Source organism: Myxine glutinosa, chromosome 9 (genome assembly GCF_964187855.1).
Source record: "Myxine glutinosa chromosome 9, kmMyxGlut1.1, whole genome shotgun sequence".
Lineage (NCBI taxonomy): Eukaryota > Metazoa > Chordata > Myxini > Myxiniformes > Myxinidae > Myxine > Myxine glutinosa.
In genome coordinates, this window is record NC_136269.1 from 12,681,553 (window position 1) to 12,753,641 (window position 72,089).

General features: G+C 41.4%; 1 protein-coding gene across 1 annotated transcript; it reads right to left on the reverse strand.

The window, feature by feature from the left end:
* Positions 1 to 12,465: 12,465 nt before the first annotated feature.
* Positions 12,466 to 35,459, reverse strand: LOC137435641 (claudin-4-like). Its single transcript, XM_068129582.2, has 2 exons — positions 35,384 to 35,459; positions 12,466 to 19,542 (listed from the first exon to the last, which is right to left on the reverse strand). The coding sequence occupies exon 2, from the start codon at positions 19,410 to 19,412 to the stop codon at positions 18,714 to 18,716; it is 699 nt and encodes a 232-aa protein (XP_067985683.1). The 5' UTR covers positions 19,413 to 19,542; positions 35,384 to 35,459; the 3' UTR covers positions 12,466 to 18,713.
* Positions 35,460 to 72,089: the final 36,630 nt, after the last annotated feature.

Sequence of the window (72,089 nt, forward strand, 5' to 3'; positions counted from 1 at the left end):
AATGATTCTGAATGCTTTGGTTTCAACAGCGTGAAGACGAGCTAGGTGTGAGGCAGGAGCACCAGCCCAGAGGGGAGAGCAGTATTCCATTGAGCTGCGGATGAAAGCCTTGTATGTGGTGAGGAGCTCAGGTGTGCCAAGGAAGGACTTCGCACGACGGAGGATGCCCAGTCGGCGACTGGCTTTGGAGGCCAGATTTGAAATGTGGTTTTCCCAGGAAAGATCATGGCAGATAGTGAGACCCAAAAGCTTGAGTGACAGAACTTCTTGGAGAGGATTATTCAGAAAGTGGATGGGAGGGTTGTCCAGTCGGTCTTTTCGGAGAGACATCGTAAGAGTGTGAGATTTGTCAGGATTGAAAGACATGTTCCACTTGTTTGCCCAGTCTGTGATTCTGTCCAGGTCTGCAGAGAGTGAGGAAGCTGCAGACTGCCGATCTGAGGGATGAAGAATGGAGCGACAGAGAGTAGAGTCATCAGTAAAGAGATACAGAGGATTTTCAAGAGAGTCAGAGAGATCATTGATGAAGACCAGAAAAAGCACAGGGCCCAGAACACTGCCTTGTGGAACTCCAGCCTGAACAGGAAGAGGAGATGAGAGAAACCCATTCAGGGCCACACGTTGACTACGACTAGAGAGGAAATCCGCCAGCCATGCGTGGAGATTTCCATGGATACCAAAAGAGGAGAGTTTGGTGAGCAGAGCGGGGTGCCAGACCGTATCGAAGGCACGTGATATGTCAAGGGAGACTGCTCTAATTTCCTGTTTGGCATTGAGGACCAGGAGCTCTCCAAGATCAAACACTTCCATGGCAGGAGATTCCAATGATTTTGAGGGTCTTGGTCCCCTCGCCATCAAGCTAAGCAAGGTGTGAGGCAGGAGCGCTAGCCCAGGTGGGAAGAGCAATTTTCCATCAAATTGGAGACGATAGCTTTGTAGGTGGATAAAAGTTCAGGTGTGCCAAGGAAAGTCTGACATTGGAGGTGAAGTTGGACATGTGGTTTACTCAAGAAAGACCATAGCCCCAAAAGTTTGAGTGACTAAACCTGTTCAAGAAATGAAGAAGAACCACCTTTAAAGGCCATTTTTCCCCACAGAGCAGGGGGTGGCATTTTTCAGGCACCCTGGTCCTTCTTTTGAAGCAATGTTTTATGGCCAGATGCCCTTCCTGCCACCAACCCTGTTAGTCGCCTCTTGCGATGCACAGGGAATTTCCAGTGAACTGGTACTCAATTTGTCGACCTCAGAAGGACGATAGGCTGAATCAACCCCCCCTTTTAGCTATTAATTCAGCAATCGACCGGGATTTGAGCCCCGGATTTAAACCCAGTATTTGAACCCAGGTTTCTAGGATCCCAAGCCGGCACCCCAACCGCTAAACCAACACCAGGCTCTGTTTAAGAAATGATAGATATAAATGTTATTAAAGATAATTTTCAAATTTAAAACACAGTCACTGATAATATATTGTTGCGGATCTCAGCGTCGGCCTTTCCCCTTTACCAAGTGGGGATTAGTCCCCTTGTCTTGACTAGCCGACGGGACCCGGGACCTATGACGTCACTCCTGGACAGCGCGAAGTAGGGTCGTAGGACTAATCACTAATACCTAAGTACTCGCGCCGCCCAGAAACGAGGAAATAAGCCCCGCCCGAATCACGGGTGTTGGTGGATATGCCGAGCGGTAGCGAACCCGTGACCCGAGCCGTTATCAAGGACTAAACCCGATCAAAGCGGTCCGTAATCGTGCCACGCTTACCCAATGGAGGAAATCACTGAAACGGTCGAATTTGGAAGAACAGGAATAACACGATTTATTTACAATTTATACAATAAGAAGAATACACAGTGCAGCCTTAAACAGTCTTAACTTATCCCAAGACAAACGGGCCCATTCACTCTCAGACACACTCACACGGGGTTGCAGACGAACAGGTCGATGGTCCAGGGATGGCGTCGAGGCAGCTCGCTCTCCGGTCCCCAACTCGCACCGCGAAGTAGATGAACCAGACGGCAGGAGCTCTCCAAGTGTCGTTTGGCGCACGGGATTATTACGGGGCGAACGGTAGGGCTGGCTTTGGCGGTTACACTCGCGGGGCTGCGTACGTAATAAACGGACAGTTCAATACGCGCTTCTCAATCAATGCCTCGAAACTGTCATGTGCACGCCGGTCCTCTCAGTGCTGTTCTCACACGAGTGCTCCGGATCAGTTCTCTCGTATCAGCCAGTTCGCTCGGTCCTCATACAGTCCTTTTACAAAGCGCAATTCGTTGCAGTCCTCTCAGCATGCCCTCTCCCCACGAGTCCCTTGTAAGCGCCTCTCCCTTCTCATAGCTCAACTGAGGTGGGGGCCTCGCACAAAGGGTTTTATTGCCACGCCCTTGGAACCCTCTGGAACTCACCAGACGTTTCTTGCCAAGCCTTATCATAACAATGCCCTCCGAGCTCTGGTTGGCTGTTGCCCTTACCGTCACCGCCTCTGACACGCTGTTTGTTGCGGCCACACCTCGACCCTCGCGCTCCTCTCCCTTTTCAGGCCTACCTTGTGGTTACCCGAATAGTTTGAGCGAGGAAAGGGCAGGTAATGCTGCTGGCAGTCAAAGCACCACACACTGAGGGATCAGCCAAAATGGGGCGCGGGATCGAGTTTGCCCATTGATGAAAATGAAGGGTGGCCGCAAAATGAAAAGGACCTAAGCTCAATTCTTTACACAATGCAGATGTCACTAGGGAAATGGCCTACTCTTACACATACTATGACATAACTAATTCTAATGGGCCTACGTGTTGCCTGTGGACTAACTATGGGGGGCAAACCTTTAACCTTTAATGATCTCATATGTACACTCTCAAAACCACAACAATATTTTATATTACTCGTCCTCGTCGTGTATGAAAAGAGAGCTCATCTGAATGACCTGTATCTGTATTTTGGAAGTAAAGAAAGACGACCGAACATTGCGGAGTGTTAGGATTGCGTGGATGAAGTAGCATGGATAGTTGGAGTGGGGTGCAGGATGAGACCTTGTCTTTGGGGGATGAGAGTTGGGTGGCTGTTTGTATGTTACCTCCTTTAGTATGTTTGTTACCTTCTCCTGTTTGTATGTTACTTCCCCCAGTTTGTATGTTACCTCCTCCACTTTGTATGTTACCTCCTCCAGTTTGTATGTTACCTCCTCCACTTTGTATGTTACCTTCTCCAGTTTGTGTGTTGCCTCCTCCAGTTTGTATGTTACCTCCTCCAGTTTATATGTTACCTCCCCCTGTTGTATGTTACCTCTTCCAGTTTGTATGTTATCTTCTCCAGTTTGCATGTGACTTTCTCCAGTTCATATGTTACCTCCTCCTGTTTGTATGTTACCTCCTCCAGCTTGTATGTTAGCTCCTCCAGTTTGTATGTTACCTCCTTTAGTATGTTTGTTACCTCCTCCAGTTTGTACGTTGCCTCCTCCAGTTTGCAGGTGACTTTCTCCAGTTCATATGTTACCTCCTCCAGCTTGTATGTTAGCTCCTCCAGTTTGTATGTTACCTCCTTTAGTATGTTTGTTACCTTCTCCAGTTTGTATGTTATTTCCCCCAGTTTGTATGTTACCTCCTCCACTTTGTATGTTACCTTCTCCAGTTTGTATGTTACCTTCTCCAGTTTGTATGTTACTTCCTCCAGTTTGTATGTTACCTCCTCCACTTTGTATGTAACCTCTTCCATTTTGTATGTTACCTCCTCCAGTTCATATGTTACCTCCTGTTTGTATGTTACCTCCTCCAGCTTGTATGTTAGCTCCTCCAGTTTGTATGTTACCTCCTTTAGTATGTTTGTTACCTCCTCCAGTTTGTACGTTGCCTCCTCCAGTTTGCATGTGACTTTCTCCAGTTCATATGTTACCTCCTCCTGTTTGTATGTTACCTCCTCCAGCTTGTGTGTTAGCTCCTCCAGTTTGTATGTTACCTCCTTTAGTATGTTTGTTACCTTCTCCAGTTTGTGTGTTACTTCCCCCAGTTTGTATGTTACCTCCTCCACTTTGTCTGTTACCTCCTCCACTTTGTCTGTTACCTTCTCCAGTTTGTATGTTACTTCCTCCAGTTTGTATGTTACGTCCTCCACTTTGTATGTTACCTTCTCCACTTTGTATGTTACCTCCTTCAGTTTGTATGTTACCTTCTCCAGTTTGCATGTAGCCAAAAAATTTTTTCTTCTGGAATCCAAATTAACTACTGGGGTGGTGAATGAACGACTTTAGCTCGAGACATAAACAGACTCGTTCCACTCATACTTTGCTTTTCATTATGTGTACGTCTGAAGTTCGCATTCGTTTGAATGGTGCAGAATGGATTTTAAGCTTTTTTCACTTTCGCTAAATTTGTACTCGACACAACAATTTGTACGTTGAACTCGACACAACAATTTGTAAGAACCCTACTACCATTGTGTTATCACCTTTATGTGTGTTGTGATCGTCTCGTCACTCTGCTAGATGTCTACAGCATCATCTGCTCCGACGTCAGTCCCTCCTCCATGTACATTACAAATCACAAGGCGTACATCCTCTTGTCTGTGGTGATAGTTGAGATATTCATTGGGATGCAGGAGCAATTATAAACGTATTGATCAAAATCGTGATGTTAAGTTTTATTTTTTACCCCAAGCCCTTTTGCGACAGACATTCGTTATTTCTAAAAGCAAGTGTTGCTGCAATGCCCACAATGTTTGGTAGACTCAATAAGTGGCCTGTTTCAATTGCATAGCTAATGACATCATCTTTATGATTGAGGTCCTCACTAATTGATGGAGTATTGCTTTTCTTTATGGCTGAAACCCCCACCCCACCTCGTGTTTCAAACTATTCTCTCATGAATTCTGTGGCGATCAAAGCACTAAAAATCATTGGCATCTCCCACCATGAGGATGGAACACAGGATCTGCATTACGCTCATCGCAGACAGGTGGGTGTCCAGTGGGTTTTCCACCGTCTCTTTTTCAGTCCTGCTTCCCCTGCCCTTTGGCCCTCGACACTACCCAAATCTCTCCAGTGTGCACAGGCTCTTCTAGTAACTCCCTCCTGGTTAACTTTTCAAATTCCAGGCTTATTACTCACCTCCACTCACTTTTTCCTCTTTTCGCACATACCTGGTGCTGTCTTTCTGAAGCAATCCTGATATCCCACACTTCTGTCAAAGATTTTAATATGGAAGCTCATCACCATTTCAAGTCTTCCATACATAGTTGTATTTTCCACCCCCCCGTTAACCTACCTACCGCCGCCCCCTCCCCACACTTATTTATCTTGCCTGCATGCCTCTCGTTCATCCAACTGTTTGTTCTTTGTCCGGGTGTGCCTCACCTTCCACCCGCCGTCATTGATGTTCTGCCGAGCCTAGACATTATAGTTATAATACCAAAAAAAAAAGCTCGCCTCCACTCCACGAATAATTATTCACTCGACTCCACTAATTATAATAGATGTGCACCTCACTTTAGATTAACAAGTGAAAGGTGTAGGCCCACGCATAGCCAACATACCTCTGTCTCAATCACTGCCGAATTTTGTGTTTTCTTTGCCATTAATAAATATGTACACACTCGTAAAAAGCCCATAAGAAATTACAGGTTGAACAGTTTATTCGACAGCGCAGCCTCGTGAGCGTGCCAAAGTCTGAAGCCTGGGCCTAGTGTCAGCTGTGCTTATTTCTTTTTTTGTTAGACATCCTACGGATATAAATGAACACTCGTTTTATTCTCAGCATGTTACACATCACGTGCAGCGAATTTCACCTCCCTGCACCTTGTATTTATTGCGATTTAAAAAAAAAACCTTTCTGTACATCGCCATTGAGGCTCGGTTTGCAAGCCACCGTCTACAATTCCAATTGAAGAGACATAATTACTCTTTTATGGAAAATGTTTTTCCGAGATTGTATTATCCTCCCTAATAGTGAACACACATTTGTGGTAAAAGATTGGCCTTTAAAACCTACCCTTATGAAGGGGACAGACATCTGTACAAACACACAAACTGCGGGGTTTTATATGGTAGACTAGCAGAAGTACCCGGGATTGCCGGGCGGAGGAGGGGAGGGGAACGGGGGGGAGGGGAGGAGAGGGGGGGGAGGGGAGGAGAGGGGGGGGAGGGGAGGAGAGGGGGGGGAGGGGAGGAGAGGGGGGGGGGAGGGGAGAAGAGGGGGGGGGGAGGGGAGAAGAGGGGGGGGAGGGGAGAAGAGGGGGGGGAGGGGAGAAGAGGGGGGGAGGGGAGAAGAGGGGGGGGAGGGGAGAAGAGGGGGGAGAGGGAGCGTGAGGGGGAGGGGGAGGGGGAGAGGGAGAGGGAGAGGGGTGGGGGGAGGGAGAGGGGTGGGAGGGGGGAGGGGGAGGGGGGGGGAGGGGGAGGGGAGGAGGGGGAGGGGAGGGGGGAGGGGCAGGAGGTAGTGAAAGGGGGAGGGGAGGGGGAGGGGGAGGGGTATGGGGAGGGGGAGGGGGAGAGGGGGAAGGGGAGGGAGCGAGGGGGAGGGGGAGAGGGGAGGGGGAGGGGTAGGGGGGAGCGGTAGGGGAATGGGGGGAGGAGGGGTAGGGGGAGGGGGAGGGGGGAGGGGGAGGGGGAGGGGGAGGGGGATGGGGGTGGAGGGAGGGGAAGGGGGAGGGGGAAAAGGGAGGGGGAGGGGAAGGGGGAGGGGGGAGGGGAAGGGGAGGGGGAAGGGGGAGGGGAAGGGGAGGGGGAAAAGGGAGGGGGAGGGGGAGGGGAGGGGGAGGGGAGGGGGGAGGGGGAGGGGGAAGGGGGAGGGGGAAGGGGGAGGGAAGGGGAGGGCCAGTCAACAATGACGTTGCAGTTCTCATGGTCGGAGAGCAGCACAACAATCGCGACATCGTCCTGCATCTTCACAACAGCACGAAGCGGATTTTGGAGACTCACCGATCCTGTGACGCCCTCCAGTACCGGCATTGCCGGGCGGGGGAAGGGAGACCCGTACATTCTCAACCCATACATTCACCCTCTCAACTCAAGCTCACTCGGACAAAAGCCTCGCACAAATTACACCATGAAGGCCCAATGGCCATGTCTATGCCACAAATCAAGTATGTGAGTGAGTCGGGCGCACTGAATTGAAAATATATAGAACGCTCATACTCCATGAAAAGTGAAGCCGCCGTGTCGCCATCTTGGTTAGCACGACTCCACCAACTCGCTTCGCGGATCTCGTTTGTTTTGAACGTGTGCATTACGTGCGAACGCGTAACTGTGAGTTTATGGCGGCAAGGAACATCAGGTGATCGCTCTGAGCGAATCAGCGCGCTGCTCTGCCACCTGCTCAGATTCCGTGTATAATATTCCTCGCTGAAATGCGCTGAGGTAAATATGAATAAAAAATATGGATCTCGTAAAGATGAAAGAAAAAAAAAAACCGATGTGGTGTGAATGGCAATGTTCCTCGCTGAAATGTGAAAAAACGCAATCACTTTTCGCTCTGAAATACGTGCGAACGCGTAACTGAGTTTATGGCGGCAAGGAACATCACGTGATCGCTCTGAGCGAATCAGCGCGCTGCTCTGCCACCGCCTCAGATTCCGTGCATAATATTCCTCGCTGAAATGCGCTGAGGTAAAAATATGGTAAAAAAATATTATGAAATAATTTTTTTTAGGTCGGCCATGTTCTTCCCAGGCTCAATGGCCATGTCTCTGCCAAATATCAAGCACGTGAGCCTCTCCGTTTAGGAGTCTATCGGTAACATTACACACACACACACACACACACACACACACACACACACACACACACACACACACACACACACACACACACACACACAAACTGTGTTTTATATAGATATAGATAATCTCCCTTTTGAGCTCTTTCAAACAGCACAATAACAAAAGGCTTCCTTTTTACTAAATTTTTACTGTGGTATTTTTTACCATAGGCTTCTGCTCGGGCTACATAAAAGTGCGATGATTATAATGACCACTCCTTTTGCACCATGACGATGCATCGGGCTGCCGAAGCAGTTTCCTTGGGCTATTGGGCACAATCCTTGACGGGTCGCCACTCTGATGCAGGATACCCAAGTGGCTCATTCATTCATCCCAGCAAGCTGGCACTCATTTTGCCGACATCAGAAGGATGACAAGCTGAGTCAACCCACCCGGCATTAATTCAACGATCGACCGGAATTCAAACCCAGGTACCTGGGATCCCAAGCCAGCACCCTAACCACTAAGCTAACACCAGGCATTCCGTACAAGTGTAAACCAGACTATCTGAATCTACTGTATAACAAAGCCGCAGCCAACGCATGTTGATGGTGGGTGTTTGACATGCTCAGCATGTTTTCCAAATGCAGGTTGATGAGAGTGAGCAGGCGTTGGGATCGAGGACATCCACAAAACATTGGAGAAAGTGACGATTGATGGAGTCTTCAAACCAATGGACCAAACAGCAAGCTCCCACTAACGCCATGCCATTCACATTTGAGCACATATTCCCCACTAATTGCAGTAGAATCAAACTTTAACTGTTGTGGTCACAATAAGGGCATTCACATTAGCGGGAAGAAGTTAATTAAGTGGAGTCACAGTTAATTATGCTTCCATTTTGCAGTCACAGCAAAATGCCCAATAAACGAGATTTCTCATCCATATCCAGAGGCAGGTTCTCGACTCCCAGAGTTTCTCGTCTTATTGGGAGACGATTTGAGGTTGCACCTTTATGCCTTCTAAAACTCGAAGCATCAATGGAACCCATCCCCTAAAAATGGAGTCAGCTTGACATTCTCATCGCACTCACTCACCTGTGCTGACCAAACTCATCAATCCATTAGGTATTTATACCTTCTGCTACTCACCTGTATCCACTCTCGATTTAGGAATTTGGTTTATCAACGTGTGGAATGACTTCTGAACGATAATGGGTTTATAATAATACTTTTGGTCTTACTGTCCATCTTGTGTGGTAGTTCTTGATAATGCGCTAGGAAGATGGTACTCTCCATTTTCCGCTCTTGCAAGGGAAGTTGTTCCCATTGGAAAGTGGAATATTTAGGGAGTTTGGCTGGAATATCCTTTAACAGCATACTAGTCACTAACTGTTAAGTTTGCTAAGGTTTCTCGGTAAAGTAAATGGAACAAAAGGTATTTATATGTTGGACGGAACTGACTGAATAGTTTGTGGTTATATTCTTTTTTGCTTCCGGTGAGTGTGCAAGCTGCCGTCCTTCTGCACCTACACACCACTTGTGGACGCAACAAAAAGGAACATCAATAGAAATTGCGTGAATAACATTTTAAACTTCCCCATGCACTGCACGGACGCAAGAGCACTTAAATGAGGTGTCGTCTACCATTATACGTGCTGTGATTACGATTTGTACCCTGCTCAGAGATACAACCGGGCAACTTGCATTTATATATATATATATATATAATTTTTTTTAAATGTATATATATATAGTCGTGGCCAAAAATATTGGCACCCTTCCACTTTTTTCAAATAACTCACAATTTTCTCCAAAAATAAGTTGAAATTGACAAAAGTATTTTGTCTCCACAATTTTTTATTTCACTGTTAATATTACAGACCTTTGTTTTTGATTCAGAACTTAATATATCCTTTTAAATCAGAAAATAAAAAGAAATGGCATTGACAAAATTATTGACACCCTGGACTTAATATTTGGTAGCACAGAATTTGGACAAAATAATTGCAGTCAAGCGCTTCCTATATCCATGAATGAGCTTCCTCCACCTCTGTACTGGTAGTTTGTCCCACTCTAATTGTGCAAACTGCTCCTGTTCTCCCAGATTTGAAGGTTGCCTTCTCCCAACTGCTGTTTTCAGATCTCCCCACAGGTGTTCAATGGGACTTAGATCTGAACTCATTGCTGGCCACTTCAGAAAAGTCCAGCGTTTTGTCTTGAACCATTCCTGGGTGCTTTTTGAAGTGTGTTTGGGGTCATTGTCCTGCTGCAAGACCCATGACCTTCGACCGGAACCCAGCTTTCTGACACTGGGTTGAACATTGTGCTCCAAAATGCCTTGGTAATCTCCCTATTTCATGATGCCATGCACACATTCAAGGTACCCAGTACCATAGACAGCACAGCAACCCCAAACCATCACTGAACCTGCTCCATGTTTGACTGTGGGGAAGGTGTTCTTTTCTTTGAAGACTTCATTTTGTTTTCTGTTAACATAGAGATGATGTACTTTCAAAAGCTCTAATTTGGTCTCATCTGTGCACAGGATATTCTCCCAGAATGATTTTGGCTTGTTCAGGTGTGTTTTGGAAAACTCCAGTCAGGCTTTCTTATGTCTCTCTCTCAGCAGTGTGGTCCTCCTGGGTCTCCGACCATAGAACTCCCTTTCATTGAGTTGGCGAAGGATGGTGCGAGTTGAAACTGTCGTACCTTGTGTCTGAAGGTCAGCTTGAATCTGTTTTGGCACTTGATCGAGGTGCTTTCTCCACCATTCAAACAATCTCCCCCCGCCCTCCCCCCCTTCCCACGCCTCCTCCCCCCAAGCCCTCTCCCTCCCACAGATCTCCCGATGTCCCTGCTCCCAAATGTTGTGTTTGTGTGCTTCCCCTTCTCTCCCCATCTTGTCTACCGCTCCCCTTATTATATGTTTTATGTGTCTGTTTGATTTTTTGTGTGATAAAAGTTAGCTCTTTCACAAGCCTCGATCCTGTATACAAAAAAAAAATTAATAATTAGAAATATATCCTTCGCTTCAATCTTCAACCAAGTTTTCTCTTGCAGCCATGTCCAGGGAGGTTGGCGACAGTGCTATGGGCCTTAAACTTCCTGATAACATTGCGTATGGTGGACACAGGAACATCAAGGTCTCTGGAGATGGACATGTAGCCTTGAGATTGTCCATGCTTGCCTATAATCTTGTGTCTGACCTCCTCAGACAATTTTCTGGGTTTCTTTCTATTCTCCATGCTCATTGCAGTACACACAGTGACACAAAACAGCAGAATGACTCCATTTCTCCACTCAAACTGGTTGAATGAGTGATTTTTATATTGCAAGCACCTGCAACTCACCACAGGTGAATTCAATTCCAGAGTAAAGGAGAATCACCTGCTTGAAATCTAATTATTTCTAACAACTTCTAAAAGGTGCCAATAATATTGTCCGGGCCATTTTTGGATTTCTGCGTGGAATAAGCTAAGATTTTGTAATTTTTCAGCTTTTTTCGTTTTGTTCCACTGCAAACCAAAGAAATACAAATGTGGATACAAATTTTTTTTTTAATTCAAACAATTTTATGGAAGAAATGATGCATTGTTTGAAAAAGGTGCAAGGGTGCCAATATTTTTGGCTACGACAGTATTTGTGGCATCCACCGGGGAACGTGGTCTTTAGAAAGGTGGTTGTATGAATGTTCTTGAATTTTAATAAGGATTGTGGTTAAGGTAGGTTTTTGTCGTGCGCTGACATTTTCTACCCACCCCAGGAGTTAGGAGCAAGGAACCAAGTTTGTAAATATTTGAATTGTTGCTTCAAGGGGTATAACGGTAAGGAGAACAGCTAATTTAGCTACAGCTCGCTTCCCGTAGCTAAACAGCCCCTTCTTATTAATTTCATAGGCTAATTAAGTGCGAGTCGGTAAGTGTTAAGGCTGTAACGGTAACGCCTGCATTGAACCTCGCAGAAGCTAAGGTTCCGGGGGTAGGGGGAGCTGTGTTACGTTTGTGGAGGTAGGGTAGAAATACCATAATGGGGTTAGGATCATAAAGGTTTTAGCATGGACCGTGGATGTGAAGAAGTAGAAGCTCGATGTAATAAGTAGGGAACCTGTCAGGTTAAGAGTGTTTGTATGTCGCCATAAAGGGCGTGGCTTTTGTGTTAACTAGACAGGGCTTAAGAGTAATTCCCCAGTGTGTAATTGCCCCTGTGACTTCTACTGTGTGGGTTTTTTTTTTTACATGCACTCAACCAGCCATGCAATGGGCTCCATTCATCCACAACGCCGCTGGGGCCAACAAAAACACAGCACATTTGCCGATACAGACTAAACTCCGCCCCCGATGACTCGAAAAAGAGAGACCATGCCCCGAGCTTCGTGATTGGTTAAGGAGCCATGGGGCGATGAACAGCGCTCGGGCGATTGGACAGAGTGTGACGTCAGAGAGCTGGAAGGTTCGAGAGCGAGGAGGGTAGGGGTACACGGTATAAAACAAATTGACACAACTAGGAATTTCAGGAAAACAGTTGGAGATTGAAAGAGGTGGATTTGGGGTGTTTTAACGGGGGTAAAAAAGATCAAGGTTTTGGATGGGGGAAGCTAAGAGATGGTGGTGAACAGCTGGGTTGCTGGCAGATCTTATGCGACCTGTAGGAATATTTGGGGGACAGAGCTGGGGGACAAATTATATATCCCTAATAGTTGCAACTTGCATCCTGATTGAACATCCCTTGCTTCAACGGAGTATGTTAATAAAATAATAGTTGTAAATAATAACATCAAATGAGGACTATGATACGAGGTATCTTTTTAATTTTTTTCAGTTGGTACAAAAACCGATGCTAACCTCACATGGATAAGAAGCTATTTCAGCATTTTTGAATAAACATGCACATTATTTATTCATTCTAAAATGTAATTCATAAGAACATAAACAGTGAAGGTCATGCTTGTGCTTTTTGGAATTTCCACTGAGAATAAAAATACTGTTTTTTGAGAAATTGCAATTCAGTCAAGAAAAACTACAAAAACGATGCATACCTGATACATTAGGTGAAACACAATCTATTACTCAAAGGAGAAGCATCCGTCCGTCCGTCCGTCTGTCCATCCGCCACGTTTCATTCTGAAGGGTTCCTGCTGTCGTAGAATGATATAAATGGTATTGTTGGAAAGCAAATTAATCGATTTACTTGTAACACAAGTTTGTGTCCATTTAATCATAAAAATTCCTGTTTCAAAAGCCATCTTTTGATAATGGAAGAAGAAGAATCATGAGCTTGAGCTTTAATGTAATGGCTCCAATGGTGTGACAGCAGGAACCCTTTAGAATAAAGCATGACGGACATGGAAGGAGCACACAAAATTATGTAGAGTAATACTTCTTGAAGCAATATAAAAATATATAAAAGTACACACAAGAATCACACAAACAACAACGACAGCAGCAAGAACAACAACGACGTGTTATAAAAGATCCATTTTTCGTGTTTCACCTCAATTTACATCCTCATTGAGATTCACAGAATAGCATGCAATATGTTTGTGAAGTACAACATTTTGATTAAATCCTTCAGCAAAGGGGTGGGTAGACACGTATGACCGTAAAATAAACAAGTGACATCAGTTGTGTTTGCAAGGTCCCGTTCGCCTGCGAAACACGTGATGTCACATATGCATTTCAGCCAATCATTCACCAGATTGCGCTACCAATGTAGAAAAACAACAGCAAATCAACTATAAAAATATGCAGTTGCGGGTTAATGATGGAAAGATTTGATCATGAACAGATGTAGAAATTCTCAGCTTCAGAAGTTTGCCTTTTGTTCTATTTTAATATCTGCTTTACAAACACTGGCACAATGTTTTGGCTTTTAACGCCAAACACGGTGAGATCACGTGACCATTGAAAACCCCCATAAGTTCCAACAGAAAATTCCCTCTCTTCGACAAAGCTTTGGAAAATGTCAAGAATTTCCTAAAATATTTGTTTATTATTTATAAGCGATGAAGGGATGAATGATTTTATTCTGTTTTCACGTTTACTTGCAAAACCTTTCACCTTCCTTACTACATTGTACTAAGGTGGAACACCAAGGAGCTGCCATGTAACAAATGAACAGTTTTCATGGTGGAGGAACTCATTTCTGGGAAAACTCCCAAAATCCAAGATCACTGTTCACCTCCACTCAGTTGTTTCTCTTTTCTCCCACCTGGTGGTATCTCAACATCTCCTCAACATTCTCAACATCTTCTACCCTAATTAACCATCCCCAAGTCCACCCCTTCTTGTCCAGGTCATCGTGTTGTCCCCCTCGGCTCTCCCTGCCATTTTGTGTTTCAATGATTTTGCATCCCCAGCTTTCCCTTCCTCTTCTTAGCTGCTTAGTTGCTGCGTTTGAGCTGTTATCCACATCGTTCCCTCCCCTTGCTGCAATTATCCCTCTTGCCCATTCTTGCTTCCAGAGTTCATCATATACCCTGCTGTTGATGTCTTTCCTCTTTCTTTAGTGTGTGCTTCCCTAGCTCTTCCATGAGCCTCGACTTTGTATACAAAAAAGCTTCGTTCTGTTCACTTGATAGCGCAGTCGCTGCGATGCGTTTTCAGATTTGTTAAGAGTTTTAAAATCAAGCGACTAATACATATATTTTATTACAGAAGGCTACATAACGTTAACTTGGACACACCTGTCCTAATTATTCTGGTTCCTTTCCTTTGAGCTTGAAATATCCAGCCTGATGTGCAAACCACCATGTTTTATAGCAGTGCATATTATTTTTGGCGTTATTATTATTTTGTATGCAGACTGTGGCTGCTGGTTGCATCATTTCTGGAAGCACGGCTGTGCCACTGATGCAGTGCCCCATTTGCAGTAAGCCGGTACTCATTTTGCCAACCTCGGAAGGATGACGGACGGAGTGAACCCACCTGGTGTTATTTAACGGCTTGACAGGGGCTCAAACTCAACACCCTGAGGTCTTGAGCCATGCCACCTTAACCGTTAAGCCAACACCAGTCTTATTTTTGGGCTGGCAAGATATCTGAGAGAGGTATGCACTGTCACCTTTGAGCTGTCCAGCATGGGTGTGAATCTCTTCCGTGAAATAATCAGGCCTGGCCAACTGGTTCATGGAACATTTAGGCCAAAAATATTCCCTGGCTGACCCCACAAGGAGGTGGGTATAACTGTGGCTGTTAAAGTAGTCGTAGTCTAAGTAGTAGTAGTAGCAGTAGTAGTCATAGTAATAGTAATAGGAGTAGTTTCAAGCTTTCCCATGACTTATTGAAATTGTAAGGAGAGTGGTGGACTGGTAAAGCTAGTTCTGATTATTTTATACCGCAAATATGCTGGTGCTAAATAATTCCCTTAAAGGCCTGCGCATGCATATTATGATATACCTAGTACAAAAGTCCACCAAAAATGGCGGGTTGGAACAGTTTATGCGACGGTGCAGCCCGGTGAGCGTGCCAAAGTCTGAAGCCTCGGCCTAGTGTCAGCTGTGCTTATATTTTCTTTATTTATTAGACATCATACCGATGTAAATGAACACTCGTTTTATTATACACGCATTGTACATCACGTGCAGCGAATTTCACCGATTTTGCCTTGTATTTATTGTTATTAAAAAAAAAAACTTCTGCACACCGCCCTTGAGGCTCGGTTTGCAAGCCACCATCTACAATTCCAATAGAAGAGATATAATTACTCTTTTATGGAAAATGTTTGTCGAGTTTGTTTTATCCTCAAAAAAATAGACCGTAGTGAACACACGTTCGTGTTAAAAAGACTGAACTTTAAAACCCGACTCAAATCGTCCTTATGAAGGGGGGACAGACATCAGTACAAACACACAAACTGACGTTGTGTTTTATATGGTAGATGTAAGCGATTATAATGCATATATAAGCAAGATAATTTGTTCATACAATTGAAATGTCAAGCCTGTATTTCCAGGACGATAAGGATGATTTTCTTCTTTTTTTTGTATACAAGATCAAGGCTCGTGTAAGAGCTGACATTAATCACAAAAAGACAAACTGACACATAAAACATACGATAAAGGGAGCGGGAGACAAGATGGGGAGAGAGAGGGAAGCACACAAGTACAACATTTGAGAGCAGGGACATCGGGAGATCTGTGGGAGGGAGAGGGCTTGGGGGGAGGAGGCACGGGAAGGGGGGGGGGGGGGGGGAGAGAAGAGGTATAAAACACATGGAAATTGCTAGGACTTCCAGGAAAGAAGTCGGAATTTCAAAAAAGTGGATCTGGGGTGAATTAACGGGGGTAGAATTTCACTCAATTTGCATGGTTTGATGTCATGCAACTTAGAAGTTGCAAGTCTGAATGTTCATATTGAATCACCATTGCATGAGGTTGCATCACATTCAAACTTGATGCAATTTATGAAACGAACATTTTATGAAACGAACAAAAATTCTTCTTCTAAAAAGGAAATGACCAATATCATGAAATTAAATGAAAAACCGTTATACATCGCTGAGCATTGGCAGGTTTGCAGCAGCCAAAAGTCGTACGTGTGGGGACGGGTGGATTCTGGCTGCGAATGAAGTTTAGTGATGTTGTTTTAAAATTTACCCAGGAGAACCACCACAATGGTGCACCAGCTGTGTTCCTCTCAAACCAATCACATCCTGCCTCCAGAGAACGTCTTTTCGACCAGCACAAAAGGCTGCACCTCCGATCAAAAGAATGATCAAGCCTTTCTCCCCTCTCCTCCCATACCCCCTACATCCACCTGCTTTTCCCCCAATTGTGTGCCTGGAAAAGTTAGGGAAGTGGGTTAAGGCAAACACACTATTGTCTGAGCTACAATATATACACAGAAACCCTTTCCACCAACGTGTTAATGCAGTTCCCGCTGCTTGAATATCCTGTCTGTAACATAATGGAGGCAAACATAAAGGACAGTTTTGATGGTGCAGTAATGCTGTGGCGGGTAAGCATAACAAAGCCAAAGTTCAGGCACACACGTGGCTATCTGGGCTCCAAACTTGTCCTCAGAAAGTCTACAACAGGACACCGTGCATCATTTCGTATGGAGCTCAAGGCCCCAGGAGTCATCTAATCTGCTCGAAGCACAAGCCGAAAGTTCAGGTTCACATCATAAGTGAAAGGTTCTCATGTTCCTAATTTGTAATTATATGGAGGGGGCGGATGGATCAGAAAATCCTTTAAATAAGATGCTGCCTTAGTCTTTGACAACCTCACAAATTGATGCCAGTTGTACTATCCCAAGCAATGTGGGATATATGGATCGCGAAGGCCTTGCAATGATTAATTTTCCTTTCCTGTCAATCGTTGATATTGATAAAGAAAAGATCATTTTGTCAATCTAGAGCAAAAATTAGAGAAACAGTGATGTGGGGTGTAATGAGACCCATAATACTACAAGTCCATCTCCAGAGACCTTGATGTTCCTGTGTCCACCGTACGCAAGGTTATCAGGAAGTTTAAGACCCATGGCACTGCAGCCAACCTCCCTGGACATGGCCGCAAGAGAAAACTTGATTGGGTTCTATGGTCTAGAGCAAAATCTAGAGCAAAAATTAGAGTAACAGTTATGTAGGTTGTAATGAGACGCATAATACTACAAGTCCATCTCCAGAGACCTTGATGTTCCTGTCTCCACCGTACGCAATGTTATCAGGAAGTTTAAGACCCATGGCACTGCAGCCAACCTCCCTGGACATGGCCGCAAGAGAAAACTTGATCCGGTTCTATGGTAGGAGCCCACTGCTAAGAGGACATAAGAAAGCCCAACTGGAGTTTGGCAAAACATACCTGAACAAGCCAAAATCCTTCTGGAAGAATGTCCTGTGGACAGATGAGACCAAATTAGAGCTTTTTGGTCGGTGCCAGTGAGAATGGCTCTGCAGTAAAATTGTTGTCCTATGCACACGGAATTGTGTCTAAATGGTCCAATGAGGATAACAACGGCTTATCCAAAGGGGTAATAAAATGGCTGGACAAACGGACAGCACAATGATGGATTCAACGGGTGATTGGATGCATGAGTAATGTGGAGCCTGATCCTATGAGTAATGTAGGCCGAGATCCTATGCATCCTTGGAGGATCAAAAAGGGCAATGATAACAGCGTATGTATGAAATTTGGAAGTTTTGCAGAACTCGATCTAAAGCTCACGGAGGGGTTCTACATCTATAAAACGTGGCACAACCACATTGGAATGCACACCCATGAGCCACATTGGGATGGATATTTGGGCACGTAATATGTGGATGGCCCCTAATGCATCTCTCAATAACCAGATCCTCATTAAAACTTCAGATTTTGACCAATGAGCTACAAGGTTTTTAACTGCACTTGATACCATCTCCCAGAAGAGACCATCAAACTGAGACCAAGGTGTGGACAGTGGAATGACAATTCCATTTTGGGATGAGTGGACCGTTCAAAATGTTCTGTGAACATGGAGCATAATAGTCCACGACACACCAAGTTTTAAATATAAGGTAATATGGTATGCTAACAACAGTGAGAACATTGTCCTAACTATTATTTATCCATATCCATTGGAAAATATAAAAAAAGAAACTTGGCGCCTTGGACTATCGTACCTCGTTCAGAGGACTTTTTGAACGGCACTGTTGGCGTGCATAGGCCTCATGTCTTTGGGCATAAAACCATCATGGATCATAACATGATGATTGCTGTAAAAATGAAATGATGATTCATGAAGTAAATGTGAAGTATGCACGGATTGGGATGCGTCACTAATTCCTCGTATATTGTAATATTTGATCATGTTTTTCCCTCGTCAGCATCGCATTCACACAGGTTGGAAGTTGTTGGTCCAAATCCCTCCCCCTCCTCTTTTAGGGAAAACCGTTTGTTTTAAATCTACTTGTGGTGTTCTTCTTCTTCGCAAGTGCTCACCATCTGTGTTGGCTTCATCTCAATCCCATGTGGGTGTTGTTCATATATTGGATGTCTGAAAAGCGATAATGAACGCTGTGCTTCCTGATGGACTACAGGTAGAGAACCAAGACCCTTATCAGACGAACTCACGAACCGGTTGACCGGATTTGCCGTTGGTCCCTGCCAAAGGTGGAGCTCGGTATGGTGCGGTGCCCTGAGAGCAGCTCGTTAAAGGTTGCATGGTATAGGGCGGACGCCCCTGTGGCGCCGAAGGTGGGGGGCAAGAGCAGCACACCAGCAGGGCTCCCCCGAGGGCTAGAAGTAAAGCAGCCGCCCAACCCACGAAGAGAGCACCGCCCAAGTCCTGCTTAGTCTGTACCCCAGGGTCGTGGAAGTCCCGCACCACGTGGTGCGCGGTCCAAGAAACGGGTATGAGCACAAGGACAGATGCCATGAGGAGCATGACTCCCCCGGCTTGCACGATATGCGCTTTTCCACGGCGTCCGACGTCGGCGCAGGTCGTGCAGCGCAGCCCGACTGCTGTCACGAACATCGCGAGGATGCCGATCACCGCCGAGAGCACGGTCATGGCCCGCGCGGCCTGTAGCTGCCCACTGAGAGCCAGCATAGAGTCATGCACTTTGCACTGGACGTAGCCGGTAGCTTGCCACACGCACTGCATCCAGAGACCCTCCCACGTGCTCTGCGCCACGATGATGCTCTTTCCGAGGTAAGCTGTCACGCGCCACGTCGGAAGAACACAGGCCACGAGCTCGAGGATCCAGCCGAGTATGGCCACCGTGAAGGAGACCACCTCGAGCCCTGTTGACGCCATTGCGTGGCCCCTGCGCTCCTCACAATATCCTTAAATTCACTGGCACCCCTCTTTCTCTCTTGAAGGGTTACCAACACCAAGGGCGTTGCCTTTGTTGGTTTGGACCCAAACGTCCTTTTCTCGACTTCGTCTGAAAGAACAAGAACATGGGACATCTTCATGTAAACACAGAAAGTAAACTTATGAAGCAGCACTCCGACTCATGCATACACACACTTTTGTATGTATATATACATGTACATACATAAACATACATATATATATATATATATATATACATATATATATATATATATATATATATATATATATACATACATACGTACAGTGCATTCAGAAAGTATTCAGACCCCTTCACTTTTTTCAAATTTTGTTATGTTGTAGCCTTATGGTGAAATCGTTTAAATTATTTTTTCCCCTCATCAATCCACACTCAATACCCCATAATGACAAAGAGAAAACAGGATTTTAGAAAGTTTTGCATATTTATTAAAAAGAAAAAACTGAAATATCACATTGACATAAGTATTCATACCCTTTGCTATGACACTTGAAATTTAGCTCAGGTGCCTCCCATTTCTCTTGATCATCTTTGAGATGTTTCTACACCTTGATTGGAGTCCACCTGTGGTAAATTCAATTGATTGGACATGATTTGGAAAGGCACACACCTGTCTATATAAGGTCTCACAGCTGACGATGCATTTCAGAGCAAAAACCAAGCCATGAGGCCAAAGGAACTGCCTGCAGAGCTCAGAGACAGGATTGTGTCGAGGCACAGATCTGGGGAAGCCTACAAAAAAATCCATAAAGCCATAAAGGCATAAATTTCAATCTTGGTTTCATCAGACCACAGAATTTTGTTTCTCATAGTCTGAGAGTCCTTTCGCTGCTTTTTTGCAAACTCCAAGCGGGTTTTCATGTCTTTCACTGAGGAGAGGCTTCCGTCTGGCCACTCTGCCATAAAGCCCAGATCGGTGGAGTGTTGCAGTGATGGTTGTCCTTCTGGAAGTTTCTCCCATCTCCACATAGAATCTCTGGAGCTCAGCCAGAGTGACCATCGGGTTCTTTGTCACCTCTCTTACCAAGGCCCTTCTCCCCCGATTGCTCAGTTTGGCCGAGCGGCCAGCTCGAGGAAGAGTCCTGGTTGTTCCAAACTTCTTCCATTTAAGAATTATGGAGGCCACTGTGCTCTTGGGAACCTTCAATACATAGTCATGTTCACTATGTTTTTTCGTTCAAAATCATGGTAGATTAGCAAACCTATACATTTTTGGAAACGTTATTACATGGAAAATCTGAAAATCAATGTTTACATTTGCCAATTCCGACCAATTCGATTCGACCAATTCGACCAATCGACCAATTCCATTCGACCAATTCGACCATTCGACCATTCGACCAATCGCTTCGATCGACCATTCGACCATTCGACCAATTCGATCAATTCGATTCGATTCATGGAATTCGATTCGATCGACCATTCGACCAATTCGACCAATTCGACCATTCGACCAATCGCTTCGATCGACCATTCGACCATTCGACCAATTCGATCGATTCGATTCGATTCGATTCATGGAATTCGATTCGATCGACCATTCGACCAATTCGATTTGCCAATCAATTTGACCGACCTTTGCTTGTGTGGAACGGACTGTGAAAACGATGCGGACTATATTGTCGGATACGACACACAGGACAGTGATGACGAACTCTAAATGGCATATTCTGTAATCGTGTATGTTTGATGCCATTGACTGCCCGTGTATATTTTGTCATTGACTGCCTGTGTAGATGTGAAGTTATACTGACTGCCTGTGTATATATGATTTTGCTGACTGCCTGTGTATGTTTGGTGATATGAATTATTGTGACACATTTTGATGTTATTAACTGCCTGTACAAAATGATAACATGTATTTGATTATGCAACTTATCGCGAATATAAAGACAGTATTTTGCAATTCAAAACCTTTGATTCGTGTCTTACCATTCCCCATAGCACTAATTTGATACTTTCATTGGATTCCTTGTCCCTGAAAATATAGGTTTAGTATATTTTAAGAAGTTTTTAGGGTAATTAGAGGCAGAAATAGAACAAAATATTGTTACAGACACGACTTTGATGTTAAGGTGGGCCGAGCGGAATGGCCGTCGTGTCCGCACAAATTACCCGACTATACTCGCCGTTGACGAAGTCGCGCGATGCTGGCTCAATAGGAAAGAGAAGACACCCGGCTGGGTTATAATCACACAATACGACACCAACGTTTCGATTCTCAAGTATATTCGTACGGAAAAAGGTTAGATTACAGGGGCTAGAGGTATATTACAGGAAGACAGGCACTTAGACACACTCTTATATTAACCCCGGACAGACGACAGACACACGGGACAAAATGCTGACTCACACGGGGGTTGATGAAAAGGAAAGGCAGGTCGCGATGGCTCAAGGTGCACTCTTGGCTCAAGGCAGAATCGACTCGGTCCGGTCCAGAGATGCGGGGAGGTATCGTCGCGCTGGGGGTGGCGGTGGCTTCTCTCTCCAGTCTCCAAGCTGAGGCGCATCTCACGTCACATCCGGCGCGGGGCCGCGTATATCCGGCGGGGAGTGACACGCCCTCGGCTCGTTAGCTCCGCCTCGTGGAATCGGCACGTTGCTTCTCATTGGGTGCGTGCGGGGGGGGTTACTGGCTCCGCCCCTGACGAGGAGCTGACAGCCAGCCCCTTCGGGGTAACCCCGTGGAGCGCATGGTCTGGAGCTAATCGAGCCGGTGTGAGGACGCATCCTCCCCCGCTCCGCCGCCATCTCCTCTGTTGTTGTTGTAATTGTTGTTGTAGTTGTTGTTATTGTTGTTGTTTGGGGAAGAAGATGGGAGGAGGTATGGGAAAGGTCCTAAACTCACTACTGATGCCATATAATCACATTCTGGTGCAACGAAGAGTCATAATTAATGGAGACGAGGCCTTAACTGACATAGAATAAGAATAACTAGGAAGATGTCCGAAAGTTGTCTACGTGTGGTGCGGTGGACCTGGGCACGACATTTAATGGGGGAATAAGGGGCAGGTCGGCTCTACTGATTGTTATTTACATGCAATGGGACTAGGGAATGGGGGATTGGGGAAAGTTGGGGAGTATCGGAGAAAATAGGGGAATATTTACAAGCGGATATGGAGGCCAAATTCCATATTCGCAACATTGCACCCTTCTCTACCCTCGGGGCGTCCCGACCCGATAAATTTTTACCTACTTTAGTGTGGCACGCAATGTAGTTCCCTCTACTATTAACTCTACCCTGAGTGCGACAGTTTTACAGATATTCACAAATGAGTAAATATGTCCCCCTGCGACGTTGCACCCTTCTCCTCACAGAAACACACCCACAGGATAACCGAATCCGGAAAGAATTCTCAAACTAAACATACAGCCGGTAGGGAGCATTATTTACAAGACTACGCTGCTATTTACACTACGATCCAGGACCTGTTTTTGGAGGAACACATGCAGATGTTATGCATAGAGAGAGCGCGCTTGCCAACATCGATACACCAACCCACGAGTGCTCTGTGGCCGACGGCCCTTTAATAACGTGCAGAGCACCCTTTCCCAGCATCAAAAGCACCACCCCACCACCAATCGGTGCAGTCACCATTGTTCATTGGTATAAAAATAAATTCGACAACCCCTAACCCTGCAGGTGTCTCTTGCTCTTCTTGTGGTGCACTTGGTGTTAATTAACAGTGGTTCACCTTTATGGCATAGGTGCCACGTTGACCCATAGGTCCTTCCACGGGTGGTGCTTGGCCGCAAAAGAGCTGCGGTCCATTGTGGGTGGCCACAAACATTGCGGTCCATATGGTGTATCGATCCAGGCAGCCAACAGCGAAAGTGCAGGCCCACAACTGCGTAGCCAGCACCTCTCTCTCCTCTCTCTCTACCCCAAAGCCAGATCCTCGGAGGTGGGAGACAAAAGAAGAAACAAGTGAGTAAGGTGGTAAGGGCGCAAAAGTGCACGCAATATAAGGTAATGCACACTGGGGGCACATGGGAACCAGGTGAGACAGGTACGTTCCTATCGTACGCCCCCCCCCCCCCCCACCAGGTAACCTACATGGCCCCTCCCTTACCCCTTACTGTATCCACAAAACACAACACTACCCATAAACATCTACTTTACAAATCAAAAAACATCCCTACTGTCTTCCCCGTTCCTCCCATAAACCAAATTCGTCTTCTCTCCCTCCTAACCAATCAAATTTGCCATTTTCAACTCTCATCAAAATTTGCCATCTCCAACTCAACATCATAATTTGCCATTACCAATTCATCATCAGTCCCTCCTAGGGAGGGAGAGATGGAATCACCCCAATGTCTCATCCACGTCGTGATGCGTCTCACAAATCCTCACAGCAATCTCATTTCCTGCACACAGAACAAAGAAAACACAGGTGTGGAGTCATCATCATCACCACAGGTAAGTTGCTGCGTATGGTGCGACAGGTTCATCAATCCTAACTATCTCCTTAATGACTTTAACAACTTTACACTACCCGGGGTCTCTCTCCGGCCAAACCATTGGCCCTCTTACACTATGTGTTCTAAAAACCAATTCCCATTGGCCAAACTGTGGTGCTCTTCAATTTGGGGTCTCACTCCCCCGATTCATCTCCCGGTGCCCTCGCACAATTTCTGGGCTGCGGCGTGTACCTCTCCCAGTGGGTCTACCCACCTGCACACCTCCACCACTGCAGTTGCCTCCGAGCTTACCTGCTCCTTACCCTAACCTAACTACTTGGGGAAGGCCCTCTGGCACTCTCCCCACTCGGTGCCCTCTCTGGCACTGGGCTACCCGATCCACACCCGGGATCCTCAGGCACCCACTCACAACTACCGGCTCCCAGAGCCCACCTGCGGCCTCACCTGGCCGACATCCTCACAGTGGTGGAGTGCCCAACCAACTACACACACTAACAGGCTACACGCCCAGCCATTTCCACAACACTAATGCACCCATTCACAACACCATTCTGCAACCGCACCACAGATGCCAATATCTAACCACAATTTACCTGCACCCTCTACCTAACACTTACACTACCCGCCCCGGGTACTCGTGAAAGGGGTCCACTCTTCCCCCATCCACACCTTCGCACCATGCACACCACTCCGTACCACTCACTCCAACTCTCTCCACACACCTGTACCTGCACACCTGTGCTCTCACACCTGGTGCCACCTGCACCCTTCTCTCCCCAAGCGCATTCGCGCTGATCCACACACTCACTACTCATACACTGCTCCACACACCTGTCCAGTTGCACACCTGTGCAATCACACCTGTTCAATCCTCACACACACACGGCATCATCTCAGCTAACTACTCCCTTCTGAAACTTGCGCTTCCCAGTCGTCCCTTTAAACTATTGCGCTCCCACGTCATTATCATCCACACTAATCTACCTGCGTCCCCACTACAGGTATCAGTCACTAACTAAACTTAACGTTACCTAATGTCAATCTTCGCTAGATCCCTACACACCATATCCTAACCCACCCGGGCTAGTTTTCACTGCCATACACCCCATAAACCTAGTGCTCCTTTGCCCCCCCATGGGAAGGATGGTGGATTTGCCATCCCACCACATCGGGGGTCTCTCACTACCAATTTTGCACATCAAATTTCAACAAATTAAAAATTTGCCAATCACTACCCATCATCTGCCAATCACTACTGCCAATCCTTTGCCAATCATCAAATTTTGTTTTTCTCTAATTTTGGGTCCAAAACACTAACCTCATCACCCAGTCTACTCACTAATACCTCTCGGTGCGCCAATCCCTGTCCAAAGCCCGGCTTCGTAAAGCCAAGCAATGGATGCTGGTTGTTTTGTGCCAGCGGCTGGATGCGTCCGGCACTCGGTGCAGGGACGGGGGCTTACCCGGGCCGAGATCCCACGCATCACCTCGGCGTGGAGCCATCCAATGTCCCGATCTCGACCTGCCGGCACGTCTCACCAAAAAGTGGTCGCCATGACGACTCTTTCTCTCGGGCCGCCCGCTCCGCCTAGTGGAGCACAGACGCGGCCGTTCAAAGCGAGGCCCAGCACGCACCGAGGGCCCGATTCGGCTATAAGTCGTTCTAAACTCTATCCCGTCTAACGTCGATGCTTCACCTGCATGCTTACACCCCGCAGCCCGTTCCTTGCTCACACACCCAGCCGTGCCCATGCTCCTCGTACCTTTCCTTACACACCCAGGTACACCCATTCCACTCACAGCCTTGGTCACACACCTGACCACCGAACACTTTGGCACACATTCGTTGCTCGCACACCTCACCAATACACCGCTTCGCGCCCCCTCCGCGGTCACCTCCTCTGTGACAATCACAGGTGTGCCCTCATTCGCACACCCAATCACGTGCCTCACCACCAACTCCAGCGTGCATTCCCACTCACGCTCTACCATTCCAGGTGTGCATCCTTCCATCCCAGGTGTACATCCTCGCTCACCTGTCACAACTAACTCACTCTCCTTGTCACTCTCAATCCTCTCACCACCACTCTTGACAACGCACTCACCCTTACTCTTGACAGCACACTCTTTCCCCATGCACCTGTCCGTCACACACCTTTCTCGCGCACACTCTCCCGTTACACCCTCTGTAACACTCACCACAGGTGGACACTCTTCCTTACTCCTGACAGCGCACTCTTTCCTCATGCACCTGTCCGTCACACACCTTTCTCGCGCACACTCTCCCGTCACACCCTCTGCAACACTCACCACACCGCGCTTCCATGTGCCCCCTCGCACACGCGCTACGACCGACTCATTCTCGCCAGCACCCTCACTACTCCTTGGCACGCACTTTTTCCTCACACACCCCAGAGTCGGACTTTCTCGCACACCTCCTCTTTCGCACACCAGACCTGTCGCACACTTCACCAACGGCCTCTCACGAACACCCGGGTCTATCTCGACCCCCAAGCCTCTTAAATCACCTGGCGCATCATACGCACGACCATATTGGTCACCACTTACACCGGGTCCTCTTCCTCTTCGCTTCTCCTCCATCACCTGCGAATCCCTCATCCGGTTAATGAGCACATCATCACGATCCAAACACAGACTTTGGACCAATTCTTTTATCTCCTCTTTTATCTCTTTCTTATCCCCTCTCCGTCGCTTCTTAATTTCGCTCATCCCTTCTTCCACTTCTTCTAATTTGTGCTTCACCTCTTTTATTCCCCGGTACGTCTCCTCAAGCTCGTCCTCCAAGGCTACCTTGACCGTTTCCATGTGCGTCCTCACCTGCCGGTCCTTCGTCTCCATTACCTCTATCACCTCGTCCAACCTCGTTGTCAGTCCCTCACGTACCATCTGACATTCCCTCTTTGTCGCTACCAAGTCATCTTTTAGTTCTTTCTGTGTCGCCTTTAAACCTCCTAATACCGCAGTGTTCCTTTGAACCTGCTCCACTAACTCCGTCTGTCCCACCGTCAGCTGCTCCACCTCCTGCGTCAGGTCCTCTATGCCCCCTTGTAACTTTACAGTCCCCTTTCTCACCTCCTTTTCCATGTGCTCCTCACAGTGCCTCACCTCCTCGCGCACTCCTCCGACCTCCTCACTCACTCCTCTTCTGATCTCCTCTCCCATCACTTGCATCTCCTGCCCAGATGCCACCCTCATCTGCTCCATTTCCTCCCTGTGAGCATCCAGTTTGGTTTCTACCCCCATTCTGACCCCCTCTATCTGCTGCCCCATTTGGTTAACTTCCCTTTCCGCTTGGTCCCTCATGTCCCTCAATTTGCCTTCCATGGTGTTTTCTAACCCCTCTAACCCTTTTTGCATCCCTTCCATTTGATTCTCTTGAGCGGCCATTCTGTTTTCTACCCCCGTTAACCCATGTTTCACTCCCTCTATCTGATTCTCTTGAGCGGCCATTCTGTTTTCTACCCCCATTAACCCATTTCTCACCTCTTTTATCCCGTTGTCTAACCCCTCAAAATTATTGTCTAACCTCCCAAATTTCTTGTCTAACTCCTCAAAATTATTGTCTAACCTCCCAAATTTCTTGTCTAACTCCTCAAAATTATTGTCTAACCCCTCACTGGTACCCCTCGCTTCGTCCCTCATTACCCCCATTTGGCCCTCTAATCGCTCACCCTGAGCATCCATCCGGTTCCCCATTTGTCCCATACTGCTTTTCAAACCTCTAATTTGGTCTCCCAATTGCTCACCCATTTGTTCCATAAGGGCCCTCATTTGCAACATAAAAAGGTTCGGATCCACCAGGGGCGCTGCCACGGTCGCGGGCGTGGACGCCGTGGCCACCTCGTGCGTGACAACGCTATTTTGCGAACCTGCCGCCCTCACTGCTTCGCTCTCCTCTTGTCCCTCAATTTGGTCCTGGATCGACCCTACCTCACTCTCCTTTACCGGACCCCAGCCGTCTTGATCCGCCATAGCGCGACTTGCAAAATTCGAGTTTCGTAAAACAAAACAAATTTCGGCCGCTCCAAATTTTGACCAAATTTTTTTTTTCCTCTATTCGTTTTTTTTTTTTTCAAAATTTGGTCGGGCCTCGAATCCCACTCCTGACACCAATTGTTACAGACACGACTTTGATGTTAAGGTGGGCCGAGCGGAATGGCCGTCGTGTCCGCACAAATTACCCGACTATACTCGCCGTTGACGAAGTCGCGCGATGCTGGCTCAATAGGAAAGAGAAGACACCCGGCTGGGTTATAATCACACAATACGACACCAACGTTTCGATTCTCAAGTATATTCGTACGGAAAAAGGTTAGATTACAGGGGCTAGAGGTATATTACAGGAAGACAGGCACTTAGACACACTCTTATATTAACCCCGGACAGACGACAGACACACGGGACAAAATGCTGACTCACACGGGGGTTGATGAAAAGGAAAGGCAGGTCGCGATGGCTCAAGGTGCACTCTTGGCTCAAGGCAGAATCGACTCGGTCCGGTCCAGAGATGCGGGGAGGTATCGTCGCGCTGGGGGTGGCGGTGGCTTCTCTCTCCAGTCTCCAAGCTGAGGCGCATCTCACGTCACATCCGGCGCGGGGCCGCGTATATCCGGCGGGGAGTGACACGCCCTCGGCTCGTTAGCTCCGCCTCGTGGAATCGGCACGTTGCTTCTCATTGGGTGCGTGCGGGGGGGGTTACTGGCTCCGCCCCTGACGAGGAGCTGACAGCCAGCCCCTTCGGGGTAACCCCGTGGAGCGCATGGTCTGGAGCTAATCGAGCCGGTGTGAGGACGCATCCTCCCCCGCTCCGCCGCCATCTCCTCTGTTGTTGTTGTAATTGTTGTTGTAGTTGTTGTTATTGTTGTTGTTTGGGGAAGAAGATGGGAGGAGGTATGGGAAAGGTCCTAAACTCACTACTGATGCCATATAATCACATTCTGGTGCAACGAAGAGTCATAATTAATGGAGACGAGGCCTTAACTGACATAGAATAAGAATAACTAGGAAGATGTCCGAAAGTTGTCTACGTGTGGTGCGGTGGACCTGGGCACGACATTTAATGGGGGAATAAGGGGCAGGTCGGCTCTACTGATTGTTATTTACATGCAATGGGACTAGGGAATGGGGGATTGGGGAAAGTTGGGGAGTATCGGAGAAAATAGGGGAATATTTACAAGCGGATATGGAGGCCAAATTCCATATTCGCAACAATATGTATTTTACAGTGGCCATTTTGAAAATCCAAAATGGCCGCCATACAGGTATCTCTCCAAATGTAAACATTGATTTTTAGTTTCCTTATGCTATAACCTTTCCAAAAATGTATAGGTTTGCTAATCTACCATGATTTTGAACGAAATATAATTTATTGACATAGTGAACCTGACTAACAGCAGAGATTTTTTTGTGGGCTTCCCCAGATCTGTGCCTCGACACAATCCTGTCTCTGAGCTCTGCAGGCAGTTCCTTCGACCTCATGGACTCCAATCCACCACAGGTGGACTCCAATCAAGGTGTAGAAACATGTCAAAGATGATCAAGAGAAATGGGAGGCACCTGAGCTAAATATCAAGTGTCATAGCAAAGGGTATGAATACTTATGCCAATGTGATATTTCAGTTTTTTCTTTTTAATAAATTTGCAAAACTTTCTAAAATCCTGTTTTCTCTTTGTCATTATGGGGTATTGAGTGAAGATTGATGAGGGAAAAAATGAATTTAAACGATTTCAGCATAAGGCTGCAACATAACAAAATGTGAAAAAAGTGAAGGGTCTGAATACTTTCTGAATGCACTATATATATATATACACATACATACATGCATGCATACACACATATATATGTATATATACAGAACTTTCCTTTTGTGTTAAGACTGTGACTTACAGGAAATGCTATGGTGTGGGAGTCGCTGATGAATGTTTGGAAGCTGAGAGTGCAGGACAGCATCTCCATGGTGATCGCGCGCACTGTGCTGGTCCAGAATGATTTAATAAATTTATAAAAACGATAAAGGGCCTGAACTTGACAAAAGGCGGACGATTAAGGCTCACCCGTAGGTCGTCACATGTCAGTACCTTGTTGACCCTCAAAACCGAATCCTCAAGGCATTGGCGGGTTTTAGCCGTAAAGCACAGTTCCGCTAAGACCAAAGACGATGTCTGCTCCACTGACCATCATTATATCGATGGGTTGGGGGATGGGAACGAGAGAGGGTGCAACCAACACATGCCCACTCACATTGATGAACATGGCGCGCATCGTCACTCCGATAAGGGCACGTGGGGCACGTCCCGGTTACAACAATATCGAGGTTAACGAAACATTGCCACTCGTAAATTTTTTGTAAAGTTAGAAAAGTCGACAACACCCTGGCACAGTGTGATAAGATTAGTGAAAGCTTTAGAATGTATAATCCTCTCCACGGAGACCCCTCTGCTTTGAGCTTGAAGAGTTATAGGCGTTTGAGTCAGGACCAAGGCCAAACAAATTATACCCACAGATTTATTAGCAAACTATCAGGATTATTTCGTGAGTGTGGTGATCAAAACAACAGTTAACCACTGCTATATACTCGATTTGAAAAAACACCTTTAAATGCAGCAAACAACTGTCTTTGTCACATTGAAAAAAATAAAAACAATGCTTACATGATATGACATCATTCATGACCGTTGTCATGGTAAAACAACTGCACCAATGAAAAACAACTGATGGAATATATTACATCATCATTCACGACCATTAGCGCACGGAAAAACTAGCACAAAGTAAAAACAATGTATACAATACATGATTACGTCATCATTCACAACTACGTTCCCATTGAAACAGCAGCACAAAGTAAAAACAATGTATACCACACATGATTACATCAGAATTCACAACTACGTTCCCATTGAAACAGCAGCACAAAGTAAAAACAATGTATACCACACATGATTACATCATCATTCACAACTACGTTCCCATTGAACCAGCAGCGCAAAGTAAAAACTATGTATACCATACATGATTACATCATCATTCACAACTACGTTCCCATTGAACCAGCAGCGCAAAGTAAAAACAAGGTATAACATACATGATTACATCATCATTCACAACCACATTCCCATTGAACCAGCAGCACAAAGTAAAAACTATGTATACCATACATGATTACATCATCATTCACAACTACGTTCCCATTGAACCAGCAGCGCAAAGTAAAAACAAGGTATAACATACATGATTACATCATCATTCACAACCACATTCCCATTGAACCAGCAGCACAAAGTAAAAACTATGTATACCATACATGATTACATCATCATTCACAACTACGTTCCCATTGAACCAGCAGCGCAAAGTAAAAACTATGTATACCATACATGATTACATCATCATTCACAACTACGTTCCCATTGAACCAGCAGCACAAAGTAAAAACAATGTATACCACACATGATTACATCAGAATTCACAACTACGTTCCCATTGAACCAGCAGCGCAAAGTAAAAACTATGTATACCATACATGATTACATCATCATTCACAACTACGTTCCCATTGAACCAGCAGCACAAAGTAAAAACTATGTATACCACACATGATTACATCATCATTCACAACCACGTTCCAATTGAAACAGCAACACAAAGTAAAAACTATGTATACCATACATGATTACATCATCATTCACAACTACGTTCCCATTGAACCAGCAGCACAAAGTAAAAACAATGTATACCATACATGATTATGTCATCATTCACAACCACGTTCCCATTGAACCAGCAGCACAAAGTAAAAACTATGTATACCACACATGATTACATCATCATTCACAACCACGTTCCAATTGAAACAGCAGCACAAAGTAAAAACTATGTATACCATACATGATTACATCATCATTCACAACTACGTTCCCATTGAACCAGCAGCACAAAGTAAAAACAATGTATACCATACATGATTATGTCATCATTCACAACCACGTTCCCATTGAACCAGCAGCACAAAGTAAAAACTATGTATACCATACATGATTACATCATCATTCACAACCACGTTCCCATTGAAACAGCAGCACAAAGTAAAAACAATGTATACCATACATGATTACATCATCATTCACAACCACGTTCCCATTGAACCAGCAGCACAAAGTAAAAACAATGTATACCACACATGATTACATCATCATTCACAACCACGTTCCAATTGAAACAGCAGCACAAAGTAAAAACTATGTATACCACACATGATTACATCATCATTCACAACTACGTTCCCATTGAACCAGCAGCACAAAGTAAAATAACTATGTATACCACACATGATTACATCATCATTCACAACTACGTTCCCATTGAACCAGCAGCACAAAGTAAAAACTATGTATACCACACATGATTACATCATCATTCACAACCACGTTCCCATTGAAACAGCAGCGCAAAGTAAAAACAATGTATACCATACATGATTACATCATCATTCACAACTACGTTCCCATTGAACCAGCAGCACAAAGTAAAAACTATGTATACCACACATGATTACATCATCATTCACAACTACGTTCCCATTGAACCAGCAGCACAAAGTAAAAACTATGTATACCACACATGATTACATCATCATTCACAACTACGTTCCCATTGAACCAGCAGCACAAAGTAAAAACAAGGTATAACATACATGATTACATCATCATTCACAACTACGTTCCCATTGAACCAGCAGCACAAAGTAAAAACTATGTATACCATACATGATCACATCATCATTCACAACCACGTTCCCATTGAACCAGCAGCACAAAGTAAAAACAATGTATACCATACATGATTATGTCATCATTCACAACCACGTTCCCATTGAAACAGCAGCACAAAGTAAAAACAATGTATACCACACATGATTACATCATCATTCACAACCACGTTCCCATTGAAACAGCAGCACAAAGTAAAAACAATGTATACCATACATGATTACATCATCATTCACAACCAAGTTTCCATTGAAACAGCAGCGCAAAGTAAAAACAATGTATACCATACATGATTACATCATCATTCACAACCACGTTCCCATTGAAACAGCAGCACAAAGTAAAAACAATGTATACCACACATGATTACATCATCATTCACAACCACGTTCCCATTGAAACAGCATCACAAAGTAAAAACAATGTATACCATACATGATTACGTCATCATTCACAACCACGTTCCCATTGAAACAGCAGCATAAAGTAAAAACAATGTCTACCATACCTGATTACGTCATCATTCACAACCACGTTCCCATTGAAACAGCAGCATAAAGTAAAAACAATGTATACCATACCTGATTACGTCATCATTCACAACCACGTTCCCATTGAAACAGCAGCACAAAGTAAAAACTATGTATACCATACATGATTACATCATCATTCACAACCACGTTCCCATTGAACCAGCAGCACAAAGTAAAAACAATGTATACCATACATGATTACGTCATCATTCACAACCACGTTCCCATTGAAACAGCAGCACAAAGTAAAAACAATGTATACCATACATGATTACATCATCATTCACAACCACGTTCCCATTGAAACAGCAGCACAAAATAAAAACAATGTATACCATACATGATTACATCATCATTCACAACCAAGCTTCCATTGAAACAGCAGCACAAAGTAAAAACAATGTATACCATACATGATTACGTCATCATTCACAACCACGTTCCTATTGAAACAGCAGCACAAAGTAAAAACAATGTACACCATTCATGATTACGTCATCATTCACAACCACGTTCCCATTGAAACAGCAGCACAAAGTAAAAACAATGTTTACTGTACATGATTACGTCATCATTCACAACCATGTTCCCATTGAAACAGCAGCACAAAGTAAAAACATTGTACATCATACATGATTACGTCATCATTCACAACCACGTTCCCATTGAAACAGCAGCACAAAGTAAAAACAATGTTTACCGTACATGATTACGTCATCATTCACAACCACGTTCCCATTGAAACAGCAGCACAAAGTAAAAACAATGTATACCATACATGATTACATCATCATTCACAACCACGTTCCCATTGAACCAGCAGCACAAAGTAAAAACAATGTATACCATACATGATTACGTCATCATTCACAACCACGTTCCCATTGAACCAGCAGCACAAAGTAAAAACAATGTATACCATACATGATTACATCATCATTCACAACCACGTTCCCATTGAACCAGCAGCACAAAGTAAAAACAATGTTTACCGTACATGATTACGTCATCATTCACAACCACGTTCCCATTGAAACAGCAGCACAAAGTAAAAACAATGTATACCATACATGATTACGTCATCATTCACAACCACGTTCCCATTGAAACAGCAGCACAAAGTAAAAACAATGTTTACCGTACATGATTACGTCATCATTCACAACCACGTTCCCATTGAAACAGCAGCACAAAGTAAAAACAATGTATACCATACATGATTACATCATCATTCACAACCACGTTCCCATTGAACCAGCAGCACAAAGTAAAAACAATGTATACCATACATGATTACGTCATCATTCACAACCACGTTCCCATTGAACCAGCAGCACAAAGTAAAAACAATGTATACCATACATGATTACATCATCATTCACAACCACGTTCCCATTGAACCAGCAGCACAAAGTAAAAACAATGTTTACCGTACATGATTACGTCATCATTCACAACCACGTTCCCATTGAAACAGCAGCACAAAGTAAAAACAATGTATACCATACATGATTACATCATCATTCACAACCACGTTCCCATTGAACCAGCAGCACAAAGTAAAAACAATGTATACCATACATGATTACGTCATCATTCACAACCACGTTCCCATTGAAACAGCAGCACAAAGTAAAAACAATGTATACCATACATGATTACGTCATCATTCACAACCACGTTCCCATTGAAACAGCAGCACAAAGTAAAAACAATGTATACCATACATGATTACGTCATCATTCACAACCACGTTCCCATTGAAACAGCAGCACAAAGTAAAAACAATGTTTACCATACATGATTACGTCATCATTCGATCTCTTCTATATACATCGCATATAACATTCTTTTTTTTGTAACAATATTACTTTCCCTGTTAAGTCATCAGGGCTCAACCTTTAAGGTCGTTAGTATAACTTGCCGGAAATCAATGGGGTTATTATTGAGTTAAAATTACATGGATGACGACGTCACAAACCATCATACAGGTAAACACCGTACAGGTATGGTAAACAGTCACGTGCATATGTCATACCAGTTTGGGACCATTCATGACTTCAAACGGTTGAATACATAATTAGGCTAATTTTGACTCGCATATTAATAATAGTGCAAACTATCGTTTACTATCCGTTTAAGCAGTTTACTATAGGTAAACTCACCGCAGAGCTTCTATAGGCCAGTAGTCATCCAGAGTAGCGCAGCCGCACCAAATGGGGACAGACAGCTTCGGGGCGAAACTTTTTGGAGGATCCTGAATAATTTTCAGCCCCACCGCCTCCCTCCCTAAGCTCCTCCCCCGCCCAAGCCCCTCCCACTATCGCTCCAACCCCACAACTCCTTCCCACTGTGTTCTATTTGCCTAAAGAACGGGCGCTGCTGGAAGGAACCGCTTTGAGCTTCAAACGCAGCGACCAAGGGTCATGAACTAAGAAGCAGCGAGTCGGTCAGAAACCGCCTAGTTTGGGCGCATTTTACTCTGGGACTGTGCAGGAGGTGCTGTGGTGCAGCATCACGTGGTACACGGTGGTTTCAATTAAAACCGAGTTGTGAGAGCGTGGGCTGCGCTCTGTCTCTCGGACTCCTTTGAGATATCCAGGGGGATGGACGAGAAGAGTGTCGATGAATAGGAACTGAAATTCTTGTCTACTTCTCCCCACCCCACAAGCCCATACTCCCCACACCGCACCGCCGACCCCACCTCCCTTCCCCTCCCAGACCCAGAGTAAGGATCGTCCTCATTGTTCATTCCATTCCATTCGGTTTGTGGCGCGAGTTATTGTTCGAAACACATCGAAGGATTTCTAGTCTATCCACAGCATGGGACGCAAACTTTTGGGATGAGTCTCCAACAGGAGCATGTGCCTCCAATTCATATAATGTTCCGCCAATCTAACAAGGAGCATGTTCCTCTTATTCATACAATGTTCCGCCAATCTAATAAGGAGCATGTGCCTCTTAGTCAAACAATGTTCCACCAATCCAACAAGGAGCATGTGCCTCTTATTCATACAATGTTCTGCCAATCTAACAAGGAGCATGTTCCTCTTATTCATACAATGTTCTGCCAATCTAACAAGGAGCATGTGCCTCCAATTCATATAATGTTGCTCCAATCTAACAAGAAGCATGTGCCTATGATTCATATGATGCCCCTCCAATCTAAGGAGCAGGTGCCTCGTATTCATATTATGTACCTCCTATCTAACAAGAAGCATGTACCTCTTATTCATATAATGTCCCTCTTATTCATATAATGTGCCTCCAATTTAACAAGGAGCACGTGCCTCTTATCCATATAATGTGCCTCCAATCTAACAAGGAGCATGCTCCTCGTATTAATATAATGTGCCTCCAATCTAACAAGAAGCATGTGCCTCTTATTCATATAATCTGCATCCAATCTAACAAGAAGCATGTCCCTCCAATTCATATAATGTCCCTCCAATTTAAAAAGGAGCATATGCCTCTTATTCATATAATGTGCCTCTAATCTAAAAGAAGCATGTACCAGTGTACCTCTATTTCATATAACGTACCTCCAATCTAACAAGGAGAATGTGCCTCTTATTCATATAATGTGCCTCTAATTCATATAATGTTCCTCCAATCTAACAAGAAGCATTTGCCTCTATTTCATATAACGTACCTCCAATCTAACAAGGAGAATGTGCCTCCTATTCATATAATGTGCCTCTAATTCATATAATGTTCCTCCATTCTAACAAGTAGCATTTGCCTCTATTTCATATAACGTACCTCCAATCTAACAAGGAGAATGTGCCTCTTATTCATATAATGTGCCTCTCAATCATATGTGCCCCTAATTCATATAACATACCTCCAATCTAAGGAGCATGTGCCTCTTATTCATACAATGTTCCGCCAATCTAACAAAGAGCATGTCCCTCTTATTCATATAATGTGCCTCTAATTCATATAATGTGCCTCTAATTCATATAATGTGCCTCTAATTCATATAATGTGCTTCTAATTCATATAACGTACCTCCAATCTAACAAGGAGCATGTCCCCCTGTCAAGGATGAAGTACCCCAAGACAGTGTTCTGGGCCCAGTCCCCTCCTCATCATTCAGACAGACCACAGCCTCTTCCCTCTCTTCAGACCTTGCTGATCACAAGTCACAAACTGGTCAAACACTTTTTCCACCTACGAGGCAGCTTGGAGCACATACAAACATCCACAGCTTGATGGAGTACTGCTCTCCCCTCTGGGCTGGCTCTCCTGCCTCACATCTTGCTCAGCTTGATGCCATGGAAACCAAAGCCTTCAAGATCAATGAATACTTCAAGATCGTCTTCCTCCCCCAAGTTTCTACAGGGCTCACACGGTCCACCATCAATCCCCTTCTGGTGAAACAACCTAAATCCAGGATCACTACTCACCTCATTCACTCCTCATTTGTTCCTCTTTTTCCCCACCTGTGGAATCAACTTCCATATCTTCAACTATCGGGGCCGCCTCTTCGTGGTGGTCGTACCCCCCAACGCAAGTTTGGGGCCTAGAGTCCCTGTATAAAGAGAGTTGCGCCATGCGCTGACCCGAGATTTCTGGTCACGTGATTTCGTGGCGCCATTTTGTGTCTAACTTCACCGTGCGTGAACGTCAGCTTGGTACGGGAATGTTGTTTATTGCCAAACAAAATGACTGGTTCTGCTTTTGGTTGTTCAAACCAATCTGGGAAATATAAGATGTATAGATTTCCAAGTGATAAAGTCAGAAATATGGAAAAGAAATGTCAGAATAATAATAAAAATAATAAAGTCAGAAATATATATATATATAAATATATAAATATATATAAATATAAATATATATTACATAAAATAATATATTATAAAATATATTATATTTATATTATATATATTATATATTATATATAATATATAATTATATAATAATATATAATATATATATATATATATATATATAATATATATTATTATATATATTATTATATATATATTATATATATTATTATATATATATATATATAAAATATATATAAATTATATATATTATATATATTATTATATATATTATATATTATATATATATATATATATATTATATATATTAAAATAATAATATATGATATAAAAAAAATATAAAATATTATATAATTTTATAAAAAATAAAATATAAATATATATAAAAAATATATATAAATATATAAATATAAAAATATATAAAAATAATAAAATAAAAATTATAAATAATAAAAAAATAACAAAATAATAAAAAGTCAAAAATATGGCAATACCACGTACAGAATTTGTTTTAAGTGTGTTAGACGATGTCGGCTGGAAGTCCTACACCGGAATTGCTCTCGGCACCCTTTAAAAAATATTGGATATGCCCACACTCCTTTCTAAAAGTTATTAAAATTCAGAGAACGACAGCATTGGTTTGTCTTACTTATAATGTTAGCTCTTATATGCAGTGTTGGCTTGTAATATGCATTGCCATACCACTTTTAATATCACCACACAGCTCTTTTTCATGGCAATAGCTGAAGTTTTGACAAAACAAATATCACCTGTATGTAATAATAAGACTAAATATGTGTAGTAAATTTTTTTTTAGCAGGTTTAGAATATATCACCCCATATCGCGAATGTACATGTATATCTAATCCGACACACTTAGACACAAAATGGCGTCCAAATTTGAGTTGACACAACTCTCTATATACAGGGACTCTATTGGGGCCTAATCTTCCCAATTCTTCCCTGCTGCTCAGATTCGTCAGGGCAGCGCGGTCACAGTCAGAGTGCCTGATCGGATGCAAGGATGCCAGGTTCAGATCCCATGTACTATGTTGAGTTATTTGTGTACTCGTACCTGCTCTGTAGTGAGCTGCAGATCACTGGAAAAACTAATGATGATAAGAAAGAGCTCAAAAATACTTGGTGGTTGAATTCAGTGACCAGATATGCAAGTCCTCTTCAAATGTCAAGTCAATCGGATGAAAATTGAGGATTTTAGAAATTTGGCCGATGCTGACCTTTTGGCCTATGTTGACTTCAAATATACTTGGTGGTTGAATTCAGTGACCAGATATGCAAGTACTCTTCAAATTTCAAGTCAATCGGATGAAAATTGAGGATTTTAGAAATTTGGCAAAGTTGGTGACCTTTGGCCTATGTTGACCTCTTGACCTTTTGACCACAAAAACAATAGGCTTCTCATTTGGGACGACCTATACAACTTGGTGAAGTTTCGTGATGATCGGTTTAGAATTGTGACCTGTAGGCTGGTGACAAACAAACAGACAGACAAACAGACAGACAAACGGACTCAAATGCAATACCTTCTCCTCAGGCGAGGATAACAATGGGCAATTAAAGTTTGGCCTCAGATTGTGTAAAGCCAGCACTGATTATATCGACATAAGCATTTATAAACAACATCCAACCAAACGCTACAGTTGAGGTGCTGGACACCGCATGCAGTCCTGACGTCATGTACAAACTCTGACGTATTTCTTATATGAATGTGTCCGCATGAATCGCCGAGAGAAATATATGATCCACCAAAGGCGTTCAATAATTCAAATCCGAGACATTTCAATGGGGCCATCTGGAGGGGTGTGACGTCACAATGGGAGCATTAACATGAGAGTGGGACAACGTGCTCGGCTCGTTAGTGCAGGAGCGGACAAGATGCAGTACGCGTTTGGTGCCAGACAGCTCATGGTGCTCGAATGCGAATAAATCGATGTTGATCGTTTATTAGAGAAGAACCTGACTCTCAGTATGCTGAGAGCATGGACGACGTAACACTTGCAGTTAACCACCGGAATCTTCGTCACAAATCTGATGGAAGACTCTCAGTGAAGATTTCGTTCACCATGAGTTTTAACAAATGTAAAAGTTTAACGATGTGGATTGATTGCGATCTCCCCCTGCTGGTAAGTGAATGGAATGCAGCATGCTTCTTCCCTTTAATTTAAATCTAAAACTCCTGGATAAACTTGGACATATATATATGTATATATACACTACATGACCAAAGTATGCGGACACCCCCTTTCTAATTAGTGGATTCGGCTGTTTCAGCCACATCCATTGCTGACAGGTATATATAATCAAGCACACAGCCATGCAATCTCCATAGATAAACATTGGCAGTAGAATGGGCCGAACTGAAGAGCTCAGTGACTTTCAACATGGAGATGGAAACACTTTCCGAGTATGATATCCGAGTGTGTCATCGGATGCCACATTTCCAACAAGTCAGTTCATCAAATTTCTGCCCTGCTATAGCTACCCTGGTCAACTGTAAGTGCTGTTATTGTGAAGTGGAAACATCTAGGAGCAACAACAGCTCATTCGCAAAGTGGTATGCCACACAAGCTCACAGAATGGGACCGCCGAGTGCTGAAGCACATAAAAATCGTCTGTCCTCGGTTGCAACACTCACTACCGAGTTCCAAACTGCCTATGGAAGCAACATCAGCACAACAACTGTTCGTCGGGAGCTTCATGAAATGGGTTTCCATGGCCGAGCAGCCGCACACAAGCCTAAGATCACCATGCGCAATGCCAAGCGTTGGCTGGAGTGGTGTAAAGCTCGCCGCCATTAGACTCTGGAGCGATTTTAAAATGCCAAAAGTGAAACGTTAAAAATCACACATTTTCTCTTCGATAGAGGTGAACTGACACAAATGGCCTGGAGTTACACACACACGCCTCCAAGTTCTCTAGCCTGGGTTTGAATCCCGACCCAGGTATAAACTGTTATCCCGGTGTTTCACAGGTAGGGAGGGAGATTCATCAATGTGTGTGCCGTCCCTCAAATGGATGATTAACTGGCTTCCCATCTACCAGCATTCGTTTGCCATTCTTCAGCCATTGATTGATCAGCCACAGTCTTCAGCCATTGATTGATCAGCCACAGCCTTCAGCCAATGATTGATCAGCCACAGTCTTCAGCCATTGATTGATCAGCCACAGCCTTCAGCCATTGATTGATCAGCCACAGTTTTCAGCCATTCGTTGATCAGTCACAGTCTTCAGCCATTGATTGATCAGCCACAGTCTTCAGCCATTGATTGATCCACTACAGTCTTCAGCCATTGCTTTATCAGCCACAGTCTTCAGCCATTGATTGATCAGCCACAGTCTTCAGCTATTGATTGATCTGCCACAGTCTTCAGCCATTGATTGATCCACCAGCCTTCAGCCATTGATTGATCCGCCACAGTCTTCAGCCATTGATTGATCAGCCACAGTCTTCAGCCATTGATTGATCAGCCACAGTCTTCAGCTATTGATTGATCTGCCACAGTCTTCAGCCAATGATTGATCCACCACAGTCTTCAGCATTTGATTGATCCGCCACAGTCTTCAGCCATTGATTGATCAGCCACAGTCTTCAGCCATTGATTGATCAGCCACAGTCTTCAGCCATTGATTGTTGGGCCACAGTCTTCAGCCATTGATTGATCAGCCACAGTCTTCAGCCATTGATTGATCAGCCACAGTCTTCAGGCATTGATTGATCAGCCAGTCTTCAGCCATTGATTGTTCGGCCACAGTCTTCAGCCATTGATTGATCTGCCACAGTCTTCAGCCATTGATTGATCAGCCACAGTCTTCAGGCATTGATTGATCAGCCACAACCTTCAACAACCTTCAGCCATTGATTGATCAACCAGTCTTCAACCATTCATTGATCAGCCAGTCTTCAGCGATTGATTGAGCAGCCCCAGTCTTCAGCCATTGGTTGACCAGCCACAGCCTTCAGCCATTGATTGATGTTGTCCCACAACCTTGTGCTGCATATGAAAGAAGAATAATAAATCAGACCCTACTAGCCTGATGGGGAGAAGCATTTCCTACTGGAGTCGTTTTGGTCTGGTATCCTATTGTCCATTTTACAGGAGTCATTGGTCAAAATTGATTGAAAAATTAAGGTTTTCCGCATGTCAGGCCTTTCTTTCAGCACTTGGAAGGGGTTTGAACCTACCTTTCCCCCATCACTACCAAGGTGTGCACATATGGGAACACGATGGGCCTGTAATTGTCGTCCCTTTGGAAGTCATGATCAGGTCGGACAGGATGGTGCAGAGGTAGCACACCTGCCTTTCACATGTCTGTTCGTGAGAGCCTTGGGTAAAAAGTAAAACTTTCTCCAGGTGACCCACGACAAGGTGGGAATAATCATCGCGGTTAAATTAGTACTTACAAGAGACATCTTGAAGTCAAAAACGTCATGAGAAACTGGAGCTCAAGGTAGCCATTATTAAAAAGGAAAGCATCAGTTAAACCCAAGAACTCCTGTAATTCATACCTTTCTGGGTTTTTTCATTCCACAGTGTCAGGAATGTAACAGACAGGTAACCTTTCCCAAGCCATCTAGGTGTTCTATCTCCTGAGATTTTTGAACTCGAGCAGTTGGAAGTTTCGTTTAGGGAATTGTTAAACCATCATGTTGAAGGTGTGCGAGTGCTGCTTACAATACAATCGACACTGGACAGCAAACTCCGATAGTCAATAATCACTTTGGGTGAAGCAATTCAATTACAATTGACAAACTCGATGAAACTTCAATAATAACATCGTTTTGTAAACGTTTTGTCGGAAATGCTCTTCTTGAGTGTAAAATGCAAACCCCGGGCAAACCTACATTTTTGTCTTGACTCATGAACACGGACAAGTTTATAACACACCAAGCACGGATATTGATCGATACACCGCCAGCACAAACATTCGAAAATTTATTGTTTTTAAGTTTAAAAAAAAAAATCTTTCTGGTACCTGAAAATTTGGCACGATACCTGTGCGAATAACGACAACATCATTGCACTTTGGAGAGAGGACTTTACAATGGTGTTTAACCATCCTCCAGACATACACCTTGATTCACTGAACCTCATAGAACAGGTGTCATTCATGGATGACGACATTGTCTTCCCAGCCATCGTTTGTACAATTAATTAATGAAAGCTCTGAACGTCCTCAAAAAATGAAAAAAAAACAAGTCTTTTTGTGCCTCCACAGGAATGCTGAAAATCATTGGAGTTAACCACTGTGAGGTTATACAGCTTGTTTGTTTTGTGTTAACCACTGTGAGGTTATACAGCTTGTGTCTGTTTTGTGTTAACCACTGTGAGGTAACACCGCTTGTTTGTCTGATTTGTGTTAACCTTTGTGTCCTCCACCGGAGTGCTGAAATTCATTGGAGTTAACCACTGTGAGGTTATACAGCTTGTTTGTCTGATTTGTGTTAACCACTGTGAGGTTATACCGCTTGTTTGTCTGATTTGTGTTAACCACTGTGAGGTTATACTGCTTGTTTGTCTGATTTGTGTTAACCACTGTGAGGTTATACCGCTTGTTTGTCTGATTTGTGTTAACCACTGAGGTTATACAGCTTGTTTGTCTGATTTGTGTTAACCACTGTGAGGTTATACAGCTCGTTTGTCTGATTTGTGTTAACCACTGTGAGGTTATACAGCTTGTTTGTCTGATTTGTGTTAACCACTGTGAGGTTATACCGCTTGTTTGTCTGATTTGTGTTAACCACTGTGAGGTTATACTGCTTGTTTGTCTGATTCGTGTTAACCACTGTGAGGTTATACAGCTCGTTTGTCTGATTTGTGTTAACCACTGTGAGGTTATACAGCTTGTTTGTCTGATTTGTGTTAACCACTGTGAGGTTATACTGCTTGTTTGTCTGATTCGTGTTAACCACTGTGAGGTTATACAGCTTGTTTGTCTGATTTGTGTTAACCACTGTGAGGTTATACCGCTTGTTTGTCTGATTTGTGTTAACCACTGTGAGGTTATACAGCTCGTTTGTCTGATTTGTGTTAACCACTGTGAGGTTATACAGCTTGTTTGTCTGATTTGTGTTAACCACTGTGAGGTTATACAGCTTGTTTGTCTGATTTGTGTTAACCACTGTGAGGTTATACAGCTTGTTTGTCTGATTTGTGTTAACCACTGTGAGGTTATACAGCTTGTTTGTCTGATTTGTGTTAACCACTGTGAGGTTATACAGCTTGTTTGTCTGATTTGTGTTAACCACTGTGAGGTTATACAGCTTGTTTGTCTGATTTGTGTTAACCACTGTGAGGTTATACTGCTTGTTTGTCTGATTCGTGTTAACCACTGTGAGGTTATACAGCTCGTTTGTCTGATTTGTGTTAACCACTGTGAGGTTATACAGCTCGTTTGTCTGATTTGTGTTAACCACTGTGAGGTTATACAGCTCGTTTGTCTGATTTGTGTTAACCACTGTGAGGTTATACAGCTTGTTTGTCTGATTTGTGTTAACCACTGTGAGGTTATACAGCTTGTTTGTCTGACGTGTTAACACATATCATATCATCATTTACCGAACTCCTGCCTGAATCTGAGTTTGACTTGCAGACAAATTGCTCCACGGTCGACAATTTTTTTTTTTTTTTTTTTTTTGTATACTGAATCGAGGCTCGTGAAAGAGCTATCTTTGTATCTCATCTTCATTGATCTAATGCAAGCTCATGACTCATTGAACAGGTACACCATTACCAGGTACACTGTGTGTCCAGTGATCATCAAATTTAAATTTGTTCCGCACGAATTGCGCAGAATCTCCACGAGGGTATAGAATGTAGATCCTGTGATGGTGTCTGACATCTTTGAAATCAAAATGGCGTCCGCCAAAGCTGTGTTCTTGCCACATCCTCTATATTCAACTTGTAACGAACACACAAGCTCAGAACAAATATTTAGAGATCACCAAGAATGTTTGGTTGTAATTATTCAAGATTTATGGGAGACTATTTACCTGTGTCACCTTAAGGGAAATTGTGTCTTGCATGACTTTGTTTGATGTGTCTTTGTAAATATTAGTACAAAAACCAAAGAACTAAGATAATGTGAGCAAGCTTGCAAGTGCAGCCCGGAAGTGAATCATTGGCTTTGAATACCTGGGTAGGCAGGTATACAAAGCCTAGTGACGGTACTGACTGCCAAAGCATCATTGGATGCTCAGATTGATTGCTAAGGCAACGAGATCGAACCTGGACCTTATTTTGAAAGTGAAGTTTGGTGTCAGAGAGACATTTCAACCTTAACGAAGAGCACTCGGTGTATATCGGGCGGTGATCATACCAACATGGCCGCCAATGCTAAACTCTCTGTGCAGTTTACATATCCCATGTCTTCAGGGTTATCAGCAACGTTACCTTTCACATCAGGAAGAATGAATAGTGGTCGAAGGTTACCAACACTGCACTCCCGGAAAGAGCAGAAATTACATCTTTAGAACATCTGATCAGAATGGCAACAATTTTATGGCCTGGCCATAAAATTGTTTGTGTTTGCGTTGTCCGTCTGTCCGACCGTCCGTTCGTACGGGCTAAACCTCGTTTTTCTCAGCAACCATATGTCTGATTGAGACGAAGCTTTCAGGGTAGGAGTGACACCCATGCAGAATGTTTCTATGATAACTGTGACGTCATAGCTCACGTGGTAGGGCAGCCATCTTGGATTAAAAGCAAATACTTAAATAAAACAATTTCTCGGAAACCGCTGAATGGAAAAATTTGAAGCTTGGCACATTGTTAGTACTCCCGATGGGGAACAAAAGCTTGATAATGATGACATCATCGGTGAAGTGGTATACCAGACAAAAAATTTTTAATCAAATTCCTTATCCTAAAAATCTGAAATTTGTATTGAAATATTAAACTTAGGACACCATAGGTCACATGTTTGGCAGCCATATTGGATTGAAGGAAAATATTAAATAATTATTTCTCTGAAACCGCTCACCCCAGCGATGCGAATTTTTTTAAGTTTGAGATATGTTGTGATGTTAATAGGTTTTGAGATTCGTTGTGGTGTGAGTAAGTTTGACATGTGTTGTGATGTGAATAAGGGTGAGATGTGGTGCGATGTGCATAAGGTTGAGATTTGTTGTGATGTGAGTAAGTTTGAGATGTGTTGTGATGTGAATAAGCTTGAGATTTGTTGTGATGTGAATAAGGGTGAGATGTGTTGTGATGTGAATAAGCTTGAGATTTGTTGTGATGTGATTAAGCTTGAGATGTGTTGTGATGTGAATAAGGTTGAGATTTGTTGGGATGTGAATAAGCTTGAGATGTGGTGCGATGTGAATAAGGGTGAGATGTGTTGTGATGTGAATAAGCTTGAGATTTGTTGTGATGTGATTAAGCTTGAGATGTGTTGTGATGTGAGTAAGTTTGAGATGTGTTGGGATGTGAATAAGCTTGAGATTTGTTGTGATGTGATTAAGCTTGAGATGTGTTGCAATGTGAATAAGGGTGATGTGTTGTGATGTGAATAAGTTTGAGATTTGTTGTGATGTGAATAAGGTTGAGATTTGTTGTGATGTGAATAAGGTTGAGATTTGTTGTGATGTGAATAAGCTTGAGATTTGTTGTGATGTGAATAAGGTTGAGATTTGTTGTGATGTGAATAAGGTTGAGATTTGTTGTGATGTGAATAAGCTTGAGATTTGTTGTGATGTGAATAAGTTTGAGATTTGTTGTGATGTGAATAAGCTTGAGATTTGTTGTGATGTGAATAAGCTTGAGATTTGTTGTGATGTGAATAAGCTTGAGATTTGTTGTGATGTGAATAAGGTTGAGATTTGTTGTGATGTGAATAAGGTTGAGATTTGTTGGGATGTGAATAAGCTTGAGATGTGGTGCGATGTGCATAAGGTTGAGATTTGTTGTGATGTGAGTAAGTTTGAGATGTGTTGCAATGTGAATAAGGGTGAGATGTGTTGTGATGTGAATAAGGTTGAGATTTGTTGTGATGTGAATAAGGTTGAGATTTGTTGTGATGTGATTAAGCTTGAGATGTGTTGCAATGTGAATAAGGGTGATGTGTTGTGATGTGAATAAGTTTGAGATTTGTTGTGATGTGAATAAGGTTGAGATGTGTTGTGATGTGAATAAGCTTGAGATTTGTTGTGATGTGAATAAGGTTGAGATGTGTTGTGATGTGAATAAGTTTGAGATTTGTTGTGACGTTAATAAGGTTGAGATGTGTTGTGATGTGAATAAGCTTGAGATTTGTTGTGATGTGATTAAGCTTGAGATGTATTGCGATGTGAATAAGGGTGAGATGTGGTGCGATGTGCATAAGATTGAGATGTGTTGTGATATGAGTAAGTTTGAGATGTGTTGCAATGTGAATAAGGGTGATGTGTTGTGATGTGAGTAAGTTTGAGATGTGGTGCAATGTGAATAAGCTTGAGATTTGTTGTGATGTGAATAAGGTTGAGATTTGTTGTGATGTGAATAAGTTTGAGATTTGTTGTGATGTGAATAAGTTTGAGATTTGTTGTGATGTGAATAAGCTTGAGATGTGTTGTGATGTGCATAAGGTTGAGATGTGTTGTGATGTGAATAAGCTTGAGATTTGTTGTGATGTGAATAAGTTTGAGATTTGTTGTGATGTGAATAAGCTTGAGATTCGTTGGGATGTGAATAAGCTTGAGATTTGTTGTGATGTGAATAAGGTTGAGATTTGTTGGGATGTGAATAAGCTTGAGATTTGTTGTGATGTGAATAAGGTTGAGATTTGTTGTGATGTGATTAAGCTTGAGATTTGTTGTGATGTGAATAAGCTTGAGATTTGTTGTGATGTGAATAAGCTTGAGATTTGTTGTGATGTGAATAAGGTTGAGATTTGTTGTGATGTGAATAAGCTTGAGATTTGTTGTGATGTGAATAAGGTTGAGATTTGTTGGGATGTGAATAAGCTTGAGATTTGTTGTGATGTGAATAAGGTTGAGATTTGTTGGGATGTGAATAAGCTTGAGATTTGTTGTGATGTGAATAAGGTTGAGATTTGTTGTGATGTGAATAAGCTTGAGATTTGTTGTGATGTGAATAAGGTTGAGATTTGTTGTGATGTGAATAAGCTTGAGATTTGTTGTGATGTGAATAAGGTTGAGATTTGTTGGGATGTGAATAAGCTTGAGATTTGTTGTGATGTGAATAAGGTTGAGATTTGTTGGGATGTGAATAAGCTTGAGATTTGTTGTGATGTGATTAAGCTTGAGATTTGTTGTGATGTGAATAAGCTTGAGATTTGTTGTGATGTGAATAAGGTTGAGATTTGTTGGGATGTGAATAAGCTTGAGATTTGTTGTGATGTGAATAAGGTTGAGATTTGTTGTGATGTGATTAAGCTTGAGATTTGTTGTGATGTGAATAAGCTTGAGATTTGTTGTGATGTGAATAAGGTTGAGATTTGTTGGGATGTGAATAAGCTTGAGATTTGTTGTGATGTGAATAAGGTTGAGATTTGTTGGGATGTGAATAAGCTTGAGATTTGTTGGGATGTGAATAAGCTTGAGATGTGTTGTGATGTGAATAAGCTTGAGATTTGTTGTGATGTGATTAAGCTTGAGATGTGTTGGGATGTGAATAAGGTTGAGATTTGTTGTGATGTGAATAAGTTTGAGATTTGTTGTGATGTGAATAAGTTTGAGATTTGTTGTGATGTGAATAAGGTTGAGATTTGTTGTGATGTGAATAAGGTTGAGATTTGTTGGGATGTGAATAAGCTTGAGATTTGTTGTGATGTGAATAAGGTTGAGATGTGTTGTGATGTGAATAAGGTTGAGATTTGTTGTGATGTGAATAAGTTTGAGATTTGTTGTGATGTGAATAAGTTTGAGATTTGTTGTGATGTGAATAAGGTTGAGATTTGTTGTGATGTGAATAAGGTTGAGATGTGTTGTGATGTGAATAAGGTTGAGATTTGTTGTGATGTGAATAAGGTTGAGATGTGTTGTGATGTGAATAAGTTTGAGATTTGTTGTGATGTGAATAAGGTTGAGATTTGTTGTGATGTGAATAAGGTTGAGATGTGTTGTGATGTGAATAAGTTTGAGATTTGTTGGGATGTGAATAAGCTTAAGATGTGTTGTGATGTGAATAAGTTTGAGATTTGTTGTGATGTGAATAAGTTTGAGATTTGTTGTGATGTGAATAAGTTTGAGATTTGTTGTGATGTGAATAAGCTTGAGATTCGTTGGGATGTGAATAAGCTTGAGATTTGTTGTGATGTGAATAAGGTTGAGATTTGTTGGGATGTGAATAAGCTTGAGATTTGTTGTGATGTGAATATGGTTGAGATTTGTTGTGATGTGAATAAGTTTGAGATTTGTTGTGATGTGAATAAGGTTGAGATTTGTTGTGATGTGAATAAGGTTGAGATTTGTTGGGATGTGAATAAGCTTGAGATTTGTTGTGATGTGAATAAGGTTGAGATTTGTTGTGATGTGAATAAGGTTGAGATGTGTTGTGATGTGAATAAGTTTGAGATTTGTTGTGATGTGAATAAGGTTGAGATTTGTTGTGATGTGAATAAGGTTGAGATGTGTTGGGATGTGAATAAGCTTGAGATGTGTTGTGATGTGAATAAGCTTGAGATTTGTTGTGATGTGATTAAGCTTGAGATTTGTTGTGATGTGAATAAGTTTGAGATTTGTTGTGATGTGAATAAGCTTGAGATGTGTTGTGATGTGCATAAAGTTGAGATTTGTTGGGATGTGAATAAGCTTAAGATGTTTTGTGATGTGAATAAGTTTGAGATTTGTTGTGATGTGAATAAGCTTGAGATGTGTTGTGATGTGCATGAAGTTGAGATTTGTTGGGATGTGAATAAGCTTAAGATGTGTTGTGATGTGAATAAGTTTGAGATTTGTTGTGATGTGAATAAGTTTGAGATTTGTTGTGATGTGAATAAGTTTGAGATTTGTTGTGATGTGAATAAGTTTGAGATTTGTTGTGATGTGAATAAGGTTGAGATTTGTTGTGATGTGAATAAGGTTGAGATGTGTTGTGATGTGAATAAGTTTGAGATTTGTTGTGATGTGAATAAGCTTGAGATGTGTTGTGATGTGCATAAGGTTGGTATGTGTTGTGATGTGAATAAGGTTGAGATTTGTTGGGATGTGAATAAGCTTAAGATGTGTTGTGATGTGAATAAGGTTGAGATTTGTTGGGATGTGAATAACCTTGAGATGTGTTGTGATGTGAATAAGTTTGAGATTTGTTGTGATGTGAATAAGTTTGAGATTTGTTGTGATGTGAATAAGTTTGAGATTTGTTGTGATGTGAATAAGGTTGAGATTTGTTGTGATGTGAATAAGTTTGAGATTTGTTGTGATGTGAATAAGGTTGAGATTTGTTGGGATGTGAATAAGCTTGAGATTTGTTGTGATGTGCATAAGCTTGAGATTTGTTGTGATGTGAATAAGGTTGAGATTTGTTGTGATGTGAATAAGGTTGAGATTTGTTGTGATGTGAATAAGGTTGAGATTTGTTGTGATGTGAATAAGGTTGAGATTTGTTGTGATGTGATTAAGCTTGAGATTTGTTGTGATGTGAATAAGGTTGAGATGTGTTGTGATGTGCATAAGCTTGAGATTTGTTGTGATGTGAATAAGTTTGAGATTTGTTGTGATGTGAATAAGCTTGAGATTTGTTGGGATGTGAATAAGCTTGAGATGTGTTGTGATGTGAATAAGCTTGAGATGTGTTGTGATGTGATGTGAATAAGTTTGAGATTTGTTGTGATGTGAATAAGCTTGAGATTTGTTGTGATGTGAATAAGTTTGAGATTTGTTGTGATGTGAATAAGGTTGAGATGTGTTGTGATGTGAATAAGCTTGAGATTTGTTGTGATGTGAATAAGTTTGAGATTTGTTGTGATGTGAATAAGGTTGAGATGTGTTGTGATGTGAATAAGCTTGAGATTTGTTGTGATGTGAATAAGTTTGAGATTTGTTGTGATGTGAATAAGGTTGAGATGTGTTGGGATGTGAATAAGCTTGAGATGTGTTGTGATGTGATTAAGCTTGAAATTTGTTGGATGTGAATAAGCTTGAGATTTGTTGTGATGTGATTAAGCTTGAGATTTGTTGTGATGTGAATAAGCTTGAGATTTGTTGTGATGTGAATAAGCTTGAGATTTGTTGTGATGTGAATAAGCTTGAGATGTGTTGGGATGTGAATAAGCTTGAGATTTGTTGTGATGTGATTAAGTTTGAGATGTGTTGTGATGTGATTAAGCTTGAGATTTGTTGTGATGTGAATAAGCTTGAGATTTGTTGTGATGTGATTAAGCTTGAGATTTGTTGTGATGTGAATAAGCTTGAGATTTGTTGTGATGTGAATAAGCTTGAGATTTGTTGTGATGTGAATAAGGTTGAGATGTGTTGTGATGTGAATAAGCTTGAGATTTGTTGTGATGTGATTAAGCTTGAGATTTGTTGTGATGTGAATAAGCTTGAGATTTGTTGTGATGTGATTAAGCTTGAGATGTGTTGGGATGTGAATAAGCTTGAGATTTGTTGTGATGTGAATAAGCTTGAGATTTGTTGTGATGTGAATAAGGTTGAGATTTGTTGTGATGTGATTAAGCTTGAGATGTGTTGGGATGTGAATAAGCTTGAGATTTGTTGTGATGTGAATAAGCTTGAGATTTGTTGTGATGTGAATAAGGTTGAGATTTGTTGTGATGTGAATAAGCTTGAGATGTGTTGTGATGTGATTAAGCTTGAAATTTGTTGGATGTGAATAAGCTTGAGATTTGTTGTGATGTGATTAAGCTTGAGATTTGTTGTGATGTGATTAAGCTTGAGATTTGTTGTGATGTGATTAAGCTTGAAATTTGTTGGATGTGATTAAGCTTGAGATTTGTTGTGATGTGAATAAGCTTGAGATTTGTTGTGATGTGATTAAGCTTGAGATGTGTTGGGATGTGAATAAGCTTGAGATTTGTTGTGATGTGAATAAGCTTGAGATTTGTTGTGATGTGAATAAGGTTGAGATGTGTTGTGATGTGAATAAGCTTGAGATTTGTTGTGATGTGATTAAGCTTGAGATTTGTTGTGATGTGAATAAGCTTGAGATTTGTTGTGATGTGATTAAGCTTGAGATTTGTTGTGATGTGATTAAGCTTGAGATGTGTTGGGATGTGAATAAGCTTGAGATTTGTTGTGATGTGAATAAGCTTGAGATTTGTTGTGATGTGAATAAGGTTGAGATTTGTTGTGATGTGAATAAGCTTGAGATGTGTTGTGATGTGCATAAAGTTGAGATTTGTTGGGATGTGAATAAGCTTAAGATGTTTTGTGATGTGAATAAGTTTGAGATTTGTTGTGATGTGAATAAGCTTGAGATGTGTTGTGATGTGCATGAAGTTGAGATTTGTTGGGATGTGAATAAGCTTAAGATGTGTTGTGATGTGAATAAGTTTGAGATTTGTTGTGATGTGAATAAGTTTGAGATTTGTTGTGATGTGAATAAGTTTGAGATTTGTTGTGATGTGAATAAGCTTGAGATGTGTTGTGATGTGCATGAAGTTGAGATTTGTTGTGATGTGATTAAGCTTGAGATTTGTTGTGATGTGAATAAGGTTGAGATTTGTTGTGATGTGAATAAGGTTGAGATTTGTTGGGATGTGAATAAGCTTAAGATTTGTTGTGATGTGAATAAGGTTGAGATTTGTTGTGATGTGAATAAGGTTGAGATGTGTTGTGATGTGAATAAGTTTGAGATTTGTTGTGATGTGAATAAGGTTGAGATTTGTTATGATGTGAATAAGGTTGAGATGTGTTGTGATGTGAATAAGTTTGAGATTTGTTGTGATGTGAATAAGCTTGAGATGTGTTGTGATGTGCATAAAGTTGAGATTTGTTGGGATGTGAATAAGCTTAAGATGTTTTGTGATGTGAATAAGTTTGAGATTTGTTGTGATGTGAATAAGCTTGAGATGTGTTGTGATGTGCATGAAGTTGAGATTTGTTGTGATGTGAATAAGGTTGAGATTTGTTGTGATGTGAATAAGGTTGAGATGTGTTGTGATGTGAATAAGTTTGAGATTTGTTGTGATGTGAATAAGCTTGAGATGTGTTGTGATGTGCATAAGGTTGGTATGTGTTGTGATGTGAATAAGGTTGAGATTTGTTGGGATGTGAATACGCTTAAGATGTGTTGTGATGTGAATAAGGTTGAGATTTGTTGGGATGTGAATAACCTTGAGATGTGTTGTGATGTGAATAAGTTTGAGATTTGTTGTGATGTGAATAAGTTTGAGATTTGTTGTGATGTGAATAAGTTTGAGATTTGTTGTGATGTGAATAAGGTTGAGATTTGTTGTGATGTGAATAAGTTTGAGATTTGTTGTGATGTGAATAAGGTTGAGATTTGTTGGGATGTGAATAAGGTTGAGATTTGTTGTGATGTGAATAAGGTTGAGATTTGTTGTGATGTGAATAAGGTTGAGATTTGTTGTGATGTGAATAAGGTTGAGATTTGTTGTGATGTGATTAAGCTTGAGATTTGTTGTGATGTGAATAAGGTTGAGATGTGTTGTGATGTGCATAAGCTTGAGATTTGTTGTGATGTGAATAAGTTTGAGATTTGTTGTGATGTGAATAAGCTTGAGATTTGTTGGGATGTGAATAAGCTTGAGATGTGTTGTGATGTGAATAAGCTTGAGATGTGTTGTGATGTGATGTGAATAAGTTTGAGATTTGTTGTGATGTGAATAAGCTTGAGATTTGTTGTGATGTGAATAAGTTTGAGATTTGTTGTGATGTGAATAAGGTTGAGATGTGTTGTGATGTGAATAAGCTTGAGATTTGTTGTGATGTGAATAAGTTTGAGATTTGTTGTGATGTGAATAAGGTTGAGATGTGTTGTGATGTGAATAAGCTTGAGATTTGTTGTGATGTGAATAAGTTTGAGATTTGTTGTGATGTGAATAAGGTTGAGATGTGTTGGGATGTGAATAAGCTTGAGATGTGTTGTGATGTGATTAAGCTTGAAATTTGTTGGATGTGAATAAGCTTGAGATTTGTTGTGATGTGAATAAGGTTGAGATTTGTTGTGATGTGAATAAGGTTGAGATGTGTTGTGATGTGATTAAGCTTGAAATTTGTTGGATGTGAATAAGCTTGAGATTTGTTGTGATGTGAATAAGGTTGAGATTTGTTGTGATGTGAATAAGGTTGAGATGTGTTGTGATGTGAATAAGCTTGAGATTTGTTGTGATGTGAATAAGCTTGAGATGTGTTGTGATGTGATTAAGCTTGAAATTTGTTGGATGTGAATAAGCTTGAGATTTGTTGTGATGTGATTAAGCTTGAAATTTGTTGGATGTGAATAAGCTTGAGATTTGTTGTGATGTGATTAAGCTTGAGATTTGTTGTGATGTGAATAAGGTTGAGATTTGTTGTGATGTGATTAAGCTTGAGATTTGTTGTGATGTGAATAAGCTTGAGATTTGTTGTGATGTGAATAAGCTTGAGATTTGTTGTGATGTGAATAAGCTTGAGATGTGTTGGGATGTGAATAAGCTTGAGATTTGTTGTGATGTGATTAAGTTTGAGATGTGTTGTGATGTGATTAAGCTTGAGATTTGTTGTGATGTGAATAAGCTTGAGATTTGTTGTGATGTGATTAAGCTTGAGATTTGTTGTGATGTGAATAAGCTTGAGATTTGTTGTGATGTGAATAAGCTTGAGATTTGTTGTGATGTGAATAAGGTTGAGATGTGTTGTGATGTGAATAAGCTTGAGATTTGTTGTGATGTGATTAAGCTTGAGATTTGTTGTGATGTGAATAAGCTTGAGATTTGTTGTGATGTGATTAAGCTTGAGATGTGTTGGGATGTGAATAAGCTTGAGATTTGTTGTGATGTGAATAAGCTTGAGATTTGTTGTGATGTGAATAAGGTTGAGATTTGTTGTGATGTGAATAAGCTTGAGATGTGTTGTGATGTGATTAAGCTTGAAATTTGTTGGATGTGAATAAGCTTGAGATTTGTTGTGATGTGATTAAGCTTGAGATTTGTTGTGATGTGATTAAGCTTGAGATTTGTTGTGATGTGATTAAGCTTGAAATTTGTTGGATGTGATTAAGCTTGAGATTTGTTGTGATGTGAATAAGCTTGAGATTTGTTGTGATGTGATTAAGCTTGAGATGTGTTGGGATGTGAATAAGCTTGAGATTTGTTGTGATGTGAATAAGCTTGAGATTTGTTGTGATGTGAATAAGGTTGAGATGTGTTGTGATGTGAATAAGCTTGAGATTTGTTGTGATGTGATTAAGCTTGAGATTTGTTGTGATGTGAATAAGCTTGAGATTTGTTGTGATGTGATTAAGCTTGAGATGTGTTGGGATGTGAATAAGCTTGAGATTTGTTGTGATGTGAATAAGCTTGAGATTTGTTGTGATGTGAATAAGGTTGAGATTTGTTGTGATGTGATTAAGCTTGAGATTTGTTGGGATGTGAATAAGCTTGAGATTTGTTGTGATGTGATTAAGCTTGAGATGTGTTGGGATGTGAATAAGCTTGAGATTTGTTGTGATGTGAATAAGCTTGAGATTTGTTGTGATGTGAATAAGCTTGAGATTTGTTGTGATGTGAATAAGCTTGAGATTTGTTGTGATGTGAATAAGGTTGAGATTTGTTGTGATGTGATTAAGCTTGAGATTTGTTGTGATGTGAATAAGGTTGAGATGTGTTGTGATGTGAATAAGCTTGACATTTGTTGTGATGTGAATAAGGTTGAGATGTGTTGTGATGTGAATAAGCTTGACATTTGTTGTGATGTGAATAAGCTTGAGATTTGTTGTGATGTGATTAAGCTTGAGATGTGTTGGGATGTGAATAAGCTTGAGATTTGTTGTGATGTGAATAAGCTTGAGATTTGTTGTGATGTGAATAAGGTTGAGATTTGTTGTGATGTGATTAAGCTTGAGATTTGTTGGGATGTGAATAAGCTTGAGATTTGTTGTGATGTGAATAAGCTTGAGATTTGTTGTGATGTGAATAAGGTTGAGATTTGTTGTGATGTGATTAAGCTTGAGATTTGTTGTGATGTGAATAAGGTTGAGATGTGTTGTGATGTGAATAAGCTTGACATTTGTTGTGATGTGAATAAGCTTGACATTTGTTGTGATGTGAATAAGCTTGAGATTTGTTGTGATGTGAATAAGGTTGAGATGTGTTGTGATGTGAATAAGCTTGACATTTGTTGTGATGTGAATAAGTTTGAGATTTGTTGTGATGTGAATAAGCTTGAGATTTGTTGGGATGTGAATAAGCTTGAGATTTGTTGTGATGTGAATAAGCTTGAGATTTGTTGTGATGTGAATAAGGTTGAGATTTGTTGTGATGTGATTAAGCTTGAGATTTGTTGGGATGTGAATAAGCTTGAGATTTGTTGTGATGTGAATAAGCTTGAGATTTGTTGTGATGTGAATAAGGTTGAGATTTGTTGTGATGTGATTAAGCTTGAGATGTGTTGGGATGTGAATAAGCTTGAGATTTGTTGTGATGTGAATAAGCTTGAGATTTGTTGTGATGTGAATAAGGTTGAGATTTGTTGTGATGTGAATAAGCTTGAGATTTGTTGGGATGTGAATAAGCTTGAGATGTGTTGGGATGTGAATAAGCTTGAGATTTGTTGTGATGTGAATAAGCTTGAGATTTGTTGTGATGTGAATAAGGTTGAGATTTGTTGTGATGTGATTAAGCTTGAGATTTGTTGTGATGTGAATAAGGTTGAGATGTGTTGTGATGTGAATAAGCTTGACATTTGTTGTGATGTGAATAGGCTTGAGATTTGTTGTGATGTGATTAAGCTTGAGATGTGTTGTGATGTGAATAAGCTTGAGATTTGTTGGGATGTGAATAAGCTTGAGATTTGTTGTGATGTGATTAAGCTTGAGATGTGTTGTGATGTGAATAAGCTTGAGATTTGTTGTGATGTGAATAAGCTTGAGATTTGTTGGGATGTGAATAAGGTTGAGATGTGTTGTGATGTGAATAAGCTTGAGATTTGTTGTGATGTGAATAAGCTTGAGATTTGTTGGGATGTGAATAAGCTTGAGATGTGTTGTGATGTGATTAAGCTTGAAATTTGTTGGATGTGAATAAGCTTGAGATTTGTTGTGATGTGATTAAGCTTGAGATTTGTTGTGATGTGATTAAGCTTGAGATTTGTTGTGATGTGATTAAGCTTGAGATGTGTTGGGATGTGAATAAGCTTGAGATTTGTTGTGATGTGATTAAGCTTGAGATGTGTTGGGATGTGAATAAGCTTGAGATTTGTTGTGATGTGAATAAGCTTGAGATTTGTTGTGATGTGAATAAGGTTGAGATGTGTTGTGATGTGATTAAGCTTGAGATTTGTTGTGATGTGATTAAGCTTGAGATTTGTTGTGATGTGATTAAGCTTGAGATGTGTTGGGATGTGAATAAGCTTGAGATTTGTTGTGATGTGAATAAGCTTGAGATTTGTTGTGATGTGAATAAGCTTGAGATTTGTTGTGATGTGATTAAGCTTGAGATTTGTTGTGATGTGATTAAGCTTGAGATTTGTTGTGATGTGATTAAGCTTGAGATTTGTTGTGATGTGATTAAGCTTGAGATTTGTTGGGATGTGAATAAGATTGAGATTTGTTGTGATGTGAATAAGCTTGAGATTTGTTGTGATGTGATTAAGCTTGAGATTTGTTGTGATGTGATTAAGCTTGAGATTTGTTGTGATGTGAATAAGCTTGAGATTTGTTGTGATGTGATTAAGCTTGAGATTTGTTGTGATGTGATTAAGCTTGAGATTTGTTGGGATGTGAATAAGCTTGAGATTTGTTGTGATGTGATTAAGCTTGAGATGTGTTGGGATGTGAATAAGCTTGAGATTTGTTGTGATGTGAATAAGCTTGAGATTTGTTGTGATGTGATTAAGCTTGAGTTGTGTTGTGATGTGATTAAGCTTGAGATTTGTTGTGATGTGATTAAGGTTGAGTTTTGTTGTGATGTGAATAAGTTTGAGATTTGTTGTGATGTGAATAAGCTTGAGATTTGTTGTGATGTGATTAAGCTTGAGATTTGTTGTGATGTGAATAAGTTTGAGATTTGTTGTGATGTGAATAAGGTTGAGATTTGTTGTGATGTGAATAAGGTTGAGATGTGTTGTGATGTGATTAAGGTTGAGTTTTGTTGTGATGTGAATAAGTTTGAGATTTGTTGTGATGTGAATAAGTTTGAGATTTGTTGTGATGTGAATAAGTTTGAGATTTGTTGGGATGTGAATAAGGTTGAGATGTGTTGTGATGTGAATCAGGTTGAGATTTGTTGGGATGTGAATAAGGTTGAGATTTGTTGTGATGTGAATAAGCTTGAGATTTGTTGGGATGTGAATAAGCTTGAGATTTGTTGTGATGTGATTAAGCTTGAGATGTGTTGTGATGTGAATAAGTTTGAGATTTGTTGTGATGTGAATAAGCTTGAGATTTGTTGGGATGTGAATAAGCTTGAGATGTGTTGTGATGTGATTAAGCTTGAAATTTGTTGGATGTGAATAAGCTTGAGATTTGTTGTGATGTGATTAAGCTTGAGATTTGTTGTGATGTGATTAAGCTTGAGATTTGTTGTGATGTGAATAAGCTTGAGATTTGTTGTGATGTGAATAAGGTTGAGATGTGTTGTGATGTGATTAAGCTTGAGATTTGTTGTGATGTGATTAAGCTTGAGATTTGTTGTGATGTGATTAAGCTTGAGATTTGTTGTGATGTGATTAAGCTTGAGATTTGTTGTGATGTGAATAAGCTTGAGATTTGTTGTGATGTGAATAAGCTTGAGATTTGTTGTGATGTGATTAAGCTTGAGATTTGTTGTGATGTGATTAAGCTTGAGATTTGTTGTGATGTGATTAAGCTTGAGATTTGTTGTGATGTGATTAAGCTTGAGATTTGTTGGGATGTGAATAAGCTTGAGATTTGTTGTGATGTGAATAAGCTTGAGATTTGTTGTGATGTGATTAAGCTTGAGATTTGTTGTGATGTGATTAAGCTTGAGATTTGTTGTGATGTGAATAAGCTTGAGATTTGTTGTGATGTGATTAAGCTTGAGATTTGTTGTGATGTGATTAAGCTTGAGATTTGTTGGGATGTGAATAAGCTTGAGATTTGTTGTGATGTGATTAAGCTTGAGATGTGTTGGGATGTGAATAAGCTTGAGATTTGTTGTGATGTGAATAAGCTTGAGATTTGTTGTGATGTGATTAAGCTTGAGATGTGTTGTGATGTGATTAAGCTTGAGATTTGTTGTGATGTGATTAAGCTTGAGTTGTGTTGTGATGTGATTAAGCTTGAGATTTGTTGTGATGTGATTAAGCTTGAGTTGTGTTGTGATGTGAATAAGTTTGAGATTTGTTGTGATGTGATTAAGCCTGAGATGTGTTGGGATGTGAATAAGTTTGAGATTTGTTGTGATGTGAATAAGTTTGAGATTTGTTGTGATGTGAATAAGGTTGAGATTTGTTGTGATGTGAATAAGTTTGAGATTTGTTGTGATGTGAATAAGGTTGAGATTTGTTGTGATGTGAATAAGGTTGAGATGTGTTGTGATGTGAATAAGCTTGAGATTTGTTGTGATGTGATTAAGCTTGAGATTTGTTGGGATGTGAATAAGGTTGAGATTTGTTGTGATGTGAATAAGCTTGAGATTTGTTGTGATGTGATTAAGCTTGAGATGTGTTGTGATGTGAATAAGCTTGAGATTTGTTGGGATGTGAATAAGCTTGAGATGTGTTGAGATGTGAATAAGCTTGAGATTTGTTGTGATGTGATTAAGCTTGAGATGTGTTGGGATGTGAATAAGCTTGAGATGTGTTGTGATGTGAATAAGCTTGAGATTTGTTGGGATGTGAATAAGCTTGAGATGTGTTGGGATGTGAATAAGCTTGAGATTTGTTGTGATGTGATTAAGCTTGAGATGTGTTGTGATGTGAATAAGTTTGAGATTTGTTGTGATGTGAATAAGCTTGAGATGTGTTGTGATGTGAATAAGCTTGAGATTTGTTGGGATGTGAATAAGCTTGAGATTTGTTGTGATGTGATTAAGCTTGAGATGTGTTGTGATGTGAATAAGCTTGAGATTTGTTGTGATGTGAATAAGGTTGAGATTTGTTGTGATGTGAATAAGTCTGAGATTTGTTGTGATGTGATTAAGCTTGAGATGTGTTGTGATGTGAATAAGTTTGAGATTTGTTGTGATGTGAATAAGCTTGAGATTTGTTGTGATGTGAATAAGCTTGAGATGTGTTGGGATGTGAATAAGCTTGAGATTTGTTGGGATGTGAATAAGCTTGAGATTTGTTGTGATGTGATTAAGCTTGAGATGTGTTGGGATGTGATTAAGCTTGAGATTTGTTGTGATGTGAATAAGCTTGAGATTTGTTGGGATGTGAATAAGCTTGAGATTTGTTGTGATGTGAATAAGCTTGAGATTTGTTGTGATGTGAATAAGCTTGAGATTTGTTGTGATGTGATTAAGCTTGAGATGTGTTGTGATGTGAATAAGTTTGAGATTTGTTGTGATGTGAATAAGGTTGAGATGTGTTGTGATGTGAATAAGCTTGAGATTTGTTGGGATGTGAATAAGCTTGAGATTTGTTGTGATGTGATTAAGCTTGAGATGTGTTGTGATGTGAATAAGCTTGAGATTTGTTTGGATGTGAATAAGCTTGAGATGTGTTGAGATGTGAATAAGCTTGAGATTTGTTGTGATGTGATTAAGCTTGAGATGTGTTGGGATGTGAATAAGCTTGAGATGTGTTGTGATGTGAATAAGCTTGAGATTTGTTGGGATGTGAATAAGCTTGAGATGTGTTGGGATGTGAATAAGCTTGAGATTTGTTGTGATGTGATTAAGCTTGAGATGTGTTGTGATGTGAATAAGTTTGAGATTTGTTGTGATGTGAATAAGCTTGAGATGTGTTGTGATGTGAATAAGCTTGAGATTTGTTGGGATGTGAATAAGCTTGAGATTTGTTGTGATGTGATTAAGCTTGAGATGTGTTGTGATGTGAATAAGCTTGAGATTTGTTGTGATGTGAATAAGGTTGAGATTTGTTGTGATGTGAATAAGTCTGAGATTTGTTGTGATGTGATTAAGCTTGAGATGTGTTGTGATGTGAATAAGTTTGAGATTTGTTGTGATGTGAATAAGCTTGAGATTTGTTGTGATGTGAATAAGCTTGAGATGTGTTGGGATGTGAATAAGCTTGAGATTTGTTGGGATGTGAATAAGCTTGAGATTTGTTGTGATGTGATTAAGCTTGAGATGTGTTGGGATGTGATTAAGCTTGAGATTTGTTGTGATGTGAATAAGCTTGAGATTTGTTGGGATGTGAATAAGCTTGAGATTTGTTGTGATGTGAATAAGCTTGAGATTTGTTGTGATGTGAATAAGCTTGAGATTTGTTGTGATGTGATTGAGCTTGAGATGTGTTGTGATGTGAATAAGCTTGAGATTTGTTGGGATGTGAATAAGCTTGAGATGTGTTGTGATGTGAATAAGCTTGAGATGTATTGTGATGTGCATAAGCTTGAGATGTGTTGTGATGTGAATAAGCTTGAGATGTGTTGTGATGTGATTAAGCTTGAGATGTGTTGTGATGTGCATAAGGTTGAGATGTGTTGTGATGTGCATAAGGTTGAGATGTGTTGTGATGTGCATAAGGTTGAGATGTGTTTTGATGTGCATGAGCTTGAGATGTGTTTTGATGTGCATGATCTTGAGATGTGTTGTGATGTGAATAAGTTTGAGATTTTTGTGATGTGAATAAGCTTGAGATTTGTTGTGATGTGAATCAGGTTGAGATTTGTTGTGATGTGAATAAGCTTGAGATGTGTTGTGATGTGAATAAGGTTGAGATGTGTTGTGATGTGAATAAGGTTGAGATGTGTTGTGATGTCAATAAGTTTGAGATTTGTTGTGATGTGAATAAGGTTGAGATGTGTTGTGATGTCAATAAGTTTGAGATTTGTTGTGATGTGAATAAGCTTGAGATTTCTTGTGATGTCAATAAGTTTGAGATTTGTTGTGATGTGAATAAGCTTGAGATGTGTTGTGATGTCAATAAGTTTGAGATTTGTTGTGATGTGATTAAGCTTGAGATGTGTTGTGATGTCAATAAGTTTGAGATTTTTTGTGATGTGATTAAGCTTGAGATGTGTTGTGATGTCAATAAGCTTGAGATTTGTTGTGATGTGATTAAGCTTGAGATGTGTTGTGATGTCAATAAGCTTGAGATTTGTTGTGATGTGATTAAGCTTGAGATGTGTTGTGATGTGATTAAGCTTGAGATGTGTTGGGATGTGATTAAGCTTGAGATTTGTTGTGATGTGAATAAGCTTGAGATTTGTTGTGATGTGAATAAGCTTGAGATTTCTTGTGATGTGAATAAGTTTGAGATTTGTTGTGATGTGAATAAGCTTGAGATGTGTTGTGATGTGAATAAGCTTGAGATGTGTTGTAATGTGATTAAGCTTGAGATGTGTTGTGATGTGAATAAGCTTGAGATGTGTTGTGATTAAGCTTGAGATTTGTTGTGATGTGAATAAGCTTGAGATTTGTTGTGATGTGAATAAGCTTGAGATTTGTTGTGATGTGAATAAGCTTGAGATTTGTTGTGATGTGAATAAGCTTGAGATTTGTTGTGATGTGAATAAGCTTGAGATTTGTTGTGATGTGAATAAGCTTGAGATTTGTTGTGATGTGAATAAGCTTGAGATTTGTTGTGATGTGAATAAGCTTGAGATTTGTTGTGATGTGAATAAGCTTGAGATTTGTTGTGATGTGAATAAGCTTGAGATTTGTTGTGATGTGAATAAGCTTGAGATTTGTTGTGATGTGATTAAGCTTGAGATGTGTTGTGATGTGAATAAGCTTGAGGTTTGTTGGGATGTGAATAAGCTTGAGATGGTTTGTGATGTGAATAAGCTTGAGATGGTTTGTGACGTGAATAAGCTTGATATGTGTTGTGATGTGAATAAGCTTGAGATGGTTTGTGATGTGAATAAGCTTGAGATTTGTTGTGATGTGAATAAGGTTGAGATTTGTTGTGATGTGATTAAGCTTGAGATGTGTTGTGATGTGATGTGAATAAGGTTGAGATTTGTTGTGATGTGATTAAGCTTGAGATGTGTTGTGATGTGAATAAGCTTGAGATGTGTTGTGATGTGAATAAGCTTGATATGTGTTGTGATGTGAATAAGGTTGAGATTTGTTGTGATGTGAATAAGCTTGATATGTGTTGTGATGTGAATAAGCTTGAGATGTGTTGTGATGTGAATAAGCTTGATATGTGTTGTGATGTGAATAAGCTTGAGATTTGTTGTGATGTGAATAAGCTTGAGATGTGTTGTGATGTGAATAAGCTTGATATGTGTTGTGATGTGAATAAGGTTGAGATGTGTTGTGATGTGAATAAGCTTGAGATGTGTTGTGATGTGAATAAGCTTGATATGTGTTGTGATGTGCATAAGCTTGAGATGTGTTGTGATGTGAATAAGCTTGAGATGTGTTGTGATGTGAATAAGCTTGATATGTGTTGTGATGTGAATAAGGTTGAGATGTGTTGTGATGTGAATAAGGTTGAGATGTGTTGTGATGTGAATAAGGTTGAGATGTGTTGTGATGTGAATAAGTTTGAGATTTGTTGTGATGTGAATAAGCTTGAGATGTGTTGTGATGTGAATAAGCTTGAGATTTGTTGTGATGTGAATAAGTTTGAGATTTGTTGTGATGTGAATAAGCTTGAGATGTGTTGTGATGTGCATAAGCTTGAGATGTGTTGTGATGTGAATAAGCTTGAGATGTGTTGTGATGTGAATAAGCTTGAGATGTGTTGTGATGTGCATAAGCTTGAGATGTGTTGTGATGTGCATAAGCTTGAGATGTGTTATGATGTGATTCAGTTCGAGATGTGTATTTGAGCTTTTCTCATGGATGTTAAACGCAACTTTAAGTTCTCATTTCAAAGGCACAATGTGTAACCACTAGATGGCAGTAGATTTGCATACTCTACCAAGTTTGGAAAGCCATAATGTTTTGTCTCTCATAAATTTATAAACAAAGCAAATGTAAAAATCGTTTTTTGTTCTTATGTCGGTAAACCCGAGCGCACCTGTTCACGTTGCTAGTGTTTATCGAATGCGACATAAACCTTCCTGTGAAACAATGTTCCCATAGATAATCTCGCAACATTCAAAAATACATTTTGAAAAGTCTCTCCAGAAGCGCATTTCAGCGAAACCACTGAAGATAAAAAGATATTTTTAAAACAAAAAACTCCAGCTTAAAGAACCTGCACAATGACATTGAAAGCATGTGAATAATACAGTCCTCCACCGTCCCCCATGTATATGTGTAAAACCATCATTATGCAATTCACGCTTTGGAAAAACAACCTTATGTCACTGATTGTTGCGACACAGTCTCTCGATGTCGTTATGGGTGTGTCCGTGAGAGAACAGCTGGACAAGCTGTGATAATGGCAATGTTACACAACAAAACCTCAACTGGTTTACACTTAAGTCACTGACCAGGAGCTATGACATCCTATACCCACACAAACACCAAATAACTAAACCATTACTGACGTCATACCTGCAGGTGCATTGTAATTAAATGAATCTGTAAATGACACGAAGAGGTGAAAAAGGTTGCAGGAAAAACGATACCACCGTGAGTTGTAAGAAACTCACACTTGACATGTAATAATTGAAACATTGCTTCGAAAACTATAAACTCACATCGATCCGCCAGTCTGGGTGCATGGCACAGGTTATGCTGTTATGCACAGGTTATGCATGGCACATGGCACAGGGGGTTCCCAAAAGATCTGGACAACTTTGGTTGTTTTTGTATTTAGTACCACAAATGATACAACAATACCCGTTGATTATTATGATATCGAAACGCATAAAGTTTTGTGTACACCATCAATATTCTTCATTGTGAGCTTCGTTTGTCAAAAAAAAGAATTCTGAAAAAAACATTCCACTTTGACATTATCGAACCGACAGGTGTATTCTGGAAGTTGTGCGCTTATTTACAAGGTAAGGAACAAACGATACATGAAACCTACCAACACGGCACTGTACACAGCAAAGTAACTGATGGCTGTCTCTTCTCCGCTCTCTCTCTCACCCTGCTTTTCCATTCGCACGAACTCCAAAAACATTCCTGAAAGATGTTTTCCTGAAAGAAAAAACATTCCACGGGATGATTTCCAGAAGTACACAGAAATTTCACAAACTCTCCCTAGATCTTTCCACATGGCTTAAAGTCTAATCACAATATTATAACTTGTCACCTGTTCCCTCAACTTCTACAATCAATATCTCACCTAAACAAAATTTTACAGTCATACAATGCCTCTAGAAAGTCTACACACCCTTTCAAAATTTTCACCTGTTGTTACCTTATAGCCTGGAATTAAAATGCGTCAAATCAGACTTTTCCACCTTTATTTACACATCATAACCCACAACTTCCAAGTGAAAAACAAATTCTACAAATTTCAGTAAATTAATTAAAAAGACAAAACTAACATATCTTGGTTGGATAAGTGTCCACCCCCTTATAATAGCAATTGTGTCCCTCAGGTGCAACCAATCACCTTCAAAAGCACACCAAGTTAATTGGCCTCCACTTGTGTTAAATTGTAGCAATTCTGGTTATTTCAGATTAAAATCAGCTCTTCCTGTAGGTTTCCTCTGCTGGGTAGTGTATTTCACAGTAAAGACAACCATGAGCACCAATGCACCAAGGAGCTTTCAAAAGGCATCCGGGATAAAGTTGCGGAAAGGCACAGATCCGGGCGATGGGTATAAAAATATTTCAAAGGCATTGAATATCACTTGGAGCACAGTCAAGACAATCATTGAGAAGTGGAAAGCATATGGTACCCACAGGACCCTGCTTAGATCAGGCAAGCAAGGAGGAGATTGATCAGAGAGGCCGCCAAGACCCAATTGGCAACTTTGAAAGAGCTACAGGCCTTTGTGGCAAAGACTGCTCACTGTGTGCACGTGACAACAATATCCCAAGCACTCCAGAAGTTTGGCCTGCACGGTAGGGTGGCAAGAAGGAAGCCATTACTCAAAAAAGCCCACCTTGAGTCCCATTTGAGGTATGCAAAAAACACTCCGAATATTCTGAAGCCATGTGGCAAAAAGTTTGTGGTCTGACAAAACCAAGATGGAACTTTTTGCCCTAAATGTAAAACTTTACGTTTGGCGCAAACACAGCACAGCACATCACCCAAAGAACACCATCCCTCCTGTGAAGCATGTGGTGGCAGCATCATGTTATGGGGATGTTTCTCATCAGCAGGGACTGGAGCACATGTCAGAATAGAAGGGAAAATGTTTCGAGCAAAATACATTTAAAAATCCGAGAGGTGGTGGCAACTCCCCACGCAACCAGCTGCCCTCTGCAAGAAAGCTGAATTTGGGACGGAAGTTCACCTTTCAGCAAGACAACGACCCGAAGCACACAGCCAAAGCTTCACTGGAGCGGCTAAGGAACAAAAAGCTAAATGTCCTTGAGTGGCCCAGTCAGGGCCCCGACCTAAATCCAATCGAAAATCTGTGGCATGACTTGAGAATTGCTGTCCATTAACACTCCCCACGCAACTTGACTGAGGTTGAACAGTTTTGTACTGAAGAATAGGTAGATATTGCCCAATCAAGGTGTGCAAAGTTTGAAGAGACCTATCCCAACAGACTCACAGCTGTAATTGCTGTAAAAGGTGCTTCCACCAAGAATAAACTCAGGGGGCTGGACACTTATCCAACCAAGATATTCTAGTTTTTAATTTTTAATTAACTTTCTGAAATTTGTAGAATTTATTTTTCACTTGGAATTTGTGGGTTACGATGTGTAAATAAAAGGTGAAAAAAGTCTGATTTAATACATTTTAATTCCAGGCTATAAGGGAACACAAGGTGCAAATTTCGAAAGGGGGTGTAGACTTTGTATAGGCACAGTGTATGTGATAAATATCATCCTGAAACAATATGCTGTCTAAAGGTTGCCACACACAACTGATGCAACGAAACAAGATTGTCGGCAACAGTTTTTAATAATTTTAGTAATCGTACAACGAGTGGCAGTTGCCGATGTTCTTCGACTAATTTTTCAGGTGTTTCGGAAACGCTCATACAAGTCGAACATGTTCAACTTTTATGACGAGTTATCAGCGACAATCATCCATGAGCAGGTAGTGTGCGGCACTCCAGTCTCCTCCAATAACTGGAAACCAATTAAACTTCAGCTTCCAGTGACTTTGAGCCACAGCGTAACATCACCTGCAGTATTTTTCAATAGTTGTAGTTTATGTGAACTTTGAAGCCCAAAAAGGTATTTTGGGAGTTCAGTGTAGTAGCCTGTGCTTGCCTGACCTGCGTTACGTTAAGTATTTATAACAAACCTTCAGAAACAATAAAATTGTGCCATTCTAGGTACATTGTGCATGTATATTGTGTTATGAAACTTTTCATGGCAAAGTCTCTGCCTTCCAATTACATTGACTCATCCGGGTACATTGTGTGTGTTGCTTGTTATCTCCATACGCGGGATTCTGAAGTTGAAACAGAGCCGTCCCAGGTCTCAAAGTATCCACCTTCTAAACGTGTGTGCGTGTATATGAGTGTGTGCAAGTATATGTGTATATGAGTGTGTGCAAGTTCCGTGCAAGCAATATGTATGTGTGCATGAAAGTTGTTGTTGGCTGGTGTGTGTGTGTGTGTGTGTGTGTGTGTGTGTGTGTGTGTGTGTGTGTGTGTGTGTGTGTGTGTGTTTCGAGTCAATACTTGGTGCCCCTCACATTGTGCAAAGTGGGTTTAAATAATTATCGGTTAACTCTGTCTGGCAGTCTATTTCTGTGATCGAGAAACTACTTAATTTAAATTTAAATTCGTATCTTACTATAATTCACCAAATGTCCGTCCGTCTGTCTGTCTGGTGGTCTGTCCGCCCCTTCCCATGTACCGCAAAAACGGCTGAACCGATCGCAACAAAATTTTGGGTGGGTAGTCCTGGGACCGCCTGGAGTAAAATATGCTATATTGTTTTTCCAATTGTTTTCCAATTTTCCAGTTTTTTCAAACACGATGGAATAATATTTACCGATATGAAGAGTGATGTGCTTTTGTTGAAATTATACAAATAATGTTTAGATTTTGATGATTTGCGTGTGATATGATTTAACGGATGTTTATATAAATCGTTTAAAATAAAAAAAGCCTTTAATTACCTTCGCAAAAGCGGAAGGTTATGTTTTGATCGCTGTGTATTTATTTGTATGTCTGTGTGTGTGTGTGTGTGTGTGTATGTTATTCGCATAACTCAAAAAGTATTCAACCGAATTGCATGAAATTTGGTGGGATGATTGGTTATTATACGGGACACATTTGATTAGATTTTGGGAGCAATCGGGTCAAAGGTCAAGGTCAAGGTCACGAAAAGGTCAAAATCGTATTTTTACGATAGCGCGGTCAATTTTTATCCAATTGGCATGCAACTAATGCCAAAATGTTCAGAATTCAATGCCCGATCTTGTGATATACGACATGACCCAGTGAAGACATTACCCTTGTTAGCGGTTGGGGGTCAAAGGTCAGGGGGGTCACGACCTTGCAAAATGTGCGTTTTTTGTCATAACTCGGTCAATTCTTATCCGATTTGCATGAAATCAGCACCAAACTGTTCACTGTTCTGTTCCCTACACTCCCATGCCAAGTACAGAACAGTAGCTGCGGCGAAGGTATGCGCTCTACCGAGTGCCCGTTCTAGTTTCTGATGTTTTGCCTTTTCATTTGGGCCTCCCAATTGAAGCCCCGCCCATAGGGCGGGTACCGTTGCTAGTCTATAATAATAAAAAAGAGAGAGTTTCAGTCTGTCAGTCTGTCTCCTTCATGACTCCAAAACCATGAAATCTAGCGGCCCTAAACTTTGCATGCAAACTTCTCGACCTCCAAGAGATTGCATGAACGAAAACTGGGTGTTTGGGTGTGGTTTTGAAGATCATTACCGTTACCTTTGGTCAGCCTGCATTCAGGCCACTCAGCTTGGGGTCTTAATTCCGCCATTTTGTCCACTCAGCCCAAGTATGCCTTGCATCAGAACAGATCGGTTTCCATGCAATAAAGCTTCATACCTACAACTGGTAATATAGCTGATCTTCATCTATCTATAATTCCAGTAATCTCTGTGTGTATGTGTGTGTGTATGTATGCGACAACGATTTCTCGACAACTACCGGTCCGATATACTTGAAACTTGCCAGGTATATTGCTGGGGACCCGAGGATGTGCCTTTTCAAGGTTTGAAATTAATCGGACAAGTACTTACCGAGCTATGGCGATTTAGCCGTTCGCCGTTCGCTTTGGCGTTGCGAATGGACCAAACCATTGCATGTAAATAGAGGGGGGGGGTTCTGTGGTCGTTGCGAATGGACCAAACCATTCATGTAAATAGAGGGGGGGGTTCTGTGGTCGTTACTGCCACGTGGTTTCAAAGTTTTTTTTTGTTGTTGTTGTTTGCACGCATGATTTTTTGCACCCACGTACGGGCACGCCCTAGGATGTTTACACACACACACCCCTACACAAATTTTTTTTTTTTTTTTTTTTGGCAAGGAACGGGCACCCACGTACGGGCACGTCCTAGCTTATATATAGTACGGGCATGCCCTAGTACCTACAATTGCTGTATTCCGGTATACATTGCAATGCTTAAAGCGCCAGTGTTCGTGCCTTTGTTTAATTTCCGCAAAGGTCGAGAATCTCTTCAACTGAACCGAATTTTAAAATTGTAACTGCAGACTTGACCTCAGCAGCAGTTCTGACTATTAGAAAAAGTGTTCATTTGTCGAACTCAGATATTGTCAAGCACACCAGGCATCTCAATAGTATTATTGGAGTGCTTGCTTAGGGTGCGAGCGCTCTACAAGCAGCTTGGTAATGGATGGAAACCTTACGAGATGGAACACCCCTGCCCCCTCCTCTGATTGAGTCTATTTTATTTCCTTCCTTTAGAAAGTGAAAAGTACATATCGACGAACGAAGGCATTTCCTCCCTAACCCAAACCTCCCCTCCAACCTACCCCCCTCCCCCCCACACCCCCACCTCCAGTTCCTTGCCTTCGTTGTGCTATTATATTTTCTCTGTTTTTGGGCAATCTGCTTTCATTATTATTATACGACATAAATCTTCCATAATAATATAATCAATATACACAATAATCAATAATTCCACAATCAATCACTTCCACATAAATAGATACATGTAAAAACTAGAACGGGCACTCGGTAGAGCGCATACCTTCGCCGCAGCTACTGTTCTGTACTTGGCATGGGAGTGTAGGGAACAGAACAGTGAACAGTTTGGTGCTGATTTCATGCAAATCGGATAAGAATTGACCGAGTTATGACAAAAAACGCACATTTTGCAAGGTCGTGACCCCCCTGACCTTTGACCCCCAACCGCTAACAAGGGTAATGTCTTCACTGGGTCATGTCGTATATCACAAGATCGGGCATTGAATTCTGAACATTTTGGCATTAGTTGCATGCCAATTGGATAAAAATTGACCGCGCTATGGTAAAAATACGATTTTGACCTTTTCGTGACCTTGACCTTGACCTTTGACCCGATTGCTCCCAAAATCTAATCAAATGTGTCCCGTATAATAACCAATCATCCCACCAAATTTCATGCAATTCGGTTGAATACTTTTTGAGTTATGCGAATAACATACACACACACACACACACACACAGACATACAAATAAATACACAGCGATCAAAACATAACCTTCCGCTTTTGCGAAGGTAATAACATCCATCAAACTCGTGACTGGAGTTCGAACTCAACGAGAAAGTTTTTACTCAAATTCGGAAAACATTACAGAGAAAACGATCTGCTTCTGATAATTCTTCTTCTTCAAACTCGAAAAGCATTACAGGAAAACTCAGCCTTGATAAATTCTTCTTCTTCTGGAGAAACAGCGTGAACAAAGCATTAGCCCTTCTTCTACTTCTTCTTCTTCAAAACAAGATGGAGAAACTCAGCTCTCATGAGATTGCCAAAGCATCACTAAAAAACAACAAATTGTATTACTCCCTGCGTTTTTGGCAACATACCTTCACCACCTACCGCAATCTGCCAATATCCCTTGCTCTAGTTGATATTTATAAAATACTTATCCCCACTGAGTTTCTGGAAGTGGTTACTAATTGGCTTCGGATCAAATACACTTATAATGATAAGCTTCCTGTAGTGAACACACAGGTAGTTCATCCTGTACTGCTTACGAACTATCACCACTGGCGTCTCGTATGACAAATTAAACTACAACATTATCCATACCTCCAACATCTGTGTCCCAAATAAAGGACTGTCTAATACCATATATGGTATTGGGTAGGATTTTGACTGAACAGGCTCACTCTAGTCAAGTTAACGTGATGATGGATGAAAGTTGTGGTCTGTGGAAAATCGGTAAACATAGCAATTGATACTCATTGAATAAGAAGAGCAACTCCTTGCTTGTATACAGGTGAGATGTTGACCAAAAATAACATCGGATACCTTTGCTCGAGCTTTCTGGTGCCGAGCTCTAACCGGTTTTTGTCATCAACAGCATCATCCATTGTTGCTTTACTAGGTCCCAAAACAGGAGCACTCATGGTATTCAAGTTGTGAGTCTCAGCAGCTGCAGATACATCTCCCACCTCCACAACCCTCTGCTGCAAAATCTGCTGATCACTGTTTCCAATGAGACATCTCAACTCAAGTACAGCAACAGGAGCAAGCTGACCACCCTTCTGTAACTGAACCGGAGTGGTCCCCACAGAATCCTCTTCCTGTCCTGGGTTTGATCATCCGATGCCGCAGCTGTTAGTATGTTTCTAACCATCTACGTATAGCAATAGATTGGATCTGACAGTTACTGGCCTTCATCTATATTCATCATGTAAGGTG

What these genes read in the sequence shown, in the direction of transcription:
- LOC137435641 (XM_068129582.2), bottom strand. Translation starts at nt 19,412, where the DNA reads ATGGCGTCAACAGGGCTCGAGGTGGTCTCCTTCACGGTGGCCATACTC.